The following is a 72,089-nucleotide window of genomic DNA, read 5'->3' on the forward strand; positions in this document are numbered from 1 at the left end:
ACTAAAGGGGGCGGGTCTTTGCGAACGGTTAATTGACCTATCGGTAAGCCCCTCCCCTCGAATGCAGATGAGCCAATAGCAGTTGAGTATCAGTTGCGCCGGGACCGGAACTCGGACATCTTTAGGTTTCAGCGCCATAGAGAAACATTGGAAAATCCGAAGCTCTCATCGGTTTGATGGTGTTAATGCAACAAAAATGCTCAAATGTCGTGCCTGAGGAACTGTAACACTGACTCCAGGGATCCTGAGAGGATTTTCTGTTTGTCAAACTCTCATTAAGTTATGATTAAAGTCCCTGCTAACATACAAACCGACATAACTAACTGTTCTCACGACATGTAACACTGTAGGTCAAAAACACATTTCAGTGCCTCTCCATATTAAACTGGTTGTGTGTAAATTAATTTAGTTTTCGATATGTTTAATGTCTACATTATCTGTTCTACTAAGGAGGACTCCTATTTTGATGGGTATTATAGTCTACTGGTAACGAAAGGAAGAGCTCGCACGCAGTTTATTGGAGTTGTTTTGCAGATACAAAGTTTACCAGTTATTAACTGCACCCCCGAAAAGTCATAAGCTCTGTGTGTATGTTTGTTTACTGTTACTTGTTTGAGTGTTTTTGTGTAATTTGCTATGTATGTTAATGGTAATGTAACGGAGAGAGAGAGTTTGTGAATGAGGCGTTAATGCGCACTTCTTCTGCTTTGTTTGTTCAGCTCTTACGATGATTTTTTTGGAGTGAAAAAGGACATAATAAACTTGATAAACCATCAGTAAAGTTACGCTACATTCTGTGTCCAAAAGCATCTTGGGATAAGGTTTTCACACTGACGGCTGTCATTGTAAGATACAGCAACTCTGTTTGTTTGTCCGAGTTAGCAACAGTAACTAAGGGGGGCGGGGCTTACCGATAGGTCAAATTGGACGCATGTATAAAGCGAGCGCTTGAAGCGAAATAGCTCATTATGACTGCACTGTAAAAAATGTTTTTTTTGGGTTGAAAATGGACTAACCCAGCAATTGGGTTGTTTTAACCCAGTGAAAGGGTCATTTTAACCCAGCGGGTTGCTTTAAAAAAAAACAATCGCTGGGTTAAAACTATGTTTAATAAATTGGACGTTGCGTTACCATGGAAACATACTTTAAATTCTTCTAGCAGGCTCCTCCCCTAGTGGGTGGTGTCATGTTTCATATGACAACATTTATTTTAACTACTTTATAATCAAAATCTTTTCTAATCTTGACTAAACACATATCGTCGGAAAGGTCTGAGTCTCAAGGTTACATATTTAGTGACTGTTTTGTGATGGAAGTGACATTTGGACAGAAATTTACAGGAAAATGCATCAAAAAAACAATCAATGGAATGTGAGACACCCGGTGGCTATTTTTGGTACAGCGCCTAAACAAAATGTCATGGGAACTTCAATTTTTGTGATATCAACTTCAAATTTGGAACACAACTTGGTTAGACATATGGCTTTGATTTTATAGTCATTTTAGATTCAAACATTTTTGTAAAATATATATTTATATAAAATAAAAAATATTTAGGAAAGTTTTTTTATTTACAGTAAATTTAAACTTCCGTAACTTTTTTATACTTTCATATTTTGAATTGCTTTCATTTCAGCAATAATCTGCCGAGTGTTTTCTTTCCTTTCTTTCCCAAGCATTCTTGAATTAAAGCCCTTTAAGTTTGGATAGAGTATTCTCAAAAAGGGGGGTGACAGTTAAACAATAAACATGTATTAAATTGCTTAAATGTTCACATTTTAATTATTATTGTTGCCGCTCTATTATTGTTATAGTTTTTTTTCTCTCTTTACTCTCACATACAGCACTTTGGCCAACCGAGGTTGATTTGAAATGTGCTTTTAAAATTTGATTTGATTAGTAACTCAACTGTTGTTTAAAAATGCTATATGGCTGGCTGAAAATGAACCCAAAATAGGTTGGAAAATAAAAATCAGACTTTTTTAATTTCCAACCTATTTTGGGTTGATTTTAAGCCAGCCATATAGTGGTTTTTAAACAATAGTCAAGTTAAATAAAACCACCCAGCACGTTGGGCAAACATTTAACCCAACCGCTGAGTTAAAAACAACCCAATCCCTGGGCTTTGTCCATTTTTAACCCAGCACGGGAGGATAAAACAACGTAATATTCGGCTGTACTTTCACAAAAGTTATCATATTTCAGATTGTTCTCGAGTCAAATGGGTTTCTTTATTTTTTAACTATATATAAATTGTGTGTGTGTGGTTAGTTTTAAACAAAGATGAGTAAATCACTTTTTATATTTTATATATAGGCCTACATTTTTATACATGTTTTTTTTTTTTCTCCAAGTAAAATACACACGGCCTATATCAAATTATAGACTCCGTATGCATGGAAAATATATGCATGGTGTAATATATGGTATGTGTTTATGGAAAGGCTCTTCTCCGCAAGCACCATAACACATTTAGGCTGCCCTGCCACAGGCCTGGCGCTGATGGACACTTTCCCCATCCAGATCCATTCACAGACAATCCAGAGCCGCAGAATGACAGAAGAAAGAAAGGGGTCAGGAGGAAAAGAAAAACAGAGGTTGTTCTGCATGCTCCTCCGATGGGCTCGCTGGGTGGTTTGTCTGTTTATTTAGTCTGTGGAGGTGATGGGAACTGAGCATCGGCCACTGCCAATTTTCTCCACACTGAGAAAATATTCATGTGGACAGCTGGAATCCAGAGCGCGGAGTCAAACAGATTCAGGGCCAACAGATACAAGACTCGGCTCGCATGAAACACATTTCCAAATCGAAAATCCCAGCAAAGGCTCCTTCATCCCTCCGGTCTTCTTTAAAATGCATGGTGGAGGATAACCCAACTGAAGGAACCATGTTTGTAACAAGCCACTGGCCTTTTTTGCTATTCAGGCATGTTTCCGAAGCAAAGCTGGCTACACCCAAAGACTCACAATGCAACACTATTTCAGTCAGCTCAAATCAGTGAAGGATTCAATTATAATCAACGTCTCGGCTCGTTTTTCTGAGGTGAACCTCCAATTCCCTAATCGCGCAAGAGTGCGTCAAATATTAAACCAGACTAAAAAGCTGGGGCGATTCTAGGATTTTCATTTTAGGGGGTGAAACACATGTTAACACTTTAGTTTAGGGTCCAATTCTCACTATTAACTAGCTTACTAGCATGTTTATTATAAAGCAAATATCAATGCCTTATTCTGCATGACCATATTGTGAATTCCTTAATCATACCCAGGATTGAGATCCCAAATGTGAGGGAGATTATTTTGATTTCTATGATCTACATATGTGCATTTTAAGATGTTCTGAAGCGAAAAAAAACATAACAATAGCAGTGGGCAGATATGACTGACATAGTTTCTCCATTTTCGTCAGTGAGGAAAGTAAACATATGGTTTACTGATATTTATGTTTTATGAATCATTTTCGTATACACGTTAATTTACTGAAGGCTACCAGGAGAGCTAGGTAACTAAGTTTATTAAATTAATTCACAATATGCACACTGGGCTAATCGTATCCATACAGGCTGAAAAAGCTGAGCTCTTTTAATTTACTGAAGGATGGAATATAATGTACAATATTTAGACCTACACATTCATTATTAATCTTATGCCTCAAGAAAACGGCTTTGTTAATATTTCTTGTTTGTTAGCCTGCATTATGAATCACATTACATAGGCCTATTTTCAATTCAAAATGGCGGAATTGGACAAAAGTTTACTAATTTGCCTGAATATTTTTGTCATTATTTGTTTAATATTTCTGATTTAAAGAAGCTGCTGTCAAATATGAAATGTTTATTTAGCTATTTCTTGTTACAGTTCATGTTTAGCTACACATATCTTGCACTTCACGTCGAGGTCGAGTCGCGCTGCTCAAATTGGCGCTCAGCAGCTTCCGTCTGAACCTAGAGCCCGCCTACTCTGATTTGATTGGTTCTCTCAATTATTTTGACATTGACGAGCGGTAACAGACCAATGAGAGCTCAGATGAACGCACACACCTCTGCTTCTGACTCGTTCTGCTCGACGCCGCTGCGGATTGAAGAACATGCCGATTAAAAACCTCCCGCCTGTTTAATATGTTTTAAAAGTTTATTTTTAAAGCCCCCCTAAAAAGGACATAGTGATGCCCATGCTAAAAAGGTTTTAACAAACAGATTTATTCCATAGAAAATATTCCAACCTAATCAGTTCACCACAATATGGACTATGGGCACTTTTATGTTCTTTGGTCATATTTTTAAAAATACATATTTTGGACATACAAATTCCTCTTTCTTTGTCAAACAATAAAACCACCTTATATGTTTTTACTACCTTTCAATTATGATTTTTTTTCATACTTTTCATCGTCAAACTCACGGTTATCTCCTTGTCGCACACCCAGACCTTTTAATTTCAACAGTGTTAAAAATAGGCTATGTTTAATTAAAATTAATTTTACAGTTTAAAAATATGACTTATCTCGTAACTATTAATGCACCTGAATTAAGCACTAGTAAAATAATTAGAATACATTATAATATTTAATGTGAGACCACGATCAATATTACTTTTTATACAAAATATAGCATTTCCACCACAACACTGCAAAAGTTCCTCTAAATAGTTTGTGTGAAAGATTGTTTAGGTGGTTTTAGTGGAAATATTCAGTGACATCAGAGCACATGTTGGGAATTTAAATGTTCATAAACAACAAATTAAGAAAAATCAAGGTAAATATTGCTTGAACAGTTAACCCCTTAACTGTCATGAAACAGTCATGAAACTGCACTATCCAAACTTAAAGGGCTGTAATTCAAGAATGTTTAGGAAAGTTTGGTCTTGTTTTAGACAAAAAACACTCGTCAGATTATTGCTGAAGTGAAAGCCATTCAAAAGATGAAAGTATACCAAAAGGTTATGGGAGTTTAAATTTACTGTAAATGAAAAATACCGTACTAAATATTATTTTTTACAATAAAATGACTATAAAATCAAAGCCACATGTCTAACCAAGTTGTGTTCCAAATTTGAAGTTGATATCACAAAAATTGAAGTTCCCATGAGATTTTGTTTATAGGCGCTGTACCAAAAATAGCCACATCCACATTTTTTTTAATGCATTTTCCAGTAACAAATTGCAAAATTTCTGTCCAAATATCACTTCCATCACAAAACAGTCACTTTGAGACTCAGACCTTTCTGACGATGTGTGTTTTGTCAAGATTAGAAAAGATTTTAGAAAAAAGGCTGGGTTAAAAACAACCCAAGTTGGGTTGAAAATGGACTAACCCAGTGAATGGTTTGTTTTAACCCACTGAATGGGTTAAATGTTTGCTTAAAACAACCCAATTGCTGGGTCAGTCCATTTTCAACCCAACTTGGGTTGTTTTTAACCAGCATTTTTTAGAGTGTAGTTAAAATACATTTGTAATATGAAACATGACACCGCCCACTAGAAGAATTTAGAGTAGCGTTTAGATGGCATCACAACGTCTGATGAATTTTCAGTTCATAAGCTTTCGAATGATGCCCAATTCAAATTGATAATTACTCAAATATAACGGAAAAAAAGCAGCAACAGTTCTATTTATTCTACGTCATTTCTAAACATGCTGTACCTTCAAGGGTGTTTTTAAAAAGCTAAAAAATTAAGTTAAGAGTATTTTGCATGCATGAAATGCTAAGTATTAATTCAAAGCGAATCAGTGAAGCTACCTTCCATTTTTTTTTCACAAAAAAACTACAGAAATGTCATTTCCACCACAGAGGGCAGTGTTTATTATTACAAAGTACAATTGACATGGATTGCGAGTAGATGTGTAATAATTTTTATATTACAATACTTTTATTATTTATCTACCGTTTCTCTACATTCATGTTAATTCTGTCATTTCCATCAACACACATTTAAAAAAAACTCTATAAAGTATGACTAATAAAGTTGGTCCTCTTACAGACCTTAAAACTAGACAAGTTATTTAAACGTATGATACGGTTACATGACTTTTAAAAACTTCACATGGCTAAAAGTGCCCCCAGAACACATTCAGAACAAATACTTTTGACATTGTTGAAACTCGTTTCACACATAACCAGTGTTGGGGAAACGCATTATAAGTAACTTGAGTTACGTAATAATATTACTTTTTCCAAGTAACTAGTAAAGTAACGCATTACTTTTAAAATTTACAACAAAATATCTGAGTTACTTTTTCACATCAATTTGACTGACAGCTCTCCTGCCCCCATTTTGAGAAAAATAAGTGCAGAGGTGTGTGTGTCTGTGTGTAAACATGATGGTTATTGTAGTTCCAGACTAAATGTGAGCATTTATTTATCTCTCTTGCACAATAAAGATTCTGTACTCCTCAAAATGAATAAAATCAGTCAAATGCAAAATCAGAGCAAACCTCCAATAATTAAATGTTAAATAAAACAATTTTTTTTATCTATAATCTACCTTTATATTTAATTTACCAATATCTTGCTGCTGACCTTTGATGATGAAAATTGCTTTTATTGGTAAAACTTTTTTCTCCTGTATCTATTCTCCCATTATCCAGAGCTGCGCCCTCTACTGTTCATGAGGGAATCTGCATTTTTACCTCAGTCTGGGGCTTATTATTCAATTTTGGTATGAAGAGGTCTTTACCTTTGCACAAAAATATAACTTTTGTTATAAACAAAAACAAGCCCAGCCCAGGTGAGAAAAAGTAGCGCAAAAGTAACGTAACGCATTACTTTTCTTAAAAAGTAACTAAGTAACTCAATTAGTTACTTTTTAAGGGAGTAACGCAATATTGTAATGCATTACTTTTCAAAGTAACTTTCCCCAACACTGCACATAACTAAAGAAAGCTGGACACTGATCCATCATACACCGATTAGATTTAGAGAATGACAATCATTTATTAAGCAAGCATTAAACGTGTGTAGTGCTAGCACAAGATGCATATTGAATTGAGCATTTGTGTGCAATATATGCAGCACAGCTATATGCATTTATAGAGTATGGGGTAAATGGTTCTGGAGGGGGTGGGAAATGCCACCCAAAGAGCTCAGAGGAAGCTGTTGAGCTTCTAGGCCTCACACGGAGATGTAGGGCCACCCACTCTCTGGCCCATTTTTGTTTATTTTCATCCTTTGAGGTAAACTGTTCAGTGTGAGCTGTTTATTAGGCCTTTGATTTGTCATGTGTCAGCTTGTGCTTGCAGGGCAAGTGTATACACTGTTTTTGACTTGTATATAGTGGCGGTTTGGAGGTCAAGGATGGGGGTGGTTTTGGTGATCAGGAAAAAAAAAAAAAAGCAGTTGAGGTGAAAAGCAAGAATCCAAAACGCACAAATTAAAGCACACGATTGCTTTGAATAACTAAGACAGCATTCAAAATGGGATTTACAAAAGATCCAAGACGAGGGAACCTTTATTCAGAACACAAAAACATACACAAACACTTAATAGATCTCCGATAGCAGATAAGAGTATTAAAAGCACACATTGAAATTGTAAGGAGTTTTCTTTGCAGTCGTTCGCAGCTGCATCTCATCCTAGATTAGTTTGGTGACATCCTGACCCTCTGTTCTGCATCGATGGCTGATTTCACAGCTTGGTAAGAATCTACAAGGAGAAAAAACATTTCAGTGCTGTAATTATATCCGTTACATATCCTGTGCACTGGAGCAGAACACTCCAGACTCATCAAACCTTCATGTGCACTTACGTTCAAAAGTTGGGATGGTATTTTTCTTTAATTAAGAATTTAACACTTAGTTCCTTCTTATATGTAAACATTTATAAGGAAAAAAAGCTCTTAAAAAAAAAAAAGCAGTTTTTAACATTGAGAAGTTTTTCGAGCAGCATATTAGCATCAGCATATTCCTGAAAGATCATGGAACATTAAAGACTGGAATAATGTCTGATGAAAATTCAGCTTTGCCATCATAAGAATAAACAAAAAAAAAAAAAAGAAAACAGTTGGAACAACATTACACAATATTTCTGTTTTTACTGCATTTAAGAATAAATTAAGCCTTTGTTGGGGCTGCACGATAATGACAACAACAACAAAAAAATCTTAATTGTCGATTATTCCTTTGGATTTGTAATTATTCATTATGATTATATCAGGGTTCCTACACAATTTTCATTTCAAAATTCCATACTTTTCCAGACTTGAATTTCCAGACTTCCTACAGATTTTTCCGACCATATTTAACTTGTTCTGATAAAATGTTTTCAAATTCAACTGCTAACAAGTGTTACATTCTAAAGATTTAGTATTGGCGGTTTTGCCTTTGATTAGGATAGGAAAGTAGCTAGACAGGAAGTAAGGAGGGAGAGAGAAGGGGGCGGGATTGGGAAAAGTCCATGAGGCAGGACTCGAACTCGGGTCTCCAGAAGCACAACAGCTCTACATGGCGAAGCACTTACCCACAATGCCATCGACACCGACAAGTATGTTACACTCTGAGTCAAAACCTCTATGTAGGCTATCTAATATTTAGAAATCCTATATTAAAATTGTGCCTTTTGTGACCTTAACGATCAAAATGCTAAATCAGTCACAATTTTTTTTAAAGGGTTACTAATTTAACCAAAAATTAAATTTCTATCATAATTTACTTAACCTCATATCATTCTAAACTAATAAGACTTTTGTTAATCTTGGACACATGAAGATATTTGAAAATGAAAATGTCCTAATCATTTACTCAAGTGCCACCAACTCAGTTGGTTGCTTAAAACCCTAATTTATCTTTCACTGAAGAAAGTCAGTCATGGATATCTTGGATGGCATTGAGGTGAGTAAATGATTAGGACATTTTCATTTTGGGGTGAACAAGTCCTTTAATAAAGGGACCGAAATCTCTCTTTTTTAAAAATATTAAAAATTTTATTATAATAAAGTGTTATGGTTTTGAAAGACATGGGGGTAAATAAATGACAACTTTTCATTTTGGGTGTACTATTCCTTTAAGAACTCCACTATCAACTCTGTAGTTTGATAAAGCAAGTTGGGTTTGAGGATAAAACAGTGCTGTGTTAACCACTGTTGAACACACACGTCTGACCTTTACTGCCATAGCTAGGCTACAAGTTTTTCATTCATTGAAAAAAAAGATTGTGTATATATTTATTATATACATTTAGAAATTCTTAATTTTATATTTAGAAAATGAAATCGGGACAATAGTCTGGAAACAAATATTTTTCCATACTCAGATTTATTTTTTCCATACTTTTCCAAACCCCGTAGGAACCCTGATTGAATGATTTGAATAGCGTAATACCATTGTTTGAAGGAACGGCATGCTATATTTTAATATGAAAATAAGCTGAACACATTCTTCCTGAAAAACGTATTACTTTTCTATAGCATAGTGTGAGTGACACGCGTCAAAATCTCAAGACCACGCCCACCAGGGGGGTGTAGAGCTGGATGGTGGGATTGGTGGAAATCAAACAATCAATCAAACTGTCTCCATTGACTTTGTATTGCATGAAGCGATCTTGTCATTTTTTACTTATAACAAAAAACAGAACAATGTCTAAAAGCTGATATGTGACAGTGTACAGCAAACAAGCTAAAGAAAAACAAAAACCCAGAAGTTTTTATAAGCTGTAGACCCAAAAAATTAGTTTAAGGACACAAAAGTGGATACAGGTAATTGAGACAGAGCTCGACACGTTATATTACACTGAGAACTACACACACTAGAGGGAAACGTCATCAGAGACAGGAAATATCATAAACTGACATTTGGATATTTGACTCAGTGACATGTTTACTGCACACACAGACACACACTGAGACACACTGAGTGTCCGTCATCCATTCTCCCTGCTGATGCTTCACATCATTGCCTGGATCCACTCGTCTCCTTAAACGAATTTGGGTCGACAGCTTATAAAAACGTAGTTCTGTGTTTTTTTTAAGCTTGTTTGCTGTACACCCAGCTTTTAGACATTGTTCAGTTTTTTTTATTGTGTGAAGCGCTTGCCTTGTCATTTCTGGTTATAACTTCATTTATAACCAAATTAATCATAATTGTCGATGATCCCTTGAAATTGTAATTATTAATTATGATTATATCAATTTACATTGAATGATGATGGCTTAATACCATTGTTAAGGAACTGCATGCTATATTTTTATATGAAAATAAGGTGAAAACGTTGTGCTATAGAAAAGCAATGCGTTTTTCAGGAAGAGAGACAGAGCGACACTAGGGCTGGGCAAAAAAAAAAAAACATTGATTAATCGTTTTTTAAAATGTGGTCAATTAAAAATCGTTTCCAAAGGCCACAAATCGATTTTCTCTTCATATTTATTTCTGCAAACATTGAACATAAGATTAACATAAATTTAATTACTAGTCTTCTCCACTAGATGTCAGCCTCTTATTTGCCTTGCAAGATGTTACAAAGGAGCGAGAGGCGAGCCCGTCTTGTTCATTCAGTGTTTAAATGACGGCTTCAAGTGCTGACGTTTGTCTATGGGTGTGAAGCGCCTCCTGGTTATAATTTTATTTATAACAAAAAACTGAACAATGTCTAAAAGCTGCTATATGGCAGGGTGTACAGCAAACAAGCTAGAAAACCCCCACAGAAATACGTTTTTTATAAGCTGTCGACCCCCCCCAAAAAAAGAAAGAAACGATAAAAAAATAAAAAAAAGTGCATGGCATTGTTATATTAAAACTTTTTTTGTAATTGCGCCTTTGAACGATTACATAATTGTGGCATCTGTAATTGTAATCATGATTAGAAATTTGATTAAAATTGTGCAGCCCTAAGCCTTGGTTAGCATAAGAGACTTTCAAGAACATTAACAACCTCAAACCTTTGAATGGAAGAGCATGGCTGCATCTGAAATCATGCCTCCCTACTACAGGAAGCGAAAAACAGTGTGACAAAAGTAATATGTCCGAATTCAGTGCTCATAAAAGAGTAGGAAAAGTCCCAGATGACCTAGATCTTCCGGCGAGATTCTGAAGAGTGCATACAATGGACACTTAACTATCCCATGAGGCCACGAGATATTTATGAATATCAGTGAAGCGTCATAACTGACACTGGTAAACCACATGGCGAACATAGTATGTCCAGACTACATTCATACTACACTAGGGAAGAGATTTAAATATAAAACTGCTTATTTTTATTAAACCGTGTTTGTCTGTCCTCAAATGAATTCAATTATAACTCAAATTTTCCTAAAGATATTGCTGTAAACTATAGTGAGCCCTTACTCACACATTACTATAATATTAAAGGACAGAGCCCAAACTATTAGCCTAAATTCAGTTGATATTTATTTTTAGATATAATAATCAACACTCAAATAACACATTGTGTGCAAACATGTAAACTTCACACAAGGCAGTTTTTGCATTCACTTCTAAAACGAATTATAAATAGTTTTTCTCCAATTCGTTGTTGAAATATAATCATTTATACACAGTGGCTGTCATTTTCATGATTTATTTAAACTAGGGCTGTCAAAAGATTAATCGCATCCAAAATAAAAGTTTGTGTTTACATAATATTTGTGTGTACTCTGTTAATTATTATATATATATATATATATATATATATATATATATATATATATATATATATATATATATATATATATATATATATATATATAAAAATAATAATTAACAGAGTACACACAAATATTATGTAAACACAAACTTTTATTTTGGATGCGATTAATCTTTTGACAGCCCTAGTTTAAATAATGCACATTATATGCACATTCATGTATATATTTAAGAATATTTGCATGTATATACATTTATATAATCTATAATATATATATCAATATAAATGTTTTATATATAAAAATATTTTTTCTTAAATATATACATGCGTGTGTGTATTTATATATAAACAATAATTAACAGAGTACACACACATATATTATTTATATATAAATACACACAAGCATGTATATTTAAGAAAAAAATATTTTTAGATATAAAACATTTATATTTATATATATTATAGATTATATAAATGTATATACAGTATATACATGCAAATATTTCTTAAATATATACATGAATGTGTATTTATATATAAATAATAATTAACAGAGTACACATATATTATGCAAACACAAACTTTTATTTTGGATGCGATTAATCTTTTGACAGCCCTAATTTAAACACAATAATAACCCAGACATCAGTAACAGGTTCAGTAGAATATAAATGAATGTAACGGCTAATATAGGTCATATTAAGTGAAAGAGTTGATTGCTGTGGACACTGAATTTCTTCTGAGGTAAATGTGATGCTCATTGTTCTCAAGCTGTTTTATTGACGTCTTTCACCATTGAGACACTGAGCGATTACACCACATATAATGCGTTTCAGTGAGTTGTGATGCATCCTCAACATACCTTCAGATGTTCATTCATGTTTATTCTTTGACAATGACGAGATCACGTTCACTCACATATACAGTGATCAGTCACGCTACATTAAAGAGCAAAATGGCATTTATCATTTGAATTTCGTGATGAAATTGACAAAATACTTAATATGTTCAAGTGGGAACTTGGATTGAAGTGTGATCCGCGCCTAAAACAAGCGACTGTCATCTGTTAAAGATTGCATTCGGTACACACGTGCACCGTACTAGAAGCCCTGTACCTAAACGGTTCGGTACAAATACGTGTACCGTTACACCCCTTATACTACACAAATTCATACTATATAGAATGTGTTTTTTTTAGTGGTCATTACTAGGGATGCCACAATTCTCAATATAATATTGAACCGTTCGGTACGGCATTCAAGGTTCAATACGCGCTTGTGAATTGCGTATTACATTTAATTAATTATTTTTCTACAAATTCTATAATTTGCCTCCATCCCAATATACTGAACAGCGCGGCATACATTCACATCACAGGTTAGTGATAGAGTTATACTCACAGAACACTATAGTTATTCACAATCACCAAAGTTCATTATTTGCATGCGTTTTAAAGGCTTCATTCGCGTGCATATGCACTGTTTTAACATGAGCTTTTCCGAACGTGCACACTAAACGCCTGTCAAACACATGATTACTGGACTAAATAGTCGTCTTACTGCACTAATACACACAAGATTAACATAAACACAGTCGGTTATGTCTAAAGTGGAAGTAAAATCGGTGTGTGTGTGTATTAGATGCGTGCAAGTCTTTAATTGACAGCGGCGCAGCCTGAACATGCCGTCCTTAAAGGGACAGTTCACCTCTGAAATTGTCATTTACTAATCTAATATTGTTCCAAACCTGTATTCATTTCTCGATGACAGAATTTTCATTTTTGAGTGAACTCTTTAATGTTAATACAACAAAAGACAGAAAATCACTCGCTGCTCTTGACTGAAAAACTTTAACACAGTAGCTTTAATAAGAATCAATGTATATTTTATAGTGAAGTCTGTTTTATTTTTACATTTATTCATTCAATTTCATACTTAAATGCTGCTGTACAACTCTGAGCTGCCAGTGTAAATCTTTATATATATTTATTTTATATTATACAATACACTAGGAATGTGTACAAGGTTTTTTTTTAAAGTAAAGTTTTAAGTTTAAGTAAGGTTTTTCAATTCTTTTAAGTAAAATAAAGAAAGAGTATTGCAAAATAGACTTTCCTCCTTAACATCTTTCTGTTCCTGTCGCTTAAGAACAGAATAACAAAAAAACTGATGTGATAAGCCATCAGAACCGAACCGTGGTTAAAAACCAAGGTATGTCTTGAACCGTGGACTAACTGTATTGTTGCATCCCTAGTCATTACTCTTTTGAACAGGTACTTATGTTGAATATGCGATTTCAGACGCAGCCCATGTTTTCTGTTTGGATTAAAATTAAATACCTTGCAGTTTCCTCATGAATGCATCAATCTCTGGCAAATTTGCTACAACATCAAATGAGGGATGTTCCATGGATTTGGCAATCTCACTGCACCCCTGGAAAAGGAATGAGAAACAGAAATGACTCAACACAGGTCTCAGAGAAGTCATGCCTGAAGAAATGCATTCAGGGGTAAACAAACAGCAAAGGGGCGTTTTGTAATCTCATTGCTATGGGGAGTTTTGGAACTTGTGATAGTGAGGTTTAAAGCAAAGCCGCCCACTCAGAACAGGTGTGTTTGCACAATAGACATCAGAAAAAGCTTCAAACCTTTAAATCTTCATAAAACCTCTCCTCCATCTCAGACACTTGTGATATAGCGTCAAACGCTGGGACAACAGACTCCTGGAAAATACGTACATTTTGGGGGTTGTGAGTAATTTGTTGTTTCACATTTTTATAAATCAAACGTGCATGTGACAGGCTATACTTATTTTCTAAACGCATCTTATGAATGATTCATCCATGCATACGTTTAAGTTTTGACCTTGCAACATTTCAAATGATTAAGACATCATCTCTGATGACGTATGGCAAACTTCAGTCAATTAGTAATTCTCTGCCACTTTCAAAACTGATGTTCTAATTTTACATTTTCCCCCTTTTCGATAATCTCCTTCACTCAGGAGTACGTCACAAAATGGAAGATCTGTCGTGACTTCCATCCAGTGTTCAGTGACTTAACATTCAAATAAAAGCTCCATTCAACCACTTATAAAAAGAAAAACATCAACTTCAATAAGAGTTGTAGATGAAAGTCCTGCTGCTTGTATTTAATATGCAAGGCTTGATTCGCTCACCTCCTCTGAAGAGTCTCCCTCCTCAGAAAGCTCTAGGTGTGTACCATTCTCCACTGAAGCGCCCTTGGACATGCCATTCAATTCCTTTACCCTGTCAGAAACACACAAAGCTGACTGTAATGCCTAAATTACACCACCAGAGGGCGTCCTCAGTCAACCAGAAGCAGCACAAATTCAAATACATGAAGGGGAGAAAGCACCTGTTTGCATAACGTAGTGTATTCAGAGTGTATTCACAGGAGCCCATACCGGGTGAGATCATTGCGATCTAAACGGGAAAAAGGAGATTAACGTTACAATAAATCATTTTAAAAAGGCAAAATGGAACCAAGAAAAAAAAAAGAAAAACAAAAACACCATTACTATCGTTTGGTTTTACGATATCAGTGCCAAACAGATACTTTTAAAATGGTATCAGTGCCTAAACCGATACTTAAAGCCCCAAAACAGGTGGATGACATTAAAGGGTTAGTTCACCCAAAAATGAAAATTCTGTCATTAATTCCTCACCCTCATGTCATTGGACACCCGTAAGACCTCCGTTCATATTCGGAACACAAATGAAGATATTTTAGTGTAAAGCTGATGCTGAGAAAGGCTTCACACAGGCCTCCATTGGCATTCAGTACATTTACACTCACAAGACCCATAAAAGGCTCTAAAAACGTTGTTACAAAGTCTCTCACCACAGTGGCTCTACAATAATCTTACGATGCGACGACAATAGTTTTTGTGCGCAAAAAAAAATAAAAAATAACACCTTTATCCAACTTGTTCTCGACTTCCGTGTATGCCTCCACGACGCATGCGCGAGAATATGACGTAGCGCCGGTGTTCAGGAATCGATGAAATACACACTTAAGCCCCATTTTGAGCACTACGCCGAGACCTAAAGCACGATCAATGTAGAATTCAACAGCTTAGACACGCGCGTCTTCCTCTGCTCGTAAACAAATCGCTTCTGGGTCATATGTCCGAACGCCGGATCTGCGTCATTCTCGCGCATGCGTCGTGGAGGCATACACGGAAGTCGAGAACAAGTTGGATAAAGGTGTTATTTTTTATTTTTTTTTGCGCACAAAAACTATTGTCGTCGCATCGTAAGATTATTGTAGAGCCACTGTGGTGAGATAGACTTTGTAACGACGTTTTAAGTGCCTTTCATGGATCTTGGAAGTGTCAATGTACTGAATGCCAATGGAGGCCTGATTGAAGCCTTTCTCAGCCATCAGCTTTCAACTAAAATATCTCCATTTGTGTTCCGAATATGAACGGAGGTCTTACGGGTGTCCAATGACATGAGGGTGAGTAATTAATGACAGAATTTTCATTTTTGGGTGAACTAACCCTTTAAAGAATGGCTTTTTATTGAATTTATAAAAAGTTTAAAGTACACTTCAATATATAAATAGGTTTTACTGTGAATTTAAGTAAATTGTGTTATGTATCCAAGCCACCTAATCCAACTACAATAGGCTTAATTTAACAATCAATAACAGTTACATTAATAACAGCAAAGTAGTCGGTATTCTTGGTACAAACCAGCTTCAGCATTATTTTGCAGAAATATGACCATATTCTAAACAGACCTAAACTGCATTTCGTTGCCTTGTACTTGTGTAATGACAATAAAGTTGAATCTAATCTAATCTAATATTCTCTGGCTAAATATTTTAGAATACATTGCCTTGTTTCCATGGCGACGCGTCTTCTCACACAGCAGCCACAATAGTGCTGTATGACAGATGTATCAGTTTTATTTCGTTTTTTTTTATTCAAAATATATTCACAAACTTGTTAACCATGTCATGAACTATTATTCAGATTTTCAAATATGTCTTGTCATTTAAAACCCTTTATAATCATGTTAGTTGATCTATAATGCGCGACTCAGAATCAGATCTGGTGGATTTACATTACTTCAAATCATCCTCGTCTCCCGAAATACATGAAAGTAAGTGACCGCTGAACTGGGAGAAGAATAGAGTAAACTATATAATGTGTATCTGATATGAATAAAACACGTAGTCAAATTATAACGGTCTGAAAGGATTGTTATTGCCGCTTCCATAGTAGTGTTGTTTTTGGCGGCCTGTTTTAATTTTAGTCTTAGTCTGTGCCAAGCTGTCATTTTAGTTTTTATTAGTTTTAGTCATACTCTTTTTAGTCTAGTCAAGTTTAGTCGACTAAAAGTCTGAACATTTGTGTCTTATTTTAGTCAGAATTATCTATGACCAGTTTTCATTGACTAAAACGACTAAAATGTCATCAGTTTTCGTTGACTAAAACTAGACGAAAATAATGATATTTTAGTCGTTTTAGTCAATGAAAATTGTATTTTAGTCTCTTTTTAGTAATGCAATTCTATTTAACCCAGTCAATATAATATAATTACGTATTATAGACAAAACCAAAATCTTATTTTAGCCAAACCCATTTCAAACAATGTTATCTTATTATAAGACGCTCTGATTTGAAGTAACAACATTTATTTTACCTGTAAGTGCAGAAAATGTTTGTCTTTTATTTTGTATTTTGAGTAGGTGTTTCCGGGTAGTTGGTCACGTGTGTAGGTGGGTATTTACCTGAGAGTGTTTCCTGCATTTGATTTAGACCGTGTAGATAGGGGGTGGGCAGGGAGGAATGCTCACTTTTGTTGACCGTTTGTAACGTTTACTATTAACTGCCTCATGCCAATAAAACGTTCCTGTTACATGTTTTAAAAGGCATGTAAACGCGTCATGAATCTTTCCTGCTGCTTAGCCTCTCAGCGGCTGTAGGTGGCCGCTTCATTAGTCAACAAAATATGCACGCTATCCTGGGATTATGGACGCGAGCGGTATCTGCACAGACACATCATGTTGTCGCGGACCCGCATCGTGAAGTGGATCAAAGGACACGACACGCATGAAACGGCAGAAGAGGTATGTCAGCGATATAAATAGACATGAGTGCATCGCTGTTGTGGAAGACGCTGTTATTGCCGTTGCGTTGAATGGAACGCAGTTTGTGTTGCTCTTGCGTATGGATAGGCTCTCTTGCCGCCTCACTACGCTCATTCATTCATTGTTTGGCTCTGTGCGCGCTAAATACGGCGCTGTTTGGAATTGAGTCACTTGTCTGGTGCGTTGGAGAATGAACTCTGAGGATATGGAGCACGCTGCTGATAGTGGCAAACGGGAGCTTAAGCCCACGGCAAAAGCCTTGGTGGCTAAAATTGAAGCCTTGCAAAAGGACCGCAAGAGTAAAGTGAATAAAGTGAAGAATGTGATTGCGTCAATGAAAGGGTTGATGAAATGTGATGACAACGTCTCACAAGTGTGCTCAATGCTGAAAATGGTACAATTGCTGATGGCTGACGCATCTGTGCTACATAAAAATATACTGCCTTTACTACCTCCAGAGGAACAAACCAAACAAAATGAATGGTTTGACTCCATTTCTAAACATTACAATGGCTTTGTAGAAGATGTGAAACTATGGATGACTGAAACCGGGAAATCACTTTCTGATATTCAGGAACCCAGGATTGTGGAAGTGGATGCAACAACTCAAGGGATTCGTCCATCTGGTATTTCCCCCTCTGTTGAAGTTGTGTCTACAACACATGATACTCAGCTCTCTAATGCACATCTACATGCTGGAATGGATTCTGGGGATGAAATTCAACCAATGGATAGTGTTTCAAATATAAGCAGCAAAAGATCTACTAGAGTGACATCTCATGGATCTCGATTCAGTCGATCTTCCATTTCTTCCACTCGTCTGAAGGCTGAGGCAGATGTGGCTGCTTTATTGGCCTCTCAACAAATGCTGCAAAAGAAACACGAATTAGAGGAACAGGAGGAACAATTGAGGCGGAAGAGGGAAAAACTCAACTTGGAAACCAAATTAGCAGAATCAATGGCCAGGGTAAAGGTGTATCAAGATGTTCATTCAGAATCTCATATCTCTGTTAATAGAATCGTATCTAAGCATCTTCGCTCTGATGTGGAACCATTTGTTCCTTCGGCTAGTGTGCCAGTGGCATCAGAGTTCTTGCCTGCAACTTGTACATCACAAATCGATAACGCACAAGGGATTTCAAGTTATTCTCAACCCCAGTCAGTACAACAACAACCATCAACAAGATCCAAAATGAAACCTCTACAGTCTGCATTGCCATCATTTGATAATCAGAATGGATATGCTCCTGGATCAAGTTTTCAAAATGATGTGAGCCACCCAAGCATGCTTCAGCTCATTGGTAAGCAAAATGATATTGCTACTTTATTGGTTAAGCAGCATAAATTGTCTTCACTTCCACCCAGAGAAATTTCGCACTTTGATGGAGATCCATTGCGCTTTCATGAGTTCATGCGCTCATTTGAGGAGGTGGTGGAAAAGAAAGCAGACAGCCCAGGGGATTGTCTGCACTTCCTGGAGCAATATACACGAGGACAGCCGAAAGAGCTTGTTAGAAGTTGCCAGCACATGAACCCTTCACAAGGTTACCCAAGGGCTAAGGCTTTGCTTAAGGAGAACTTTGGCAATGAGGTAAAAATATCTGCTTCATATATGGAAAAGGCTCTTTCTTGGAAAGTTATAAAATCTGAAGACGCTAAGGCTTTACAAGAGTATGGTCTTTTCCTAAGGAGCTGTTGTAACGCTATGCAAAACATTCACTATATGCATGAGCTGAACCTCACTACTAACATGCAAGTTATCCTCTCAAAGCTTCCTTATAAACTTAAAGACAAATGGAGAGTCGTTGCATATGAGTTAAAAGAACGACGCCATAATCAGTCCACCTTTCCTGATATTGTGGACTTCATTGAGAGACAAGTAAAAATTCTCTCTGATCCTGTGTTTGGAAATATTCAGGATGCATCACCTGTTGGAGGTAGGAAGATGAATACCAGAATAATTCCGCCAAAAGCCAGAAGCAGCTTTGCTACTACTATCACTGCTATGCCGGAAATAAAAGAACACATTAAGATATCAACCAACAGAATCTGCCTCTTCTGTGGTGGTGAGCACCAGCTGGATGTTTGTAATCAACTTACCAGAAAAAGTCATAGAGAAAAGATGAATTTCTTGATGACGAGAGGAATTTGCTTTGGTTGCCTGCATACAGGACACATCAGCAGGGACTGTAAAAGGAGAAGTATATGTAGCATATGTGGTCTTAAACACCCAAGTCTTCTTCACATTTATCTTCATGAGAAGGAAGACACTTCAAACAAGAAGAAAGTCGAATTCAAGCCAGCCGTAGACAGTGCCATGGTCTCTCTGCAGACCAGTGGTCTTACTGGGGCTGGTACAGACACCTGTGCTTTATCTATCGTTCCAGTGTGCGTCAAATCGAAGAATGGAAACAGTGTGGTGATGACGTACGCTTTTCTTGATTCAGGAAGTTCTGCTTCTTTCTGTACGGAAAGTTTGATGAACAAACTCAACCTCCCTGGGAAGCGAGTTAATATTCTTCTCAGAACGATGAGTCAAGACAAATCCGTTGCTAGTTACGTTCTGAAAGACCTGGAGGTTTCTGGGTTGAATCAAGAATATTACTGTGCGTTGCCTGAAGTTTACACACAAAAGACCATGCCTGTGACCACAGCAAACATTGCCTCACAGAAAGATCTTGAATGTTGGCCTCATTTGAGTCATATCTGCTTACCTGCGATTAATGCAGGTATTGAGCTTTTGATTGGAGCTAATGTTCCAGTAGCATTGGAGCCTTGGGAGATTATACGTAGTCAGGGTAACGGCCCGTTTGCTATAAGAACTATGTTTGGATGGACCGTTAATGGACCACTGAAAGGTGTGGGCTTGAATAGAGAGGATGCTGCTGCCCAACTTCCTGTGACTGTAAATAGGATTACAGTAATGAAGTTGGAAGAGTTGTGGAAGCAGCAGTTTAAGGCTGATTTTCCGGAGACTGTTCACGAAGAGTTGACAGGAATGTCGAAGGAGGATACGCAGTTTCTGGATTTTGTGTCCCATTCAGCAAGACTGAAAAATGGTCATTATTACATCGGTCTACCATTCAGAAATGCTGAAGTGGTCATGCCAATGAACAGGAGAATTGCAGAACAACGAGCTTTAACTCTTCAAAAAAGGTTTAAAGCAAATTCTTCCTTTCACGCAGATTACACCACCTTTATGGAGGACGTCATCCATAAGGGTTATGCAGAAAAGGTACCTGTGGCCGAACTGAAGAGATGTGATGGACGTTTGTGGTATATACCCCATCATGGTGTATACCATGCCAAAAAACACAGGATCAGGGTTGTGTTCGATTGTGGAGCCTCTTATCAGGGTACATCACTGAATAGTAAGCTTCTGCAAGGTCCCGACTTAACCAGTGCATTGGTGAGCGTGCTTGTACGATTTAGACTGGAATCTGTTGCCCTGATGGCTGACATTGAATCCATGTTCCATCAAATACGAGTTCACCCAGAAGACTGCGATCTCTTGAGATTCCTGTGGTGGCCTGAAGGTAATGTGAATGGTAATCCAGAGGAATATAGAATGGTGGTTCATTTATTTGGAGCTACATCATCACCGAGTTGCTCAAGTTTTGCATTGAGGAAATGTGCAATGGATCAAAAGGATCTATTTGACTCCAAGACACTGGATGTTGTTTTTAATAACTTCTATGTGGATGACTGCCTTGTATCCGTACCTTCTGAATTAGATGCTGTGAAATTGTACAAGGATCTCACTATTATGTGTGCCAAAGGAGGATTTCATCTAACAAAATGGATGAGTAATAGCCGTGCTGTATTGGGCGCTATACCGGAAAAGGACAGAGAGAAGAAGGTAAAGGATCTGGACTTGGATTATGACACTTTGCCACTTGAAAGGGCATTGGGAGTGCAATGGTGTGCTGAATCAGACGCCTTTAATTTCAAAGTGGTTGTCAAAGATAGACCTCTTACCAGGAGAGGAATTCTCTCAGTGGTCAGCTCCATCTACGACCCTCTGGGGTTCTTATCACCTGTAATTTTGTCGGCCAAGAGGATACTGCAAGATCTGTGCAGAGAGGGAATAGGATGGGACAATGTTATTCCTCCAGTGTATGTTCAACGTTGGATGAACTGGCTGGATGATCTGCATCGCTTGGAGAGTTTTAAGGTCAGAAGATGTTTGAAGCCCGATGGATTTGGAGAAGTTACATCTGCTGAAATGCACCACTTTTCAGATGCAAGCGAGCAAGGATATGGTGTGGTATCCTATCTGCTGCTTCGTAATGACCAACAACTATCCTATTCTACTCTTCTGGTAAGTAAGGCAAGAGTTACACCCTTAAGACCCATTACAATCCCTCGCCTGGAACTTACAGCTGCCACGCTTGCTAGTCGTATCGACCAGATATGGACAAAGGAACTCAAGATGCCCTTTCAGGATTCTGTTTTTTGGACGGATAGCACTTCAGTACTCAAATATCTTCGGAATAAGACCTCAAGATTCAAGTGCTTTGTGGCTAATAGAGTATCCGAAATTTTGAAGGTTTCTGATGTAGCACAGTGGAGGTACGTTAATTCGTCAAGCAATCCAGCAGATCTGGCGTCAAGAGGAGCAAAAGTGGATTCTTTCTTGAAGAGCGAGATGTGGATTTCTGGTCCCCCATTTCTCGTTCGACCAAAAGAAGAGTGGCCAATGGATCCCACCGATAGGGATGTAATACCATCTCATGATCCTGAGATCAAAAGGAGTGCTTTGGTAAACACGGTAGAAGTCAAAGAAGAATCTGACTCCATATCATGCCTCCTCAATTACTTCTCCTCTTGGATTCGACTAAAGAAAGCCGTAGCATGGATCCTTCGTCTAAGAAAGATCTTGATGGACCTTAGCAAGGAAAGGAAACGACTACAGACTGCTCTTGTTTTCTTTAGTGCAGATCCATATCAACAAGGGACGACTATTATTAAGGAAATGCAGAAGTTCAAATCTACTGTGTGTAAGGACTTGCTTTCTTTGGGAGAACTAGAAAATGCTGAAATGGAAATCATCCAACTTTCACAAAGGAAGAGATTTCCTGAGGAACTGATCAGTCTACGAAAGGATGGAGTAGTCAAGCGAAACAGTCCTCTCTATAGTCTTAATCCAATACTTCAGTCTGATATCATCAGGGTTGGAGGACGCCTTGATAAAGCATTGATTCCTGAAGACTCTAAGCACCCAATCATATTGGCTAAAGACTTGCACATCTCTAGTTTGATTCTGCGTCAAATTCATGAAGAAGTGGGACATGGTGGGCGGAACTACATGTTGGCTACCCTTCGACAGCGATATTGGATCCCTGGAGCGAGCGTGGCCATAAGAAGAGTTTTGTCAAAATGTGTCGTTTGCAGAAGGTTCAATGGAATTGCAGGTCATCAACAGATGGCCGATCTGCCTCTAGATCGAGTTTCACCGGACAAACCACCCTTTACTCATGTCGGAGTGGATTGTTTCGGCCCTTTTGAGGTAAAACGAGGAAGAACCATCTTAAAGCGCTACGGAGTCATCTTCACCTGCTTGGCCATTAGAGCTGTTCATATTGAAATGATTGCATCCCTGGACACAGACTCATTCATTCATGCACTGAGACGTTTTATCGCTCGACGAGGACAAGTGGCTGAAATTCGTTCAGATAACGGAACGAACTTTGTCGGGGCTGAGCGTGAGTTACAAGAGGCGATCCAAAATTGGAACCACAGTCAGATCAATACTGTTCTTCTTCAAAAGAATATAAAATGGACTTTCAATCCTCCTACCGGCTCACACCATGGAGGAATTTGGGAAAGGCTCATCAGATCAATAAAGAAGATACTGAATTCTATCCTTCGAGGGCAAAGTTTGGATGAAGAAGGTCTTCATACATTTTTGTGTGAAGCAGAATCCATACTTAACAACCGACCCATAACCAGATCATCATTTGATCCTAATGATTTGGAGGCGTTAACACCGAATCATCTTCTCCTTCTGAAAACAAAGCTTACCTTACCACCTGGATTGTTTGAGAAGGAAGATTTGTTTGCCCGTCGACGATGGCGTCAAATTCAATATCTGGCTAACTTATTTTGGAAAAGATGGATTGGTGAATATCTACCCCTACTACAGGAACGCCAAAAGTGGATGGTAAAGACACGCAATCTTCAGCTGGGAGATGTCGTACTGGTAGTGGACGATAACGCACCTAGAAGTTCCTGGATCATGGGCAAGATTATTCACACTATAAAGGACAAAAAGGGATTCACACGGCAAGTGAAAATCAAGACCATGAGTACCTGCTTGACCAGACCAATTACTAAATTATGTCGTATTCTTGAAGCCGAGGAATCTAAAGACTAACTATGACTGACATTTGAGAGCTCTCAACTGACCCTTTGACTTGACTTTTGACTTTTACTTGATTGTATTATTGACAATTGACTTTACCGACTTAGACTAGACTTGAACATTAACTTTTACTCCGCTACAAGAATGAACTAAAGGAACGTTTGAGTTTTTTGGACATTCTCACACACACACACATTTTTTTTTTTATTTTTTAAGTGTTTTGTAAAAAAAAAAAAGGGAAAAAAAAAAACCAAGGGTAACAATAATGAATTATGTAATGTGCAAGTTTATATTATCTGTATTTTGACTGTGTTGGTGATTATTACCGTGTTTTTGTGTGTAATAATCAGGGGCTGGAATGTAAGTGCAGAAAATGTTTGTCTTTTATTTTGTATTTTGAGTAGGTGTTTCCGGGTAGTTGGTCACGTGTGTAGGTGGGTATTTACCTGAGAGTGTTTCCTGCATTTGATTTAGACCGTGTAGAGAGGGGGTGGGCAGGGAGGAATGCTCACTTTTGTTGACCGTTTGTAACGTTTACTATTAACTGCCTCATGCCAATAAAACGTTCCTGTTACATGTTTTAAAAGGCATGTAAACGCGTCATGAATCTTTCCTGCTGCTTAGCCTCTCAGCGGCTGTAGGTGGCCGCTTCATTACCAACAAAACATGTTAGAAGTACACACACATACATTTAAATAAAATAAATAAAAACATTGAGATGTCTCTTAAGGTTTGTGGTGTTTTTTCCTGTGATTTTTTTGGCCACATTTCTCCCCATCTTTTTCCACAACACCCGTTTTATTTTCCACTTCAATGTAATACAAGTTTTTCCAAATGTCTTAAGAATAAATGCATATTTAATTTAATAAGAGGAAAATGAAATCCAAATTATTATTCAATTATTTAAATCTGTTTAAAATTAGGCCCACATTATAGTTAAAATGTTTTTCTGTCTTGTATTTTATCTCAAAATAAAGGATGTCATTTTATTCCACATGGAAATGAGTGAATACAGCCTCTTATTCGCTTATGAGGTAATCATAATGCTGCGGTTATTTTAACATATATAATTGCTGCCGTTATAACAGCACATTTCAAATGTTTGTGCTTTTTTCTTTCTTTTTTTTTGAGCGGTGATTAAATATCTTTCTCTTGTAAATACTTGCCAGCATTTCAGTAATACAAGTCTAGATCTTTAAAATGCATCCAAATAACAGCGACGCACAACCGTACGGTGCTCTGCAGGGGCCAAAAAGGATATAAACAGTGAATTCTGAAGCGATATATTATTGAAAACTCAGATGTGGATTCAGACGGCACCACACGACCTTGGTGTTTGTCAAACAGTAAGTTAGGTAACTCGGCCGGAGATTTGTACACGGGTGGTGGGAGAAAAACACTGATATTCTGGATTAAGATGACAATAAAAATCACTGACTTGCCCCTGTAAATGAGGAAAACACCTTACACCGTTTTTATTCGTCATCGTCACATGACCAGCATTTGTGTTGCGTCTAGTCTCGTTTTCGTCACGTGATAAAGGTTCGTTGACGACGATATTTAGTCATACTTTTCGTTGACGAAAGCAACACTATTCCATAGACATCATCAGTGTGTGTTTTTTGCTAGTACATATGTGCATTTAAAATGTCTGGAACCTAAAATAAACATTATGTGGTTGGAAACACTAAATAGTTGTGATTATGTGACGAGCGCTGAGCGCGTTTGTCTCTTGCTCGGCACCAGCCAAAGCACGTTTGAATATAAGGAACCCAACCCTAACCCACTCTCTCTTACCATACAGGTCCTGGAATTTTCTCCAATGAAAGAGTCCCGAAGCACCTGGGTGAGTTTGCTCATCCTGAATGGGATGTGCTCGCTGTTTTGACCCAGAGACCGGATACATTCCTGAGGAGTCAGGTAAGACACACAGAAAAAGTTATTGCTTTAAAATTCTGTACCTGCCAATCACTTGTGTGTTTGTAGAAACGGTTTCTCGCAATATAATAGAGCAGCAAAAATACCAAAAACAAAACCTACAATCAGAAGCCTGTTGCATGAAGATTCAGATCCAGGTGAGTTTAAAATCAGTTTGGGCAAACTCTGCTTTTTCAGGCTTAAAGTGGATTCGTTCTTTTAGCCGTGTTGATCACCATTGTAATTTACGCTACACTTTCGTTCACGGCAGGTGTAATTTTGTGTTAGAGACATAGGGTCTCATTCAGGAAACCTTTACGAAAACTCTCCTCCAGATTCACAAACGCTTCATATAACACAGGTTCAGTAGTGAAATGTGTGTATTAATGAATTCCAAACATTCGTTTATGGGGCGCGCGTGCACGCTCATAATTAGCATAATCCCCACCCATGAGTTACAACTGCAAATGTCGTGTCCAGAATCTTCTGGACTTCCTTCTCAGGTTTGGCTCCAGTATTTTGCATAAATGCGAAAGAGACTAATTGAACATATGCCTAGAAAAAAAATATTAAATGATCATGTGTCCATCAAAGCATTTTAGCCAGCTAATAAACACCTGGTGCTCTTCTGGAAAAGGCCAGCTGGTGGCGCTTGAGTGCCTTGCAAGCTCAGCATTTTTCCAGCTGAGATACTTTGGTTGCTGCTATAGAATATCTATGAAAGTAATGTGTTACTAGCATCTCATTTTTAAGAATATTACTGAATATAAAAATGCAGTAAAAAGCAGTATTAACTTCATTGTTGTTCAGTCGGTGTACTAGTGGGATGATTGGTCGGTGTAGTATTTGTCCCGCCCCTCCTCCACTGTGATTGGACGGCAGTGATTCCGAAAGCAGGTTGGATTGGTTGTCAACTCAAAACCTACTCTTGAGTAGGGATGCACCGAAATGAAAATTCTTGACCAAAACCGAAAACCGAAAAAGAGGAAACCAAGGCCGAAAACCGAAAAACCGAAATAAATTATGCCAATTATTAGTACCATTGCATTTATGGTTATGACTGTTTACTAACTTTACTAAAATCAAGGCATTGTAATTGCATAAATTAATATTAAAGTTTCAAAGAATAAATCAATTACAAATTATGCCAATATTTATTTAGCACATTGCAACAATGCACAGTATAAAATAAAATTCAAACTAAAATGTTTAACTTGACCCCACTCATTTGTGCATTAAATAATAATTTACAGGCCTACAGAAAGATTTTAAAATTAAATGTTCTCTCATAAAAACAAAGTACATTTAGGTCTAGTGCATTTTAAATTTTTCTCTGTAGGACTACTACAAGAAAGTGCATTCAGAACAAGTGCAACTGCTTAAAGATAAAACTATTTTCTCTGTAGGCCTTCAACATAATAGTGTATCAAAGCAAAGACTGCCAGAGCCCATATGTTAACTGTAGAATAGGGGTGTAACGGTACACAAAACTGACGGTTCGGTACAGCAGTTTTACAAAATGACTTTATTTATTTTTATTGGTTTACTGGAAAAAAAAGTATCTGTTCTTAAATGAATTAAATTATAACTAAAAGTTTATTGAAGATATTGCTGTAAACTATATAGGGAGCCCTTACTTGCACATTAATATTAAAGGTTAACAACAGAGCCCAAACTATTAGCCTAAATTCAGTTGCTATTTATTTTTAGGTCTAATAATCAACACTCAAATAACATAGTACGCAAACATGCAAACTTCACATAAGGCAGTTTTTGCAATAACTAATAATCTAATAATAAAATTGTTTTTTCTCCAATTCGTTGTTGAAATATAATCATTTATACACAGTGTCTGTCATTTTCATGACAGGTTTATTCAAACATACATGAAATAATCAAGATATCATTAACAGGTTAAGTAGAATATAATGAATATAACGGCTAATATAGGTCATATATTTAGTGAAAGAGTTGATTTACTCTAGTGAATAAAATTCTGTGGACACTGAATGACTGCCTGAGGTAAATGTGATGCTAAAGTTACATGACATTGTTTAGGCTAGTTTACAAGCAGTTATATTGACGTCTTTTCGCTGTTGAAACACTGATTGAGCGATTACACCACATATGATACGTGACAGTAAGTGTTAATGTATCCTCAACATACCTTAGATGTTCATTCATGTTTATTCTTAAGGAAGAGATGATCGATCGCGCTCAGAGATGATCGCGTTCACGCGCGCCGCGGCTTGAACTGTGATGTGATCAGTGATGCCACATTAAAGAGCGTCAAAACGGCATTTATCGTTTGAATTTCGTGATACATGTTGATCGATGTTTGTGTGGGAACTCACAGTGAAGTCTGTTCCTCTTCTCATCGAGAACATGAGCTCTGGCTGTCAGTGCTTGTACATGGAGCTGACGTGGGTGTTTCTCAAATATACTGCTTCAGACAAGCACGTGCAGGTCGCGGTTTCTGTTTGCGTCATCACAACATTTCGGCCGTGTTGTTTCGGTGATAAAAGTATTTCGGCCGAAAACCGAAAATGCACTTTTAGGCCATTTTCGGTGGCCGAATATTCGGTGCATCCCTACTCTTGAGTTTGTTCAACTAGCTTCATGCAACAGGCCTGAGGTGTATAAACACCACCTCTCAGATGGTTTACACATTTTAGAATAAAGTAATTTGATGAAGTATCCACAATTTCGACCCTTTCCTTACAAAAATAGAATAAAAATGTGCATTTAAATGAACCTATTAGGTCCATCAGTCTGCAGTACCTTCAGAGCCAGCAGGCTGCGGTTGATCTCCGCTGTCTCCACGATGGTGTGCCGATCATTGCTGCTGACATCAGTGCCACGTTCATTCCCAGCAAGATCCACCAGAGAGAACTTCCCATAGAGGAAATTCCGCCGCCTTAGGATTACTTGCAAAATTGCATGTGAACGTGATGAGCTGGCATTGGCAAACGTTTGGCCAGACGTTCTGGTATAGAGTGAGAGACCGTGTTAGTGTTGAACTAATGAACTGAAACTGAAATGTGACCCTGGAGCACAAAACCAGTCCTAATTCTCTATGTAAAACTCAGTCATGTGTCTCACGGGTATATATGTGTGGGTAAGTTTAAGGGTGGGGTTAGGGACAGGTGTGGGTCAGTTTAAGGGTAAAGTTAGGGACAGGTGTGGTGGTGTGGGTCAGTTTAAGGGTAAAGTTAGGGACAGGTGTGGTGGAGTGGGTCAGTTTAAGGGTAAAGTTAGGGACAGGTGTGGTGGTGTGGGTCAGTTTAAGGGTAAAGTTAGGGACAGGTGTGGTAGTGTGGGTCAGTTTAAGGGTAAAGTTAGGGACAGGTGTGGTGGTGTGGGTCAGTTTAAGGGTAAAGTTAGGGACAGGTGTGGTGGTGTGGGTCAGTTTAAGGGTAAAGTTAGGGACAGGTGTGGTGGTGTGGGTCAGTTTAAGGGTAAAGTTAGGGACAGGTGTGGTGGTGTGGGTCAGTTTAAGGGTAAAGTTAGGGACAGGTGTGGTGGTGTGGGTCAGTTTAAGGGTAGGGTTAGGGACAGGTGTGGTGGTGTGGGTCAGTTTAAGGGTAAAGTTAGGGACAGGTGTGGTGATGTGGGTCAGTTTAAGGGTAAAGTTAGGGACAGGTGTGGTGGTGTGGGTCAGTTTATGGGTAAAGTTAGGGACAGGTGTGGTGGTGTGGGTAAGTTTAAGGGTAAAGTTAGGGACAGGTGTGGTGGTGTGGGTCAGTTTAAGGGTAAAGTTAGGGACAGGTGTGGTGGTGTGGGTCAGTTTAAGGGTAAAGTTAGGGACAGGTGTGGTGGTGTGGGTCAGTTTAAGGGTAAAGTTAGGGACAGGTGTGGTGGTGTGGGTCAGTTTAAGGGTAAAGTTAGGGACAGGTGTGGTGGTGTGGGTCAGTTTAAGGGTAAAGTTAGGGACAGGTGTGGTGGTGTGGGTCAGTTTAAGGGTAAAGTTAGGGACATGTGTGGTGGTGTGGGTCAGTTTATGGGTAAAGTTAGGGACAGGTGTGGTGGTGTGGGTCAGTTTAAGGGTAAAGTTAGGGACAGGTGTGGTGGTGTGGGTCAGTTTAAGGGTAAAGTTAGGGACAGGTGTGGTGGTGTGGGTCAGTTTAAGGGTAAAGTTAGGGACAGGTGTGGTGGTGTGGGTCAGTTTAAGGGTAAAGTTAGGGACAGGTGTGGTGGTGTGGGTCAGTTTAAGGGTAAAGTTAGGGACAGGTGTGGTGGTGTGGGTCAGTTTAAGGGTAAAGTTAGGGACAGGTGTGGTGGTGTGGGTCAGTTTAAGGGTAAAGTTAGGGACAGGTGTGGTGGTGTGGGTCAGTTTAAGGGTAAAGTTAGGGACAGGTGTGGTGGTGTGGGTCAGTTTAAGGGTAAAGTTAGGGACAGGTGTGGTGGTGTGGGTCAGTTTATGGGTAAAGTTAGGGACAGGTGTGGTGGTGTGGGTCAGTTTATGGGTAAAGTTAGGGACAGGTGTGGTGGTGTGGGTCAGTTTAAGGGTAAAGTTAGGGACAGGTGTGGTGGTGTGGGTCAGTTTAAGGGTAAAGTTAGGGACAGGTGTGGTGGTGTGGGTCAGTTTAAGGGTAAAGTTAGGGACAGGTGTGGTGGTGTGGGTCAGTTTAAGGGTAAAGTTAGGGACAGGTGTGGTGGTGTGGGTAAGTTTAAGGGTAAAGTTAGGGACAGGTGTGGTGGTGTGGGTCAGTTTAAGGGTAAAGTTAGGGACAGGTGTGGTGGTGTGGGTCAGTTTAAGGGTAAAGTTAGGGACAGGTGTGGTGGTGTGGGTCAGTTTAAGGGTAAAGTTAGGGACAGGTGTGGTGGTGTGGGTAAGTTTAAGGGTAAAGTTAGGGACAGGTGTGGTGGTGTGGGTCAGTTTAAGGGTAAAGTTAGGGACAGGTGTGGTGGTGTGGGTCAGTTTAAGGGTAAAGTTAGGGACAGGTGTGGTGGTGTGGGTCAGTTTAAGGGTAAAGTTAGGGACAGGTGTGGTGGTGTGGGTCAGTTTAAGGGTAAAGTTAGGGACAGGTGTGGTGGTGTGGGTCAGTTTAAGGGTAAAGTTAGGGACAGGTGTGGTGGTGTGGGTCAGTTTAAGGGTAAAGTTAGGGACAGGTGTGGTGGTGTGGGTAAGTTTAAGGGTAAAGTTAGGGACAGGTGTGGTGGTGTGGGTCAGTTTAAGGGTAAAGTTAGGGACAGGTGTGGTGGTGTGGGTCAGTTTATGGGTAAAGTTAGGGACAGGTGTGGTGGTGTGGGTCAGTTTAAGGGTAAAGTTAGGGACAGGTGTGGTGGTGTGGGTCAGTTTAAGGGTAAAGTTAGGGACAGGTGTGGTGGTGTGGGTAAGTTTAAGGGTAAAGTTAGGGACAGGTGTGGTGGTGTGGGTAAGTTTAAGGGTAAAGTTAGGGACAGGTGTGGTGGTGTGGGTAAGTTTAAGGGTAAAGTTAGGGACAGGTGTGGTGGTGTGGGTCAGTTTAAGGGTAAAGTTAGGGACAGGTGTGGTGGTGTGGGTCAGTTTAAGGGTAAAGTTAGGGACAGGTGTGGTGGTGTGGGTCAGTTTAAGGGTAAAGTTAGGGACAGGTGTGGTGGTGTGGGTCAGTTTAAGGGTAAAGTTAGGGACAGGTGTGGTGGTGTGGGTCAGTTTAAGGGTAAAGTTAGGGACAGGTGTGGTGGTGTGGGTCAGTTTAAGGGTAAAGTTAGGGACAGGTGTGGTGGTGTGGGTCAGTTTAAGGGTAAAGTTAGGGACAGGTGTGGTGGTGTGGGTCAGTTTAAGGGTAAAGTTAGGGACAGGTGTGGTGGTGTGGGTAAGTTTAAGGGTAAAGTTAGGGACAGGTGTGGTGGTGTGGGTAAGTTTAAGGGTAAAGTTAGGGACAGGTGTGGTGGTGTGGGTCAGTTTAAGGGTAAAGTTAGGGACAGGTGTGGTGGTGTGGGTCAGTTTAAGGGTAAAGTTAGGGACAGGTGTGGTGGTGTGGGTCAGTTTAAGGGTAAAGTTAGGGACAGGTGTGGTGGTGTGGGTCAGTTTAAGGGTAAAGTTAGGGACAGGTGTGGTGGTGTGGGTCAGTTTAAGGGTAAAGTTAGGGACAGGTGTGGTGGTGTGGGTCAGTTTAAGGGTAAAGTTAGGGACAGGTGTGGTGGTGTGGGTCAGTTTAAGGGTAAAGTTAGGGACAGGTGTGGTGGTGTGGGTCAGTTTAAGGGTAAAGTTAGGGACAGGTGTGGTGGTGTGGGTCAGTTTAAGGGTAAAGTTAGGGACAGGTGTGGTGGTGTGGGTAAGTTTAAGGGTAAAGTTAGGGACAGGTGTGGTGGTGTGGGTAAGTTTAAGGGTAAAGTTAGGGACAGGTGTGGTGGTGTGGGTCAGTTTAAGGGTAAAGTTAGGGACAGGTGTGGTGGTGTGGGTCAGTTTAAGGGTAAAGTTAGGGACAGGTGTGGTGGTGTGGGTCAGTTTAAGGGTAAAGTTAGGGACAGGTGTGGTGGTGTGGGTCAGTTTAAGGGTAAAGTTAGGGACAGGTGTGGTGGTGTGGGTCAGTTTAAGGGTAAAGTTAGGGACAGGTGTGGTGGTGTGGGTCAGTTTAAGGGTAAAGTTAGGGACAGGTGTGGTGGTGTGGGTCAGTTTAAGGGTAAAGTTAGGGACAGGTGTGGTGGTGTGGGTAAGTTTAATGGTGCGTTCACACCGGACGCGATTCGCGCGAGTGATTTAGATGTTAAGTCACTGCAGAGACGCGAAATGGCATTCTGCGGCACGATTGAGGCGGCACGAAGGACGTGAATTGAGCGTTTTGAACGCGCAAATCGCTCAAGTTGAAAAATCTGAACTTTGGCGGATATTCCGCGCCGCGTTAACCAATCAGGAGCTTGCTCTAGTAGTGACAACAATGAGGAGAAAATCTATGTACTAATATCTGGTTCAGACAATATGATTATCACTGTGATAACATTAAATGACATGAAACACAACCCAGTCTCTTTGTTAAATGCAAGTTTATGCATGATCAATAGTACAAAAGTATAAGTAATGTATAACAAGCTAAACATGAATTAAAACAAACAATTCAGTCAAACATTCAAAGTCAGTGCTAGTAGGCTAACGCTGCAACTGCAACGTACAGTTATAGACTAAAAATATAAAGTAATGAAACTTCTTTGCCCTCAGCCTAAACGATTTGCCAGGGAACAAATTATAGATCCATGAGAGCAAAGATCGGCCGTTACAAGACGAATTATAGCTCGAGACGCCACAGAGACATCAGAGCCAGCGGCAGAAGGACTGGCCGAGGAAAGGTTGCTCTCGCCGGGGTTAATGAGCGCCGCCGATCCACTGGAGCTCACAACTCCGAAAACGCCAGATAAAATGTTCAAATAGGCACTCTTTATATAAATAAACCACACATTTGAGCTTTAAACAACTGCATTATCGACTGAAAAAGTCTTAAAACTAAGTTGTCACACATTAACAGTAGATTTTAACAAAAAAGACGTGTTAACACAGCCGATGTCAGTCATTTCTCAACGAGACGAGCCGCTGGCGGAAACCCCGCCCATGACGCGAATTCGCGTCTGTTGTGCAGTAAATGACGCGCGATTGAAGCGAGTAAACTCAAAATGTTCAAGCGTCCACTTTCGCGCAAATTATTCGCGCAAATCGCGTCCGGTGTGAACGCCACATAAGGGTAAAGTTAGGGACAGGTGTGGGTAAGATTAGGGGTAAGTCCAGGTGTTGTGGTATGGGTAAGTTTTCTATAGTATAGAGACAGAGGTAAGTTTAAGGGTAAAGTTAGGGACAGGTGTGGTGGTGTGGGTCAGTTTAAGGGTAAAGTTAGGGACAGGTGTGGTGGTGTGGGTAAGTTTAAGGGTACAGTTAAGGACAAGTGTGGTGGTGTGGGTAAGTTTAAGGGTAAAGTCAGGGACAGGTGTGGTGGTGTGGGTCAGTTTAAGGGTAAAGTCAGGGACAGGTGTGGTGGTGTGGGTCAGTTTAAGGGTAAAGTCAGGGACAGGTGTGGTGGTGTGGGTCAGTTTAAGGGTAAAGTCAGGGACAGGTGTGGTGGTGTGGGTCAGTTTAAGGGTAAAGTTAAGTGTAAGGGAAGTGTCATTGTAATTATAAATGTAACTACAGAAAGTAATTACATGCAGGTAATTGTTAAAAATGTAAGTACAATGTAAAAACATTCATGTACACAATAAGCGCATTGCATTAAATTATTAATCTAAATGTTAGTACATAGCAGTTATGGCCACCTAATATAAAGTGGGTCTTCTTTAATATTTACCTGCATGCACTTCCCTTCTCAATCATCCTTATGACATCATCCACAGATGATACCGGCACTTCCTGCAGACCAACAACATTGACCTGCTGCTTCTCATCCTCCAAAACACGCAGCTTTGCCTTCTTATTCAGCAAGTCAAACACCTGCGGTGCACACAAACAGCTCATCACCATGCCTGGACAAGTACTTTAAGCTTGCAACCACAATCTAAAAATCAAATCAGCATAAAATCGAATAATACTACCACGCTTGTTTAATTGAGCATAAAAAGTACATTAATCATGTGGAAATTTGAGGTTTATTTGCACTTAAAATGACAGAAAAGAAAACATTAAGCCATCCGTTTGACAAGACATCACAGAAATGTTTTGGAAACATGTAATGCAATACGTGCGAACCTTGCCATTGTAGATCTCAAAGAAGGTGACATATGGGCAGAGGTCCATATCGGCATTTCTTTTTTGCTTCAGGAGGGTGAATACATCATGTGCTGTGAGGTATGCAGACAGTTTAATAACTGAGTGAACATGGATATGTAACAATACACTATGTAAAATACATTTGACAGGTACAATCACCTGCTAGGGCGTAAATCCCTTTAGAGCTGTTCTGACTCTTTCCGGAGAAGTCTCCACCCATAGTCTGTAAAGAATGACTCAGATCAACAACATGGAAAGAGTTTAGGATTTTTTTTTTTAAAGCACAAACAACAAAAGTACTTACATGAGTTTTTCCACTGCCTGTTTGGCCATAGGCAAAGCACGTTGCCATCCCACCTTCGAAAATTGTCTTGACCAGAGGTTTAGCGGTGAACCTAAAAAGGTCAATTCATAACCATTTGAATATTTTGTAGGTTAAAATGGGCATATGTATGATAAAAACATTCCATTATTTATGAATAGCGCACCCAAAAATGTCAATTCTGTCATTATTTATGTGAAATTCAAAGTTAACTGATAATGGGCTCCTTTATTTAACTTTTCTCATAAACAGAGCACTGTTACATAACATTTACATAGAATATTAATCATGTAAAGTAAATGGTAATGGCTCCTTTATTCCATGTAAATAAATACAAAGCATGGTTTGGGTTTCTCGAAAGAAAGTCATACAGGTTTGGAACGACACAGATGAGTAAAGGCCCTGATATACTCACAGCGAAGATCTTGGTTTTTTTTTGTGTCAAATATTTCTTTCAAATTTAAAGGCAGCTTTTTGCTCCTAAGTGAAAGTTGTAGAAACCAGACTGTTAATTGTGGTTTTAAACTACTTTTTATTGTCAGAACATGACAAACACTTCACGTTTTTTAATTACTTACACTTTTCCTTAACAAAATAAATTTCTTAATAGAAAAAAATGCATGTCTTAGTTTCTGCATGTGCTAACAGGTGATATTGTTTCTAGTCATGAAGCAGGTTTGTGTTGCCTGACTTTGGCGTATATCTTTAGCACAGCAGTATTAATAATATTGCATGTTTTATGCACGTTTGACAGTGAGTTGACAATAGTAGCTTGAGTTAGGAGGATGCAGATGTAAATTTATGTTCATTAACAAAAACACGGACTGTAAAAAAAATCTCTTTATATGGTAAAATATAAATATTATGAGTTTTATTAAAATTAACCATTGGTCTTCCATAGTATCATAGATTTAGATTAGGGCTGCGCAATATATCGAAATATCGCAAATGTACATACATATCAAGGGCACACAATATCTGAATGATTTTAACAGGCTACTTCAACATTGTGAAAAGAGTACGTTTTAGGTTATAAAGCATAGCAGAGAATAGACTGGGCACACGACTGTTACTTATGTGACAACTGAAAAAAAAAAAATTCACTTTTGATTTAACGTTTGTCACCGCTTCCACTCATTTTTTCCTTCTAGTGTCGAGTTTTCTTTGCCAGTAGAGCGTGCCGTACTTTTGATGTGCACATTAAAAGCTGCACGCTGACTGGCTGTTGTCGCTTTTATTTCCGCTGTGTGATTGGGTGTTGTAATCTCTATCGAGTAAAAATGGCCAGAGCTTATCGTTATCGAAATGAATTTTATCGCAATTTGATAGGATATCGTTTATCAGCCCTAGTGTGAAGCCAGCGTTATAGTCCAGTGCGACTTCTATACGTTTTTTTCCTCTTCATGATGCATCTTTTGACTGATGCAACTGGTGTTAGACCGATATATCGGCAGGCATTTGCGATTTTTACATGTGTCGGCCGATATAAGGCTGCTGCGTTCGCCGATATTTTTTTCCCTGCATTATTTACAGACAGGCGTCCACAGGGCAGCTCTCACCGTCTTCAAACTCTCTTTCTCTCCCTCACGCATATTAATCAAAATCAATTGAGAATTGACACGATGGTAAAAGGTCGAAAGACTGAAGTTTCACATGGAGCATTGGGAGATTTTTTCAATGTCTTCCAATTGCTGGGTTAGTCCATATTCAACCCAACTTGGGTTATTTTTAACCCAGCATTTGAGTGTAACCATTAAATGACTAGGTTGTAAATAGTTTTAAAATGAAGTATAGTACAGTCAGTGTGCACTATATGCTGCTTGCTTGTTGATACTGTGTGCAATAGTGTAATTATTTTATGCTTAAATATTTATTTTCACCACTGAACTCTTTTTTCTTGTTCTACATCACCAGTTTTTACTATTTGTTAAATATAGTTTTTTTTAGTTCAATAAATGTTCTTTTTAAATTGTAAATTGTCATCATCCTGATCATTGTGTCATTTTATGATTGTAAATTGAGGGAGCAAAAGCAGTATCGGCTCCAAATATCGGCAGCCCGTATTGGTCATCGGCTAAGGCTGATGAGAAAAAGAAAAGAAAAAACGGTACCGGCACAAAAAAAATCCATATCGGTCGATCCTTAGATGCAACCTATAGTCCGGAAAATACGGTAGTACAAAAGGTGTTTAACAGCTCTAGTGAATTTTTCCGTAAAGTTTTGCAAGCCGTTTCAAACTCCCAAAACAAACTCCAAACGAAGTTAGTTTTGGCCTGATTTTGTTGACGTCACATCAGTTCGTTCTTTGATTGTTCTTGAAGTATATCGGGGCCTTATTCTTGAATAAACACCACATGTACACACGGTAATAAATAAACAAACTCAAAATCCTCAGCTACCTGTAAACCAAGTCATTAGTAGCATCTTCATCAAATGAGTAATCAAAATGGAAGGTCTGATTCTCCAGGTACTTGGTCAGGTCCACTTTCTGCTTGGGCTCGTGCAACAGCAGGGATCCATTACCAGGGATTGTGACCACATCAATCTCCTTCTTTGCCAACTCTGAACACAAAATCAAAGAGAAATACATGACAATTGCCCAAACAATCCAATCAAAAGTCAATTGGAGAGGTCATGAACAACCTACCTTTTTTATTCAGCGGCCGTTTGCGAACGCAGACACATATTCGGTGAGCTTTGACCTAAAAACAAAAATGCTCCTTGTGTTAAAATGCTATGAATGAACAGATTATATTAATATTATGCTAATTAACTCACAGGGTCGGACAAGGACATGGGTACTTTCACCAGGGTCTCTCTGTACTCTTCAATCATCTGGTAAAACTGCTTATTAGGGCGACTTACATCTCCAAACTAGAAAATCGTGAAAAGAGAAAATACAGTAAATTCATAAAATATTGTGCAACTTTATTTATTGGTATTATGTTAAAAAATAAAATATAATATTGTATATCCTGAAGTAAAGTAGCATTTAGCAAACACGTTTTCATAGTAGTATACACAATGCAAGTCCAATGCAGAGAAAAAAAATAATGATATCTGAACCACAAAATTAAAGTTCACAGAATTCTTATTAAAAAAAAAAAACTTTAAGCAGATAATTCAGACTTAAAACTATAGGTGTGATATCTGGGTTAAATACGGTACCTTTCCTCTCTTTTGTGCTTCAGGATTCTTTGCTATCGACAACCGTTTGTTTGCCACCTTGCTCATTTCCGAGACTTGAGACATGCGATGGCCTAAAAGATTACAATTACAATTGCTTTATGTGCTGTAGATGTTAACCACCATATCCATGACGTCAGGGCATGCATGATAAATCCAAAATTCAAAACAGTACATACTTAGTGGACCCATGGGGGCACATTTGGAAGCCTCACTCTCACATATCGCCTCAATGGATGGTAGCAGAGGAGAAGCTGGCTTTGAAACAAGTCTCCTCTGGTAGCCTGCCAATACAGATGGTGAAATAAAGACATAATACAGTACACAAGATGTTTGACCCATGATTTGAGTCTACAAGCAGACAGCACAAGTGAGCTGTATGGCTGCAACCCTCTTCGCACAACCTTGGAAATAGAATCGCCATTGGCTAGTAAATGTTTTAGTACTATTTTTATAGTATCCACCAAATCAGCTTCTCTTTGTAAAATGGCACTGCTTTTTAAAATTTCTGAACGTACACTTAACAGTCAATCAAGCATTATATGATAATCAAGCACTATTTAAAGGGATAGACCACCCAAAAATTTAAATTAGCCCATGATTTACTCTCCCTCAAGTCATCCTAGGTTTATGACATTCTTCTTTCAGACGAACACAATAAGAGATATTAATAAATGTCCTGACTCTTATAACACTTTATAATGGCAGCCCAAAATTTGGTCAGCCAGAAGCTAGATATTTTACTTTATATAAAAAAAAAGTTTTAAATATGGATATTTTTCTTACACAAACACATCACTTCGCTTCAGAAGGCCTTTATTAAGGCTGTGTGGAGCACTTTTGGATAGATGCACTTTTATGATGGACAGATGCACTTTTATGATGGACGGATGCACTTTTGTGATGGACGGATGCACTTTTGTGATGGACGGATGCACTTTTGTGATGGACGGATGCACTTTTGTGATGGACGGATGCACTTTTATGATGGATAGATGCACTTTTGTGATGGACGGATGCACTTTTATGATGGACGGATGCACTTTTATGATGGACGGATGCACTTTTATGATGGACGGATGCACTTTTATGATGGACGGTTGCACTTTTATGATGGACGGTTGCACTTTTATGATGGACGGATGCACTTTTTTGATGGACGGATGCACTTTTTTGATGGACGGATGCACTTTTGTGATGGACGGACGGATGCACTTTTGTGATGGACGGACGGATGCACTTTTGTGATGGACGGATGCACTTTTATGATGGACGGACGCACTTTTATGATGGACGGTTGCACTTTTGTGATGGACGGATGCACTTTTATGATGGACGGATGCACTTTTATGATGGACGGTTGCACTTTTATGATGGACGGTTGCACTTTTATGATGGACGGATGCACTTTTATGATGGACGGTTGCACTTTTATGATGGACGGATGCACTTTTATGATGGACGGTTGCACTTTTATGATGGACGGATGCACTTTTATGATGGACGGACGGATGCACTTTTGTGATGGACGGACGGATGCACTTTTATGATGGACGGACGGATGCACTTTTGTGATGGACGGATGCACTTTTGTGATGGATGGTTGCACTTTTGTGATGGACGGATGCACTTTTGTGATGGACGGATGCACTTTTGTGATGGACGGATGCACTTTTGTGATGGACGGATGCACTTTTGTGATGGACGGATGCACTTTTGTGATGGACGGATGCACTTTTGTGATGGACGGATACACTTTTATGATGGGTAGATGCAATTTTATGGACTTCAAAACAGATTGTCAGTCATTCACAGCCATTATAAAGCTTGGAAGAGCCAGGACATTTTTTTATATAACTGATTGTATTCGTCTGAAAGAAGAATGTCAAACACACCTTGAGGGTGAGTAAATCATGGGATGATTTTGATTTTTGGGTGAACTATCCCCTTTAACATCATGATGATATAAAGACAGACCTGAAGGTTTAGGGATCGTAGATGTGGGAAGATCCTGAGAAAGCACTTCTTCTGCAGCCCTTGCCAAGACCACAGGTGGAGGGGCAGGGGGTCGGAACAAGCATGTCTGACGTGTGGTCATCCTTCTAGAGGCTAAAAGGGGCAAAGATATGTTAGATGATCTCTCGGCAATTCACTGTAATTTATGTTTAGTCACATCAAGGTAAAAATATAAAGCTTCACATTGTCAAACACTGCCACCAAATCCAAATGTGATCCTATGGACTAGTGTTAGACCGATATTTGCGCTTTTTACGTTTATCGGCCGATATAAGGCTGCTGCATTCGCCAATATTTTTTCCCTGCATTATTTACAGACAGGCGTCCACAGGGCAGCTCTCACCGTCTTCAAACTCTCTTGCTCTCCCTCGCGCATATTAATCAAAATCAATTGAGAATTGACACGATGGTAAAAGGTGGAAAGACTGAAGTTTCACGTGGAGCATTCAGAGATTTTTTTTCCTGAATTACCGCTGGTGTTGCTCTACAAGAGATTAAGTGAAGTGCACCTACACTCTAAAAAATGCTGGGTTAAAAATAACCCAAGTTGGGTTGAAAATGGACTAACCCATCAATTGGGTTGTTTTAAGCAAACATTTAACCCAACCGCTGGGTCAAAACAACCCAATTGCTGGGTTAATTCAAATCCAACCCAACTTGGGTTATTTTTAACCCAGCATTTTTTAGAGTGTAACCATTAAATGACTAGGTTGTAAATAGTATTTAAATGAAGTATAGTACAGTCAGTGTGCACTTTATTATGCTGCTTGCTTGATACTGTGTGCAATAGTGTAATTATTTTATTTATGCTTAAATATTTATTTTCACCACTGAACTCTTGTTCTTCCTCACCGGTTTTTACTATTTGTTAAATATTGTTTTTTTTAGTTCAATAAATGTTCCTTTTTTTAAATTGTAAATTTTAATTGTTACCATCATGATCATTGTGTCATTTTTATGTTGTAAATCGAGGGAGCAAAAGCAGTATCAGCTTCAAATATCGGCTCAAGAAAATCGGCAGCCCGCATCGGTCATTGGCTAAGGCTGATGAAGAAAAAAAATAAAAATAATTGGTAACGGTCAACCCCTACTATGGACCATTCCAGAATCTCCAAAACGGTCTCATGATTGCATTTATCAGCAATAAAATTGGACAACAGTTTAATCTCTTCACCTACATAGTATCTGACAACGTACAGAAAGCAACTTCTAAACTGATAAAAAGAACAATCATTGCTATATGAAACCCAAAAGTGAGAAGCAAATCAGCCACAGTGTTTTGACCCCTGCTATAACTAATCACCATCTCTGCTATAAGTGACCTTTCTGGACTGACAGACCAGTATTCTCGTATTTTTGATAAATAGATAATTTGTAGAAAAGATAATGTGGACAGAAGTGGGAAGAGACACCCTGATTAAGTCTAATGAGAAGAGTTCAATTCAGCCTGGAGTGAGTGTGATTGGAGGGCATGAAGAAAGCATGCGCTTCATGCAAACCTGACTCTTCAGATGGACAATCCTGAGAAGCAGCCGCTTCAAATAGGAAACACACCATAAGATTACACTGGTGCACATCAGGAGACCAACTATGAATTGGAGAAAACCTACTGGAAACAAGGAATAATAAAACTTACGTTCTGAAGTGGGTATTCTTGAGGACCTTGAAAGAAACTCTGATGCTCTGACGTTCTGAAACATGCATGAATGAATGAGTGTAAAATACAGTAATGTGCATGTTGTCCCATAAAGCATAGATTTCAAGGATAAGAATCCAGAACTCACCTTTCGTGTTTTTATCTCAGGTGCTGCGACAGGGTCCGGGGTGGGCACTGGTCCCTTTTGACGACATGGTTGAAGGTGTTGAATAAGGTCGGTGTTGAGCTGCTCGAGTTCATTCATGTCAACCTAGATTACAAATGATTTAAAAGGGGTCATAACACAGTTTCTGCCAGTCTCATGTTAAACTTGAGTATCTATAGCAGGGGTGTCCAATCCTGATCCTGGAGGGCCACTGTCCTGCAAAGTTTAGCTTCAACCCCAATTAAACACACCTGTACTAGCTAATCAAGGTCTTATTAGGCATACTAGAAACTTCCAGACAGGTGTGCAGAGGCAAGTTGGAGCTAAACTCTGCAGGACAGTGGCCCTCCAGGACTGACTTTGGACACCCCTGATCTATAGAGTAGTGCTGATCCTTCATATCCCCAAAGAGTCTTTAGTTTATCATATTTATAAAGGACAGATGCACTGTACTGATTCTTTCTGTATACAGCAGAGCTGGTGCAGGCGTGCAGTGGGCGGAGCTAAAGACACACATACATTGGTGTTGTTCACATTATATGCACTAACGCACGTTAATTGCCAACAAAAACACACACACTTGATGCAGTTTCAATCGTGACAGGGAACAAACAAAAAGTGCAGGGCGGTATACCAGTTCATACCGAATACCGGTGTTTATTTTTGCTATATGAACTTATGATACTGCAATACCGGTGTAAGTTGCTTAAAGGGTTAGTTCACCCAAAAATGAAAATTGTCATTAATTCCTCACCCTCATGTCGTTCAACACCCGTCAGACCTCCGTTCATCTTCAGACACAAATGAAGATATTTTAGTGTAAAGCTGATGCTGAGAAAGGCTTCAGATAGGCCTCCATTGGCATTCAGTACATTGACACTCACAAGACCCATAAAAGGCACTAAAAACGTTGTTACAAAGTCCATCTCACCACAGTGACTCTGCAATAATTTTATGATGCGACGACAATAGTTTTTGTGCGCAAAAAAAAAAAATCTAAATAACACCTTTATCCAACTTGTTCTTGTCTTCCGCGTGTGCCTCCACGACACATGCGCGAGAATATGACGCAGATCCGGCGTTCGGACACATGAGCCAGAAGAGATTTGTTTACGAGCAGAGGAAGACGCGCGTGTCTCAGCTGTTGAATTCTACATTGATCGTGCTTTAGGTCTCGGCGTAGTTCTCAAAATGGGGCTAAAGTGAGCATTTCATGGATTCCCGAACGCCGGATCTGCGTCATATTCTCGTGCATGCGTCGTGGAGACACAGACGGAAGACAAGAACAAGCTGGATAAAGGCGTTATTTAGATTTTTTTTTGCGCACAAAAACTATTGTCGTCGCATCGTAAAATTATTGTAGAGCCACTGTGGTGAGATGGACTTTGTAACGACGTTTTAAGTGCCTTTTATGGGTCTTGGGAGTGTAAATGTACCTAATGCCAATGGAGGCCTATCAGAAGCCTTTCAGAGCATCAGATTTACACTAAAATATCTTCATTTGTGTCTGAGTATGAACGGAGGTCTGACGGGTGTCGAACGACATGAGGGTCAGTAATTAATGACAGAATTTTCATTTTTGGGTGAACTAACCCTTTAAACGTTCGAAATGTGGCGCAACACTGTTTAAAAAGGGGGTCGCTTTTCACTGTTGCACTGTAGTGAGGGCACAGCTATGATCGCATTACAGCGGAGAATTCAAACAACATGCGGCGCAAGAGCGGTTTCAAAAGGCAAAAAAAGTAACTATGCCGTTATTTTTTTCTGTGTTAACCATTAAATGCATACCTCAGGTCTTTAGCGACCCGTGACCTCATTCACTCCCCTCCTACTCATTCATTTTTTAAAAGTTAGACATCAACCTTAGTATTCCTCAAGCAATCCATTTTAACAAGAAAAATGTAATTAAATTATAATTGAATGCCTGTTTTTCCACTAGTTTTTTTGTCACTAACGACCCGAGGTGTGTAAGACTACGTTTTTTTTTTGCACCATAATAAATGCAGTTATTTCATCATTATAGCTTCAATTCACCTTTATGCCACAAGGTGGCAATGTCTGATACACAATGATGAAGTGCCGTTTCACTCATAGTCACCGCAGGCAGAAAACAACAATAATATATATATAATCTGCAAAACTTGAAATGGCTCAGTGATTTACTGCAGAGCAAGTACTGAACACAATCAAATATTACTGTCACTTGATGATGGATCTGGTGAAGGAAGCCGTCAGTGATCAAAATATTTATTTTCAAGACGTTGAAATATGCGTGAGATGGTAAATATGAGCCAGATGCTGGGAAATGAGCTCTGTCGAGGACAGTGATGATGGTATAAAACATCTGCTCAAACTGAACCCTCACAAGCTCCAAAATGTAACGAAATATGTTTTATTTTATTCTTCTGTAATTGTTGCTCTAATATCAGGAGATTTATATATTATCGTGGCAGGTATAGATCTACCCATGTTAGATATAGATCCGGGTCGCTAAAGACCCCAATATGTAAGAATGTTTGGCGAAACAGTCATGCATTTAAGGGTTAAACTGACGTGTCATTGGTTCAGAGAGTGCTATTATTGGTCGTCTCCCCACAGCATCATTTTGAGGGGCTTTGCAAACCTGTATTAATTTTACAATATTCACTCGTCATGAAAGTAAAATAGGGCATTAGAAGTCGATCTACTGCAGTATTTCCTCTCAATCAGTAGAAAATACACCTGGTCATTCTTGGGGGGGGGGGGGGAAATACCACCATATACCATGAAACGGGTATAATTTTGAAAAGTACTGATATAAAATGTTGGTCATACCGCCCAGCACTACAAACAAACAATAGCAGAACTCCGGTTATCTGGGAAGCTGAACAAGGTGATCTTTCTCTCACTCACACACACACACACACACACACACACACAGCTCCCATAACCCGAAAGAAGCTCGATGATGGACGCGCTCTTGCTCTGGGTGATGTGTGTGTGTGTGTGTGATGTGTGTGTGTGTGTGTGTGCAGGGTATATACAGAACTTCTTAAGTTGAATTTAATACCTTTTACTACCTTTTTTACTACCTTAAAAATATTTTTTAATACCAGCGCGACTTCAAGCTGCAACTATAGTAGCGTAAATGAAATATCTTTCCAAATGGAATAGCATATTGCATCACAATGTAACGAGGTCATTATAACTTAACATCAACTGCCCACAGAGATGAGAATAGAAATAAAGACAGAAGAGGAAGGAGACATCTTCATAGTTCGTGCAGTGTACAGAGGGAAACGAGAGCAATTTTCACGGCGCAATATAGATTTTTTTTCTTTTTCGTTTTAAATCATGAAGGCGAGTCAGTGGATATCACACAAAAACGCAATGTGCGCGAGAGTCGGTGAAGTCTCAAACCTGGTCAATTATTCACTACAGAAAGTGAAAGTAAAATCTGACAAGCTTTCGGCGCATATTCTCACCGAGACAAGAGAGATCTCTTTATTTAGATAAATCTGCTTTAACATATGCTGATAATGTATACACTCTAAAAAAAAGGCTCGTAATCATAGGGGAACCTTTTTTAGTGCTATATAGCACCAATTTTGGTGCTTCAGTGGTTCTTCAGAGGTGCTATATAGCACCTTAGTCAAAGAACCGGTGAAGAACCTCTGAAGAACCACTGAAGAACCAAAATTGGTGCTATATAGCACTAAAAAAGGTTCCCCTATGATTACGAGCCAAGAACCATTTTTGGTGCAATATAGAACCTTTTTTTTTTTTTAGAGTGTAGCCTATAACTGTCTGACTTTATATTCTTAACCCTCAGAGCCCGAAGGCATCACCCACGACGTCACAAGGCACCTCCGATAAATATCTATATTATTTGATGAAACTTTTATCGATTTTCTTACCGTTTTTTCCAGCAGAAAGCTAACGAGCTAGCCATCACGGGGGTGTCTTTGTAGCCTTTACAGAAGGTTTTCTATCCAGCCTGGAACATGTGCATCTTTTTGGAGTTGTTCAGCAATAAATCAAAACGCTTACATCCAAGATATATCCACTTGATGTCCATAATTTATACATTTTCCGTCATTTTTGCCGCTAGTGCGATGCTAGCTGCCATTTTGGATGAGGGTTTGACCAATGACAGGCTGATCCGTCATCCACGTTGGTGTGCGTCATTACGCATGAACCACAGCTCTGTTATTGTGAAGAGAGAGAGACGCACGGCTAGTGTTGAGGAGAGAGAGAGAGAGAGACACGCGCTGCAGTTTTGTGGAGAAAGTTTGAGGAAAAAGTTTGAGGAGAAAGTTTGAGGAGAAGTTCCTGATAGGAACTGTTTTGAGGCTTGGCACCAGTAAATATCCAAAATCCAAAGAGGCCAAAAGCGCCTGGACTTTTTTTTGGAAAAATGTAAATAGTTTTGGTTCTGTATAAGTTATCATGTTTATTCCTGAGTTCCAGGACTCCAAAGACTTGAACAAACTGTTTTCCAGAGGAAATATGCTTAGCTTTTATTTATTTGTGTGTGTTTTCAATAAATATTTGAGTGATTCAATTTCCGTTTTATGTTTTAATTTGTCTTTATGGTCCCATAACTTATTTTACATTCAGGTGACATCAATGCAACACAAATATACTGACACAGCAACTTGTCTTGAAAAAAAAGATGTGTGTCAATTGTCTGTGCACAACAGGGTTGATGTTTTACAAGCTTTTTTAGTAAATAAAACCAGGCGGAAAATTAATTGTAAAAATACCCTTAGGTCTTAAAGGGTTAATATTTCTCTTGTGGCCCATATTGTGAAACAAATTAGAAGAGAAGTATAGGCCCATTTCATGTTAAACAAGTTGTTTTTTTAAATAAAGCCGCTCTTCCTTTCTGATAATACTGATATTATTGTAGTGTTCTGACATATAGACTGATAATCATTTTAATTATAGGCCTATAATTCCTTGTTTAATTGGGCAAAATGTATTTAAATAATGAGGAGTAAGCTAATCTATCTATTCTTTTATTATGCAGCGTCAGTTATGCATTGATACATTGTGAAATTATCACAGGGGCAAATTAAATGTAATATCAATTTAATAATAAAAGCCTACCCTAATAATAATAATCATCATTTATATACATAAATTGTAAATGCTATATCCTCTTGATATCGATAGCTGATGCATTTGATAGGCTATCTCTCTGTTATAGGTTTTTCGCGCATATTTCACTCGTATAGTGATCAGATAAGTCGCGCTCGACGATCCGCACAAAAACCGTGAGCTTTGGCTTTACATCGCATGCGATCTACTCGTACAGTGTGAGTAGATACCCTTGCTGAAATCGCAGCGTGTAGGCTATGCCCAGCTTTCAGCAACTTGCATATATCGAAACAGCTCTTCAATGCCATCGCTCAAATATAAAGAGTGGTGTTTAGTTGCAAGGTCTAAACACCTCGCAATGTAGTGGTGGTGATGGGGCATAGCGTCTGCTGTCTGACGTCTGTCACGCACCTGTTGATGAAGCTGCTAGACTAACGTTAGGCTACTGGCAGTGGTTTGAATCGGGAGAGCAGTCGGGGTTGAGGGCAAAGCAGTGGAGGTTGAGGTCGTTGATGCATCCGTAGCGCAGAACATTGATATGGGAAGCTCCTCGCTACGTCCGCGCATCCTAGCTTGGGTGGCTGCTATATGATTACATGTGCGATTTGACGCCATTCACCCCCACCCAGGTTATTTTAATTGTCTTCTTGCAAACGTGGCAATAAGCCTCGCGGCTGTTGCAAACTACTGGCCTAAGCCAGTCTTTAAATCGTGAGTCCTCCAGCCAGAGGTCCGAGAACTTGCATTTCCCCATGCTGAATGGAAGCGAGCTCGCGTACATGCGCGTACATACAGTTTGTTTTAGCGCGCGCGCGCGAATGAACACCACCTCACATGATATCGTGCAGGTCCTACTCTCAACATATAAATAAATCCACGCAAATTTTAGGAAAAAAAGGCCTGTACTTAACACTAATTGAAAATGTATCTAAAAATAATTGGGCTCGAAAATTTAATACCTCGTTAGATGACGTTTACTACTTTTTAATGCCCTTAATTTTGGCTAATTTCATTTACTACCTTTTACAACCCCGCGGACACCCTGGTGTGTATCCAGGATAAGTGCCCATACAAAGAACTCCGCCCTTTATGTCGTCACACAGGGCCATACTCGAAAATAAACTTTCCGAAACTTCATTGAATCCTGAAGGAGTGTATTTGACACAGAAATACATCCAACTTTTTTTTTGGTCCATGTTTATCATGAGAATCAACTCTTTAACAGTGTAAATAAATCAGAATGCATGAAACAGCATTAAACCCCCCTTCTAATAGTCTAGTTAACCAAGACATCCTAGAGCAAGAGCAAATACACAGAGAAAAAGGGTGTCAAAAATGGTACCTTTAGGGGTACAACAGCTTCTCAGTACCCTTAAAAGGACAACTTTGTACCTTTTTTACTTCTAAAAGGTGAATATTAGTACCTTAGAGTACAAATAGGTACCACTATGAACCTTTTAGAAGTAAAAAAGGTACAAATATGTCCTTTTAAGGGTACACACAGAGAAAAAGGGTGTCAAAATTTTACCTTTAGGAGTACAACAGCTTGTCGCTGGGGCAGTACCTTTAAAAGGACATATTTGTACCTGTTTTACTCCTAAAAGGTGCATATTAGTACCTTAGAGTACAAATAGGTACCACTATGAACCTTTTAGAAGTATAAAAGGTACAAATATGTCCTTTTAAGGGTACACACAGAGAAAAAGGGTGTCAAAAATGGTACCTTTAGGGGTACAACAGCTTCTCAGTACCCTTAAAAGGACAACTTTGTACCTTTTTTACTTCTAAAAGGTGAATATTAGTACCTTAGAGTACAAATAGGTACCACTATGAACCTTTTAGAAGTAAAAAAGGTCCAAATATGTCCTTTTAAGGGTATTGACAAGCTGTTGTACCCATAAAGGTACCATTTAGACACTCCTTTTCCTTCTGTGTATAAAGAACGCCTGTGGTCAACGTACCAACTGCTCTATACAGTGACAAAAAAAAAAGTTAAATGACAAATTAAAGTACCAACCTCTTTTCCTTTAGTCATGCCTTTCTCATCCCATTCCACATGGACTACGGCTTTAGCGATGTTGGCTGTTTTCACAGTGGCGCTGTGTATTCTTCCTGCATTGATGGGAAACAGTGCCATAAACAAACAGCATTATCTTGGTTGAACTTTGAGATAATTTATCATCTTGACTTTCCTCAGTGGTGCAAATAGGTGTTACTTCTAAATGGTGCATATTATACTATAGATATTAATATGTGGTTCAGGCAATAAGTGTGCAATAAGTTATACTATAGATAATATCCCCATACTATAGATTTTGACAGAGGATATCATTCATTATAACATTTCCTTTTGTGTAACAAAAGAAACCAAGTAATTTAGGTTAAGGTTTGAAATAGCATGAGTTATAACAACAAGAGCAAATTACAGAATTCTCTTTTTTTTTGGTGAATTATCCCTATAAGCAATCTAGGATGTGTATGTTTCCGTGGAAATCATACATGACAAGGTAGAACAAGATGAACTTACATTTTGTTTGCATTATTTACACTTTAGTTTTTTCTTTTAGTGTTGTTCTTTCGGTGTAAAACTCAATTTAGAAACCCCAACTGCAATCACTACAACACGTTGTATTGCTAAGCATTATGGCAAATGTAATCTTGATTAAAACTTTGATTTTATTTGCATTCGTGAATGTTAAAAGATTAGCAGCTAGCAAACAAGCATCTTACCATCACTTCGACTGATGTAGACAGCGAGCCCAATAAGTAGTTTACCCAAAGCAGGATCCATGACAAGGTATGGTTTGTTGGTTAAAGTATTAATCGACGTCTCTAAATCTCAGATTTTAAGTTAGTATTTTTCTGCCACCTTGCCCTTTATGCGTCGTAAACCAAACAACATTTAACCGCTCTGCATTCAAAATTCGTCAGCGGAAGTTATTGGATTATTTAAGTAGGTGGTGCTTCGTTTGAACCAATCAAAGCACGCCGAGAAATGACTGGCATTTCAATCCACCAATAATATCTTAGAGTAGTCCCTCATACACTTACCACATGAGAACCTGCAAAAAAAAAAAAAAAAAAATACTCATGGAAATGATGAGAGTGAGACATAAAAGCCAGTGTCATAAAAGGAAAATGGTGTCAAGTAAGTAATTAAAAAATATCGAAACGTCGCTGAGGAAAGTCACTGAAATAATACACGAACAAATCACACAAACCGGCTACTGATACAGATCCGAGATCGTAAACAGTGCAAAACACAGTTTTTTAGATTATTGTTTCCATTAAGAAGTGTCATTTTCAGTTCTCCAAAGTTTTAGATAGCGTTTGAAATGCCACTATATCACTTATACAATATTTTATTTATAGTTACTCTGGACTGGAAAGTGTAAGATTCGGATATCGTTAGCCTCATAGCATAATTGCCCAGATCATATTTGGCCAAAAAATGACTAGGCAATTATGCTATGAGGCTAACGATGTACTAAATACTACAAATTAATACGTATTTTTATATCAATGAATACATGAACACCCGAAAAACTATTATATTCTAATATTTGTTATACTATATTTTATATTTAATACATATTATATGTGACCCTGGACCACAAAACCAGTCATAAGGGTAATTTTTTTGACATTTGAAAGCTGAATAAATAAGCTTTCCATTGATGTTATGTTATGATAGGACAATATTTGAAAATCTAAATCTAAATATTGAGAAAATCACCTTTAAAGTTGTCCAAATGAAGTCCTTAGCCATGCATATTACTACTATAATAATACATTATGATATATTTACGGTAGGAAATGTACAAAATATCTTCATGGAACATGATCTTAATATCCTAATGATTTTTGGCATAAAAGAAAAGTGGATAATTTTGACCTATACAATGTATTGTTGGCTATTGCCACAAATATACCCGTAAGACGCACAATAGAACAATTATGTATTATCTATTTATTATTATTAATATTATTTTACAAGCTACGCAAGATTATATTAGGTTTAACGAAGTTTAGCTGTCATGGAACATAAAATTTTTTTGTGGTGTTTTCAACAAATATAAAATTTAGCTTCATTTCTTGTGCTCTCTTATCGCTTTCTAATAAATAATAAACAATATTAAGCTCAATATTATTTGAAGATAACTTACTTTTTTTCTGTGGTAATTTTTTTGCGAGCTGCTTGATAAAAAAAAGTTTCCTTATAAAAAAGTTATACATATACAAAATAGAATAGTAGAAAATGATGTGTACTACAATGTAGCATGTCTAAAGCGGCTTTGATAACGTTTGCATTTGCCAAATCAGGTAGTGCAATAAAAAAAACCTTGAAATACATAACACAATGAACATGTTTTACTGCTTACAGGTGTCAGGTGTGAATGGATGGACAACACACAGGCTTGTTAGAGTTTGCTGCTGAGCCACCGTGAGTGTTTCTACCATTACCTCCTCTGAAATCTCGATGTATTCCCTTTTTTGCCTGCTATTCCTTTATATAATCGTTGTTTAACTGTTTGTAGCTAAGACTAACACTAGATTTGTAAATACTTTCTGATTGTTGGAGATCATAAAAGAAGTCTTGCCTCACAAAGAATTAGGAAACTAAAAGTGCATGAACAAACACAACTGTGCCAGGGAAGGGTTTATGAGATAGACACATTAATCGTATATATATGAAAAGAAAATGTCACATGATCAAACAAAATGCTCTGCTATTATACCACCTAATTTTTCATATTGTGGTTAGAAATCGTGATCATCTATTAAGCCATGGCTTATCTGAAAGTTTTAATATTGCTTTAGAAGAGGAAGGAAAACCGTTATCGCATATTCATTTTTTAATAACTTTAATGTGCATATAATATTTGAAATGGTTTTACTTTGAATGTGTTTTTTATGAAACATTATAAAGGGGATATTGGTTTAATATTAGGGCTGTCAAAAGATTAATCGCGATGAATCGCATCCAAAATAAAAGTTTGTGTTTACATAATATATGTGTGTGTACTCTGTTAATTATTATTTATATATAAATACACACACATTCATGTATATATTTAAGAAATATTTGCATGTATATACATTTATATAATCTATAATATATATAAATATAAATGTTTTATATAAAAAAAAATATTTTTTCTTAAATATATACATGCTTGTGTGTGTATTTATATGTAAATAATAATTAACAGAGTACACACACATATATATTATGTAAACACAAACTTTTATTTTGGATGCGATTAATCGCGATTAATCTTTTGACAGCCCTATTTAATATATATTATAGGTCTTCAGTTTTAATGCATATTAGAGCTAATATTGTTGTACGTTTGGTGTTCGCTGTAATAGTGGTTTCAATATACTATTTACAACTAATATTTAAGTGTTTAAACAGCACACATTGAACACAAACAGTACATGCAACTTCAGGTTTGAGAAAACATTTTATTTACATTGTGATTTATAAATAAAAATACATATTAATGTTCAGTTATTCACATTTACTTGCAAGTGAGAAAACCTGATAGGAGAGGACCTGTAAGAGATTGAATGAAAATGTAAAATAACGTGTTTCTGCCTTTAACTGTTAAAATAAAACTTATTAACAGATAGCTGAATATTATTCAGATTTAGAGAATGATGCCTCCTACAGTAATCAGTTTCTGAAAAATATGGTAATTAAAAAATAAATACACCGATCAGGTATTGTGTTGGTCCCCCTGAGCCATCGAGGCATGGACTCCACTAGACCCCTGAAGGTGTGCTGTGGTATCCGGCACCAAGATGTTAGCAGCAGATCCTTTAAGTCCTGTAAGTTGTGAGGTGGGGATGGATCGGACTTGTTCAGCTCATCCCACAGATGCTCGATTGGATTGAGATCTGGGGAATTTGGACTCAAACTCGTTGTTGTGCTCCTCAAACCATTCCTGAAGCATTTGTGCTTTGTGGCGGCGCATTATCTGCTGAAAGAGCCACAGACACAGGGAAAACCGTTGCGTTTCATGGGTATATCTGTTGCAATAGCCAACAATACATTGTATGGGTCAAAATTATAGATTTTCCTTTTATTTCATAAATCATTAGGATATAAAGATCATGCTCCATGAAGATATTTTGTAAATGTCCTAACATAAATATATCAAAAATCAAATTATTACTAGTAATATGCATTGCTAAGGACTTCATTTGGACAACTTTAAAGGAGATTTTCTCAATAGTTAGATTTTCATTTCATTGTATGTCAGCCAAATATTGTCCTATCAACAAACCATACGTCAATGGAAAGCTTATTTATTCAGCTTTCAGGTGATGTATAAATCTCAATTAAAAAAATATTGATCCTTATGGTTTTGTGGTCCAGGGTCACATATGTCATGTTTACATAAGTATATTATTTATGTAAATAATGCATATATTTATTATATAAAAATTAATTGAAAATATACATTTAAAAATGCATAAATAAAGTCTCTATTTCTTTGTGTTTATTTTGATAGATGTTCATCTACAGATAAATGTATATAGTTAATTGTCAGTTCACAGTTATTGCATAAAAAAAGAAAAACTAAACACCAATAAATTCCACTAGAGGGACTATTGAGCTAAACAGAAACAAATTTAGCCTGTAAAAGAAAGTGACCTGTAAACCACCTCATGCCGTTGCTGTAAACCCTTTCCTGAAAGTTCCCGGACTGGGAGGGAAGATGCTGTTCTAACCCATACACTAAAGAATAAGGATCTGCATATTATATTCAGGTGTATTACCCATCCCTGATGAGATCATGGCACACACTCAAAGTGATAAATCCTTCCCATATTCCTGTGATATCACTGTTTCAAGACCGCTCATGTTAAATTGTATGTAGCTCGGATAAGCCTGGCCGTGCCCTTTGACATAATCCCAGGCCGCGGAGGAAATGAGCTTGTTCTTTCATATTTCACATCATTATAAGAGTTTTCATCTAGTGAAAGGACTGCACTTGTCCTTGCACACACCCTTTGCTTAGTCTTTTCAGTATCAGTATCAGTAATTTCCTTAAATTAAAAATGAGTTCCCACTATTGTTCTCTTTTTTTTCTCTCTTTCTTTATTTCCATGCACATCCATTTTCTGCGAGAAGTGAGCCTTCGGGTAAGTTGTTCTTCTGTTTTGTTCCACACCGATGGTCCTGTCTCTGTGTTTGCCTTAACGGTTTAAAGAAAAAGAAAAGGCTATTATTAGTTTTTTCTGTGTTTTGGGAAATCACATACATCAGCATATATCTCACCTAACATCACTGCTCAAAACAAGCAGTATATTTAAGGACTGAGTAATATTACTTAACTACATGTACTTACTATAGGGTTAGGGTTTGGTTGAGGGTTAGTTGCATGTAATTATATATTTAAGTACTGAGTAACATTACTTAACTACATGTTCTTACTATAAGGTTAGGGTTTGGTTGAGAGTTAGTTGCATGTAATTATATATTTAAGTTCTGAGTAATATTACTTAACTACCTGTACTTACTATAGGGTTAGGGTTTGGTTGAGGGTTAGTTGATTGTAATTATAAAGTTAAGTACTGAGTAATATTACTTAACTACATGACCTTACTATAGGGTTAGGGTTTGGTTGAGGGTTAGTTGCATGTAATTATATATTTAAGTACTGAGTAATATTACTTAACTACATGACCTTACTATAGGGTTAGGGTTTGGTTGAGAGTTAGTTGCATGTAATTATATATTTAAGTACTGAGTAACATTACTTAACTACATGTACTTACTATAGGGTTAGGGTTTGGTTGAGAGTAGACATGTGCCGGTAAACGGTAATACGATATACCGCAATAATGAACATGCACAATATTGTTATCGTGGGCACTTCAAAATACCGTGAATAATTATTTATTACGAATTATTCAGATTTTTAGAATGAATTTTAAGAATACTTGACCCATCAACCGTTTAAAATGAAAAACACGTCAAAGAGGAATGTGCACAGATGTAAATAGACCGTGCATGAGCCGAGCACATGGCGGAATGAGGAGACACGCTGAAGTGCACATTCATTCTCTGACAGCAGAGGGCGCTGACGGAACAGCAGAAATGCAGCCGTTTCCCCAGTAATCACATAACCTAATACATAATACTTAAAGACTTAAGGCTATTCATTTTCAAACTTGCATTTTATATTTTAATCTGGACTAAATTACATGCCCTAGATATTGTTTGAATATGTTCTGACTGTTGTTCAATCACACACTTTACAAGGCTCCAGTATTTAACATTAGTTCATTCTTTAACAAACTGACAATGAAAAATTGTATTAATCTTAGTTAAATGTACATTTCAGCATACCTATTGTTCTTTATAATTCTTTTGCACTTTAATCTGTTTTAAATATTTGTTTACTTTATACATTTTTGTGTATTGCTTTATTGTATTTAAATGTTTGGTTCTTTTGTTATAAGAAAGTGATTTAACCTGTTATAGTATGACAACACTTTTTTTGCAACTTATTTCAATATCGTGATAATACCGTATACCGTGATAAAAGCTTAAGCAATTAATCGCAACATGAAAATTTGATACCGGCACATGCCTAGTTGAGAGTTAGTTGCATGTAATTATATATTTAAGTACTGAGTAATATTACTTAACTACATGTACTTACTATAGGGTTAGGGTAGGATTTGCTTGAGGGTTAGTTGCATGTAATTATGCATGATTTACTTTTATTAGTATGGTAAGTATGTGTAACATATGTAACAAGGACACTGTAAAATAAAGTGTTACCCAAAATTGCACCCATGCACAAAAGCTGCAAGCATTTTTTAATGCTTGACATTGAAATGCACATTTAATATTCCCAAATAAATCATTATTAACAATTTAAATAACAGGACATTCATGAACTATACTAGGCAAAATGTTTCTGCCACTTTAAAAGTAACAGTCGCAACCAGCTGTGATAGTGAAACAGGCATCTGTATCATAAAGCATATTTTGCTGCATAAAACATCAAGGCCACTATTAGAAAGAAAAAATATTTTTTCATCAGGGTGTCGCCAAGCTACTGAAATCTGAGAGAGGTTTACAGAATGATAAGAACTGTTTACGCTGCAGATGTAGTGACCCTCACAACACTGAGTGTGGTTCTTACATCACGTTTATGACTGATAGCTCCTGTTTTTGCTCCATCATGCTTCATCAGACGGGTGGTTCCCAGCGGCTCATTTTGTAACATGTGCTTCGGGCCTGATTCGTTTAGAAGGAATTTCCAGCTCAGCTGCACAGTTTGATTGATATGTGAACAAAATACATTAAAGTAGGTCAAACTTAAAGTCTAAATGACTTCTGTTTAGTCTTTAGACACGTGTATGAAATCTCATTAAACTGCTGAACTTCTTGTAATTGTATTGTAAAGTTATATTACTAAAGAAGCTAAAGGAATCAATGAATGCTTAAAGGAATATTCAGCCTAAGCACAAGGTAATTCCCACTTTCTCTTGTTGTTAAATAAAGGAAAAGAAAGCAAATCTCAGGGTACACTGAATTTTTTTTCTTTTGCACGCATATTTTAAAGTAGATTTCACATATGGAATTAAGTAAACTCTACCTAACTAAGTTAAGTAATAAAGTAAGAGAAAATAAGTCATTTTAACTTAAATAGTAAAAGGTTGAGTAATTTCTACTTAGTTGAAGTTTCCTTTGCAATACATTTTACTCAAAAAATATCACATTGAATTAAAGCACACTTGTGTATGTTTTACTTCGAAATATCTAAGTAAATAACACAATAGATATTGTGTAGATACTATATCTACATAATAGAAGTAGCACAGTACAGACTCAATACTTAGTACACAGTGACGGTAACTTTTAATAGATGGTTTTGGAGTATGAATGTCATTTTGAGTAGAAAATGAACTCCAAATTAGACGGGAGTGGATTTTCAAACCTCTCCCGTCCCAATCCCACAAAAAAAGTCCTGTCCCATCCCAATCCCACGAAAAAAGGGGGGAAAATCCCATCCCGTCCCAATCCCAGAAGAATAACTCCCATTCACTCCCACTCCCGTGTTGTGTTTTTTTGGCCATAATCTGTTACAGTAAAAAATTTGGTCCAGATCACAGCATGCCCACTTATTTGAATGTTTTGCATATGGTGTTTTTACGCCGTCTTTTTGGTTACTTCAGACTGCCCAGAAATGTCGGTGAGCACAACTGAGGTATCATTTTCGGACAGTAGTTGTTGCAGCGTGGCTTTCATATCTGACTCTATTTTGATTATGATTTTCGCGGCTGCAAAGTGCATGGGGAAGCCTCCTTCTCTTATATTATTGAAGGTTGGCATTGGCATACCAACTTGGTGCATTAGGCTACCTCCACCAACCGGTGTGTAGCTGTCATTCACTTAACCACACCAAAGCAAAATTAAAACATAGTTAATTTATGTAAACGCTATATTTGTGTATATAGGGGAGCGCGGGGCACAACCTAACGCTTTTTGACTTTCTCAGTTTGTGTAAATCCACTTGGGGTTCAGAGTATTTATTTTTTCCCACATTAATTTCACACATGTCTAGTACAAATATGTGGTTTTGTTTCATTAATAAAGTGTATACTTTTTTCTTGATTTACCCCGAAAGAATGGAAGTGAAATGTGACAACATGCCCTATAGGTGGGGCACAATGTAACATGACCAAATAACAGCTTAAAACGTTCTCTCATATAATAAAACAAATATCCAAGACAAACTAAAATATTTTGTCAACAAAATACAATTATTACATTTTTAAAATAAAATAATGGCATTTTTTAATCATTAAAAATATACTAATTTTTGAGTTTGACTACAAACACATCGCTAAATACAGCTATACAGCAGAGTTCAAAACATAATAATAATTAATAATTTCTGAACATTAACTCTCAGTCATTATTCACCCTTTTCTCATGGTTTCTCAAAATAATTAATAAAAGTATAGAATATAATGGCATATTTCTAATAGGGGCTCATTGTAACCCCACCTGCACAACTGGGATTTAAACCCGACTCGTGTCTTCTGCTGTTAGATCAGCATTAAAGAACCATCAACTGTTAAATAACAGATAGAAGATTACAATAATATCAGATTTGTCTTATTTTAAAATAAACACAAAAAACAGAGATGAAAACTAAACTTAAGTAAGAAATGTACTTTTGCTATGGTTAAATACATATTCAGTAATATCTTCCAGAGATTTTATAATTTTGGCGCTATTTTTTCTCTAAATAATGTTGATATGGCAACTAGTAAATGCACTTTGTAAACTAGTAAACTAAAAGTTTCGTCATTCTGGCATGTGTGAAAGGGTTAAAACATGCGTGTTACAACTAACCCCGCGTTAGGTTGTGCCCCGCGCTCCCATAGTTGGTATCATAGTGTTATTATGATTCCCAGTCCCGCTGAAATTATTTTCTATCCCGTCCGAATCACGTGATTACTAGTGATTTTGCTTCCCATCCCGTGGGATTTCCGCGGGATTCCCGAAAAAATGTCAGCCTCTACTCCAAATGTCACAAAACGGCAAGTTACTAAACATAACAATAAAAGCAGTGATAAAACAGAGTAAATACCAGGGCTTAAAAACGGAAAAAAATATCAATCGGTTCACTCCGAGCAGAATCGATATTTTAACGTTTCCGTTTTTGCGTTCCTCAATAAACATTACTGTTCCGAAAACGGTTTGATTCGAAAAAATACCGGTTAATAACGTTATTTTAATTAAGCCTATACTTTAAACAAATATGTATAAATAGACTTATTTTTCACTCAATAATAATATAACGCATGGTAATTAAACTTGAATATTTATTTCATAACATTTTTAAAACCACAACAGAAATACATGCATTAATTTCAAAGCATAAACAGCGGACCTGTTTTAATGGAGCGTTAGACAATCGAAAGTGGCCCTCTTATGCCTAATTCTTTTCAGAAGAGTGATAACATTCTTTGTACATAACTTTTTTTCAACACGACTTGTTTTAAAAATTGCATGAATAAAGAATAAATAAACTGGATTACCATTGCCAACTGGTAATTTCAAAGCAAACACTGCGCAACACGTCCATTCATCACATAATCAAATTCAGTCAGCTAATAAAGCTTGATCATTTAATGCAATATAACACCATTTAATACGAAGCATCAACCGTCTATATAGAAAACATTGACCTGTCCTGTATTGGCAATCTGAAAGACTATAGGAAAAATGTTTGATAGATGCTATAGCCTACTTGGATAGGCTTAAACGGAATCCACAAACTAGCCTAAATCAGACTATTTGAGCTTAAAGTCCGCACTGCTTATTTAAACGTACGAAAACAATGTCCTCCAATACTGCACATTCATCCTCAGCGGGGAAAGAAATGTACTTGAGGCATGAAAATGCGTGCACATACTGAATTGTGTTACCGGTAGATTCATAGATGACATTTCAATCACGCTTGATCCGTCACATCACATGCTGTACTACTCTATTCATTATTGGTCACTGTCAAATTAAAATATTACAGAGAACGATAAAATAACGTTATTAACCAGTTAATCGTCATTTCAAATTAACGTTTCTGTTCAGAACGATTCAAATTGATTTTGATTTCGTTTTCGTTTTTGTTCCTCTTAAAATTTCGTTCGTTTCCGGTTTTCGTTTTCGTTCCTTGAACCGGTTCAGAGCCCTGGTAAATACAGCTGGAAACAGAGAAAAATCAACATTATTAATTATTCAAACTACGGGTGCACCGAATCCAGATTTCCGAGGTTTGGCCGAATGATGAATCCACTGGTTAAGATTTTGCAGAATCCGATACAGAATACAGAATCCTATTCCCATCCTCAGTCCATTATCACAGTGAACACATTAATGAAGTTAACAATGTCAACATCAGTTTTTCATTTTATTTTATCTTTTAAAAAAAGAAAGAATAGGCAACATTATGCATGATGACTGTCCTTCTTTTGCCATACCTGAAGTTGCCGCATTGGCTGCTGTCTGTAGATTCCCTCAAGCACAACTCGTAATCTTTCGTATGTTTAATATGCAAATGTTTTAACAGCGGCCATTGTTTAGGGTCCTTGCCACCACGAGACAAATCAGCATTGCAAATTAACATGTAGCTCGACTTCAATCACCTTCTTTTGACTCCAACCTGAATGTCAGAATGGGAAAGAAAGGAGATTTAAGCAATTTTGAGCGTGGCATGGTTGTTGGTGCCAGACGAGTATTTCACAATCTGCTCCGTTACTGGGATTTTCATGCACAACCATTTCTAGGGTTTACAAAGAATGGTGTGAAAAGGGAAAAACATCCAGTATGCGGCAGTCCTGTGGGAGAAAATGCCTTGTTGATGCTAGAGGTCAGAGGAGAATGGGCCGACTGATTCAAGCTGATAGAAGAGCAACTTTGACTGAAATAACCACTCGTTCCCTTTCAGTCGGTCACTACGACGTACGTCGGTAATAACCGACGAATTGGGATCACTTCAGAGAGCCCCTATCAGCTTCGAGAACTTAAGAACAGGCCAATGAACAATTGGCGTGCGAGATTTGCATCTCGCGCTCCGCCCCGCGCCGCGGGTATAAACAGGAAGCGAGAGCATCGCACTGACGTCATTCACTTCGGAGCCTAACCGGCGTTTGAAGTTTGCAGACTGCTTCCTGACTATTTCAGCGAAGATTACTACAAGAACAGAGAAGAGGATCGTGTGTGTTGGTGTGACGGCGCTTTCCAGCGGGACCGCGAACTCAAAGCTGCGAGGAACAACTGCTGTTATCACAGCAAAAACAGCTTGTTGGTATCGGTGGGCGTTCCTTTTGAGTGCAAACACAGGCTGCACTATCTCCTGTGTGTTGCCGCGGTTTCCCTGGGTGCTTCAGCACTCTCTTAAAAGAGCGATTTCCTCACAAAAAGAGCAACACGGGTGTGACACTGCGTCTTTTTCAAGATGTCATTACACCCGTGCGTTTCTGGATGCGGTCGTTCCCTCTCGCCCGCTGACGGCCACACTCACTGCATCACGTGCCTGGGCTTACAGCACGCTGAGGCAGCGTTTGTGAATAGCTCGTGTTCTCACTGCGGGAACATGACTATTGCGGTGCTTAGGTCGAGACTCACCTACCTTCGGGAAGGCGGAGTCCCCCTCCCCATACCTCGATCTAGAGCTATCCCTAACCAGGATAGACCTACTTCGACGGATGGCCGGGGTGATCTGAGGATTACGTTCAGGCCAAACCCGCCTAGTGTCCAAGCTACGCAGGTCCCTGAACCCTCTCAAGCACCGCTGCCGGTGGCGCCACCGGAAGAGATCGCTGGTCCCGCCCACGGGCGCCCAGTCATCTCTTTCGGAGCGCCCGCGGACGAGCAGATGTCGATCGCAGCATCGGAGGGGGAGTTCCAGTCCTCAGAGGATGAGGATTCAGCTGTACTGCCTCCCTCTGGGAGAGTGGCAACGGCTGAGTCGGACCCTGAGTTGACGGCTATGCTTTCCCGGGCCGCCGAAAAGGTCGGGCTTGTGTGGAACCCTCCACCACGTCCCGAACCTTCTAGGTTGGATGATTGGTTCCTGGGGGGGGGTCGCGCTGGTTCTCAGCGTCCCGCCCCAGTGCCATTCTTCCCGGAGGTGCATGAGGAGCTTTCCAGGTCGTGGACGACACCCTTCAGTGCCAGAAACAGACCTGGAGGCTCCTCCCTCCTCACTACCCTTGACGGTGGACAGGCCAAGGGTTACGAGAGGATCCCGCCAGTCGAACGCGCCGTCGCGATGCAGCTGCGTCCGGCGACCGCCTCCGAGTGGCGTGGTGATCCTCGTCTCCCGTCCAAAGCCTGTAGGTTTTCGTCCAGTCTAACTGCGAAGGCCTACAGGTCCTGCGGACAGGCCGCGTCTGCCTTGCATGCCATGGCGTTGCTTCAGGTGCACCAAGCCCAAGCACTCATGGACATGCACGAGGGTAGGTCTGACCCAGAGCTCCTCCGGGAGCTCCGGGCGGCGACGGACCTCGCCCTCCGGGCGACGAAAGTTACCGCCCGTTCCGTGGGTCAGGCGATGTCCACCTTAGTGGTCCAGGAACGGCATCTCTGGCTCAACCTGGCCGACATGAGGGAGACTGACAAGAACCGGTTCCTGGACTCCCCCATATCGTCGGCCGGGTTGTTCGGCGACGCGGTCGAGAATTTCGCCCAGCAATTCTCGGCCGCCCAGAAGCAGACGGAGGCCATCAAGCATATCCTGCACCGGCGGCCCGCTGCTGCCTCCACCCAGCCGCCGGCTGCAGCGCCTCCGCCTGCCCGTCGCCGAGGACGTCCTCCTGCGGCCGCCCCCGCTCCCGCCCCAGCCCAGCAGCAGCCTTCCACCGGTCGTGGGCGTGGAGCCGGTCGCGGGAAGAACGTCCAGCCCGCTCAGGCCGCTGCCAAGCCAGGTGGCAAGCGCCGTCGGAAGAGACCCTGAGACGGGCCGCCCAGAGATGGAGGAAACTGCTCTTCGGGAGATGGCTGCAGCACCACTCCTTCCCCCGGTGGAGGGCCGGGGGAACCCCATTTTATTTTCTGTTCCGCCACTGGCCCCAGTGCCAGTGGCACCCAAATTTTCAATAAAAGAGCAGTTTCTAACATCTCTGGGTGCCAAGAGAGCGCGTCTGACGGTATGCGACGCTACCATGCCTCGTACCCCTCAGACACCTCTCTCCTCGCCAACAGGGGGCGTCGGTTGTGCGGACGCACACAAAGTGCCTCCCCACGCTCGCCCGTCCCCTCAGCGGATGCAGGTCGTGTGTCAGACCCAGACCCCTGCACGGACCACTCCCATGTCGTCCTGGGGCCCCTGCGTTCCGCTGCGCTGCCCCGCTCCGGGTACGTCCGTGGTGCCGATGGTCCCGCTTGCTCGGTCTCTGGGGGCCTGGCTAGCGCTCCCCGACCCGTCTCGCTGGATCATCCGCACCATCAGACTCGGCTATGCGATTCAGTTCGCCCGGCGTCCCCCGAAGTTCAGGGGTGTCCACTTCACTTCTATACCGAAGGAGGGCGCCCCCGTGCTTCAGGCGGAGATCGCTGTCCTATTGGCGAAGGACGCGATAGAGCCGGTCCCTCCAGCCGATATGAAGTCCGGGTTCTACAGCCCGTACTTCATTGTACCCAAGAAAGGTGGCGGGTTACGACCGATCCTGGACCTGCGTTACCTGAACCGCTCCCTCCACAGGATGCCGTTCCGAATGTTAACCCAGAAACGCATCTTCAGATGCATCCGTCCCCAGGATTGGTTTGCAGCGATCGACCTGAAGGACGCGTACTTTCATGTCTCGATTCTCCCTCGACACAGACCGTTTCTACGCTTTGCTTTCGACGGACGGGCATACCAGTACAAAGTCCTACCCTTCGGGTTGTCCCTGTCGCCCCGTGTCTTCACGAAAGTCGCGGAGGCGGCCATTGCTCCCATGAGAGAGCGTGGTGTTCGCATCCTCAACTATCTCGACGACTGGCTGATTCTTGCCCAGTCGCGGGAGCAGTTGTGCGAACACAGGGACATGGTGCTCCGGCACCTCAGCCAGTTGGGTCTTCGGGTCAACTGGGAGAAGAGCAAACTCTGTCCCGTACAGAGGATCTCTTTTCTCGGGATGGAGATCGACTCGGTCGCCATGACTGCGCGCCTCACAGAGGAGCGCGTCCAGTCGGTGCTGAGCTGCTTGAGTACGCTCAAACGCAGTACAGCGGTTCCACTGAAACATTTTCAGAGGCTCCTGGGGCATATGGCAGCAGCAGCCGCAGTAACGCCGCTAGGGCTGCTCCATATGAGACCGCTTCAGCACTGGCTACACGACCGAGTCCCGAGATGGGCGTGGCACAGCGGGTCCCTCCGTGTCCAAGTGACGCCGAGATGCCGCCAAACCCTCACCCCGTGGTCGGACCCTTCGTTTCTACGGGCAGGAGTGCCTCTAGAACAAGTGTCCAGGCATCATGTTGTCTCCACGGATGCCTCACCCACGGGGTGGGGTGCCACGTACAACGGGCTTGCAGTATCGGGTCTGTGGACGGGGCCCCAACTGCAATGGCATATCAATTGCCTAGAGTTGCTGGCAGTTCGTCTTGCTCTCAGCCGCCTCAAAGGGTCGCTCAAAGACAAGCACGTTCTGGTCCGGACGGACAGCACGACGGCCGTTGCGTACATCAACAAACAAGGTGGTCTACGCTCCCGCCGTTTGTCCCAACTCGCCCGCCATCTCCTCCTGTGGAGTCAGAAGCATCTGAGGTCCCTTCGTGCTATCCACATTCCGGGCCTGCTCAACCGTGCGGCCGACGAGCTGTCACGGTTGCCAGTGCTTCCCGGAGAGTGGCGACTCCACCCCCAGGCGGTCCAGCTGATATGGAGTCGCTTTGGGGCCGCACAGATCGATCTGTTTGCCGCCCACGACACGACCCACTGCCAGTTGTTCTATTCCCTGTCCGAGGGGACCCTCGGCACGGATGCACTGGCACACAGCTGGCCCCGGGCTCTGCGCAAATATGCGTTTCCCCCAGTGAGCCTTCTTGCACAGACACTGTGCAAGGTCAGGGAGGACGAGGAGCAACTCCTCTTGGTAGCTCCGTACTGGCCCAACAGGACGTGGTTCCCGGAACTAGTGCTCCTCGCGACAGCACCTCCTTGGCCCATTCCTCTGAGGCAGGACCTTCTGTCTCAGAGACGGGGCACCCTATGGCACCCGCGTCCAGACCTCTGGAAACTCCATGTCTGGTCCCTGGACGGGACGCGGAGGTTCTAGGTGACCTACCGCAAGCGGTAGTCGACACCATCGCTTCCGCCAGAGCCCCCTCTACGAGACGGCTTTATGCGTTGAAGTGGAACCTGTTCGTCGACTGGTGCTCTTCTCGCCGAGAAGACCCCCGGAAATGTTCGATCGGATCTGTGCTATCTTTTCTTCAAGACGGGTTGGAGAGAAGGCTGTCTCCCTCCACCCTCAAGGTATATGTTGCCGCCATCGCCGCAAGCCATGACCTCGTTAATGGTGAGTCCTTAGGCAAGCATGATCTGATCGTCAGGTTCCTAAGGGGAGCGAGGAGACTAAATCCTCCTCGCCCTTCTTCTATACCCTCTTGGGACTTGACTCTGGTGCTGACCGCACTTCAGAGGGCGCCCTTCGAGCCTTTACAGTCAGTAGAGCTTAAGATCTTGTCTCTAAAGACAGTACTCCTGATTGCATTGGCCTCAGTTAAGAGGGTAGGGGACCTGCAGGCATTTTCGGTCGACGAATCGTGCCTGGAATTCGGGCCGGGTGATTCTCAGGTAACCCTGAGACCCCGGCCTGGATATGTGCCCAAGGTTCCCACTACTCCCTTCCGGGACCAAGTGGTGAGCCTGCAAGCGCTGCCTTCGGAGGAGGCAGACCCAGCCCTAGCTTTGCTCTGTCCCGTCCGTGCTCTCCGGACTTACGTGGACAGAACGCAAAGCTTCAGGACCTCAGAGCAGCTCTTCGTCTGTTATGGAGGACAGCAGAAGGGAAAGGCTGTCTCCAAGCAGAGGATGGCCCACTGGATAGTGGATGCCATCGTCTTGGCGTATGAATCCCAAGACGTGCCCTGCCCGCTCGGGGTTAGAGCTCACTCCACCAGGGGTGTAGCCTCTTCCTGGGCGCTGGCTCGTGGCGCCTCGCTGACAGACATTTGTAGAGCTGCGGGCTGGGCGACACCTAACACGTTCGCTAGGTTTTATAGCCTGCGTGTAGAGCCGGTGGCTTCTCGTGTGCTCGCTTCCCATAGTCAGCTTCACTGAAGTGCCCGTTCTGGTGTCGGCTTGCTGCGCCATTCCCTTCCCCCGGAACGGATACGTGCGCTTATTTCTCCAGTCGAGTTCCCCAGGTTTGGCGAACCCTGTTGAGTCCTCCGCACCCCTCGGCAGTCGGATGTTGCGGAGCGTCCGACGCCAGGTCTGGCACTCGTATGCATTGGTGGAACTTGTGTCAGGCTGGGTTCCGTATGTCGTGACCCCTACGGCGGTCCCATACGTGTATCTCCACGGTTCAGCTCCCTACGGCGAGCTCGTGTCTTTCCCTTGGCAGAGTTCTCTGCCGTCTCAGTACGGTGTCGTCCCCCGCCTGCATTAGGCCGGGGCCTCCCCTGGGACTTCCGTATGTTGTGCTGCCCACGGCCAGCCCATACGTATTCTTTCCACATGGTAACTCCCTCCGGGCATGATGTGGCTCCCGCAGCGTCCTTCGGGCACGCTTTCCCAGCGTTATCCAATCAAGTCTGCTGAATGGGTCTTGCGGAACAGCAGTATGACTCTTCTGGCGTGAATCTTCCCGCCCGCTTCAGAACGGGGTCCGAGGGGCTCTCGCTGGGCGCTGGAAGTGGTAGTAACTGTGGCGTTTTCCATAGGGATCCCAATTCGTCGGTTATTACCGACGTACGTCGTAGTGACCGACTGAAAGGGAACGTCTCGGTTACGTATGGTAACCCTCGTTCCCTGAAGGAGGGAACGGAGACGTACGTCCCGTCGCCACAGTTCCTTCCATCACTGCCTGGCCGGTCTCTGGTTAGGCTCCTCAGTGAAAAACGTCAGTGCGATGCTCTCGCTTCCTGTTTATACCCGCGGCGCGGGGCGGAGCGCGAGATGCAAATCTCGCACGCCAATTGTTCATTGGCCTGTTCTTAAGTTCTCGAAGCTGATAGGGGCTCTCTGAAGTGATCCCAATTCGTCGGTTATTACCGACGTACGTCTCCGTTCCCTCCTTCAGGGAACGAGGGTTACCATACGTAACCGAGACGTTACAACCGAGGTCTGCAGCAAAGCATTTGTGAAGCCACAACACACACAACCTTGAGGCGGATGGGCTACAACAGCAGAAGACCCCACCGGGTACCACTCATCTCCACTACAAATAGGACAAAGAGGCGACAATTTGCACAAGCTCACCAAAATATTTGGAAAAATGTTGCCTGGTCTGATGAGTCTGGATTTCTGTTGAGACATTCAGATGGTAGAGTCAGAATTTGGCGTAAACAGAATGAGAACATGGACCCATCATGCCTTGTTTCCACTGTGCAGGCTGGTGGTGGTGGTGTAATGGTGTGGGGGATGTTTTCTTGGCACACTTTAGGCCCCTTAGTGCCAATTTGGCATGGTTTAAATGCCACGGCCTACCTGAGCATTGTTTCTGACCATGTCCATCTCTTTATGAGCACCATGTCCCCATCCTCTGATGGCTACTTCCAGCAGGATAATGCTCCGTCACAAAGCCCCAATCATTTCAAATTGGTTTCTTGAACATGACAATGAGTTCACTGGACTAAAATGGCCCCCACAGTCTCCAGATCTCAACCCAATAGAGCATCTTTGGGATGTGGTGGAACGGGAGCTTCGTGCCCTGGATGTGCATCCCACAAATCTCCATCAACTGCAAGATGCTCTCACATTTCTAAAGAATGCTTTCAGCTCCTTGTTGAATCAATGCCACGTAGAATTAAGGCAGTTCTGAAGGCGAAAGGGGGTCAAACACAGTATTAGTGTGTGTTCCTAATAATCCTTTAGGTCAGTGTATAGTGCAAGCCTAGGGTTCGGTTCGCTGGAAAAAAATTCTAAGGTTCGGCAGAAAATCCTGGATTTAGCGCATCCCTAATGCAAACCTCAGTGCATGATGGGAACACCAGTATCAGAAAAGTTGAGTAGTTCTACTTAATGTTATAACGTTGATATTTACGCCTTAATTTCTACAGGTTTGAATTGAGTACCAATATAACATTTACGTTTTTTTTTTTTTCATTCTTGCCTGAACTAACTTTTCATATAGAAATGACATTTGTTTTTTTCTGTAGTATTTACTTCACCACAGAACAATTTTTATCAGTGTACAGGTTAAAATAGTGTAGCTAAAAGATTTTAGTTTGGATCCCTTAACCTTTTCTTTGTAAAGTTACCCAACTTTTACAACTTTGCTGCCATGACATTGGAACCCCAGAAAAAAATGGAAGAAAAAAACATGATTTTAACCATTTTACAGCCATTTTAGGTCCAAATTAACCGATAAAAATGAATGTGATTAAGCTTCTCACTTTAGCTTTTAAATCCTCAAGAAATAGCCTCACCATAACCTCAACTTTTTAAAGAAAATGAGGGACAAGTCAGAATAGTTTTTGTTGGTAATCGCTACAAATGCTGTCGATCGAGCTTAGTTCATATTGAAGTTCATTTCCCTTTAACTACACATTACACTCTACAAAATATCCGCAATATGAAAGAAATCCTTTGAGTTGGAGTTCCCATTTCATAATTGCTCTACTTATGTGCAGTGTCTGTCACTGGAAGCACATTTATGCGCGAAAAAAAAACATATACTTCACAGACATTGCCAGAACATCATGAAAACTAGCCCATTTGCTCAGACAGATGAGAAACAGATGATCATTTCTCGACATTTGCAAGGAGAGGCAGTTACTACAATAAAGAGACTAAAGATAGAACAGACGTTTGGAGATGAGGAGCGAGGCAGTGATATAATAACGGCAATATAGCATAACTATCGTGGAATCGGTGAATGATTAAGAAGAGATGTTGCCAACATAAATCTTGCTTAGGATTTCCATTTGTGGGCCGGGTGGTTACAGGACCATATGCTGCTCATATTACATTAGGACGGTGGCACGGGATAAGAAGTTGTGGGCCCCTGTGGGGATTGCATGTGAACATTGATGAAAAGAGAACATACGCTCATGAAAACTAAATAAACAAATTCATAAATTACTAACACAGACTGATGGATCTCCATAATCAGCATGGAGAACGTCTTTGAAGTCATTGCTGTGCTTATAGTATAGCGATTTCTCCAAATCTTACCGTAAATAAAAAGGGAAACATTTATGTGGCGTCTCTCTTTCCTTCATTAAGAGATGTCTGGCTCCAAAAGTCAGGGTCAGCGTTGATTCCAGAAGCTGCGTTGTGTAAAACATGCTGATCGTTTACCGTTTTCCAGCATGATTTGAACATTGTGTGCATTAATGTTCACCTTCTCTGTTTGATTAGGGACCTAGAAACAGTGGGAAAATATTTTTTTTATGTTTAATGCTACGTCATAAATGTAACCCTGGACCACAAAACCAGTCATAAGGGTCTTTTTTTATTGAGATTTCATCTGAAAGCTGAATAGATCATATTTCCATTGACGTATGGTTTGTTAGGATAGGACAATATTTGAAAATCTGGAATCTGAGGGTGCAAGAAAATCTAAATATTGAGAAAATCTCATTTAAAGTTGTCCAAATGAAGTCCTTAGCAATGCATGTTACTACTAATAATACATTTATGATATATTTACGGTGGGAAATTTACGAAATATCTTCATGGAACATGATCTTAATATCCTAATGATTTTTGGCATGAAAGAAAAATTCATAATTTTGACCATGTATTGTTGGCTATTGTCATAAAATATACCCGTGAGACGCAGGACTGGTTTTGTGCTCCAGGGTCAAATATACTGTAGACGCACTGTATATCTGAGCTGTTCTTTAACCCCTTAAAGGGATAGTTCACCCAAAAACGAAAATTTGATGTTTATCTGCTTACCCCTAAGGCATCCAAGATGTAGGTGTCTTCGTTTCTTCAGTAGAACACAAATGAAGATTTTTAACTCCAACCGTTAATTTGAGCAATCCACGCCATGATCCACGCAGGCACTAATGAGGAATCTACGTATATATATCTATGACCCGGCCAGAATTTTGACCTCACTCACGGGAAGTGATGGCAGTCTGAAGAGCTGAAGCGTTCGTCTGATATGAGGTGATATATTTGCATAAATACCGTTGGGTTTCTCTCAGAAACCGATCGTTTCGTGCCTTAAGACATCAATGTGTCGTCACGAGCCGCAGGGTTTAATTTGAAGTTGTCTGTCCATGTTTTTTTTACTCTAATAGAATTAGACCCCATTGACAAGCATTATATGAGTGACACACAGCAACGGTTGGAGTTAAAAATCTTCATTTGTGTTCTACTGAAGAAATGAAGACACCTACATCTTGGATGCCTTAGGGGTAAGCAGAAAAACATCAAATTTTCGTTTTTGGGTGAACTATCCCTTTAACTCACACCGTCCCCCTGGCGCTCCTCTTTTTTTCGTATCATATATTTTAGTAATTATCATAAATTAGGTATCATTCGAAAGCATACAAACTCAAAATTCATCCTTTGAAAACCGCTTTAAAATCAGACGTTGTGTTACAATTTTTCTAGCGGGCTCCTCCCCAAGTGGGTGGTGTCATGTTTCATATGACAACATTTATTTTAACTACTTTATAATCAAAATCTTTGCAAATCTTGACAAAATACATATCGCCGGAAAGGTCTGAGTCTCAAGGTTACATATCTAGTGACTGTTTTGTGATGGAAGTGATATTTGGACAGAAATTTACAGGAAAATGCATCTAAAAAACGATCAATGGAATATGTGTGACACCTGATGACAATATTTGGTACAGCGCCTAAACAAAATCTCATGGGAACTTCAATTTTTGTGATATCAACTTCAAATTTGGTTAGACATCTGTCTTTTGATTTTATAGTAAAATATTTTTTTGTTTATATATATTTTATATAAAATAAAAAAAATATTTAGTACAGTATTTTTCATTTACAGTACATTTAAAACTTCCATAACTTTTTTATACTTTCATCTTTTGAATAGCTTTTCACTTCAGCCGAGTATCTTCTTTAAAACAAGACCAAACTTAGGTCTATATTCCTACGCATTCTTGAATTACAGCCCTTTAAGTTTGGATAGTACATTTTCATGTCGGTTCTTAAAAAGGGTTGTGAAAGTTAAGGGGTTTTAAAGGTGCAGTGTGTAAATTTTAGCGGCATCTAGTGGTGAGGTTGTGAATTGCAAACACCCACCGCTCACCCCTTCCTTTCAAAGCACATAGAGAAACTACGGTGGCCTACAAAGGACAGAGAGTAGCTAGCGCTCTGTAGAGAAGTTTGTCCCTTTAGGGCCACCGTAGAAACATGACGGCACAAAATGGCGGCTTCACTGTAAGGGACCCGCGGGGTGTGTAGATAGAAACGGCTCATTCTAATAATAATAATATAATAATAAACTTTATTTTCTATAGAGCCTTTAAAGTTACATCTCAAAGCGCTTCACATAAACATTATATGTAGGACAGTATATAATACAATAAAACAATAAAAAATACATTAAAAAATAAACATTAAAAAAACATACATTTAAACAAGTTGAGTCACTTATATGCTAGCCTAAAAAAGTGAGATTTTAAAAACAGAGATTCTAAGGTAATAAACACATAATGCTCTTTATACTCCACTGTTATGTATATTATACTGCATTTCTGCCAATAGATCCTCATAAATACTACACACTGCACCTTTAAAAGTATATCTTCTGCAGTGTTCACAGGACAGCTGTACATTCTCATGATTCATAAATCAGAGGAAAATAACAGGCATGCTCTGAGCTTGGAAAAACTTCATCAAGCCTGAAAGAAACATCATCTTGTTATTTGAGGTTCCACCTCTGCGATTGCCCATCCGCTGCGCTCGCCTATTTTGAGATGACAATGAGGTAACTTAAAACGTAGACTTACCGCCTGATTACAAGGCAACATTCGAGCCGTCCCACCCTCCTTTACCACAGAATGCCTGCATACAGGATAATTACCCTCCCCTCTCACACACAATAACGTCACATATACACTCGCACGCTGTGAGCTGATACAAACACACACAGCTTGAGATGTGCATGGTTTCCATTATAGGATGATTCTAACTCACTGTCAAAGCATAGGTGTCATCACAAAAGCTGTTAAGGTTTTCTATTGGAATTTATTTGTCAAGAATGAGGTTGATAATGATTGAGATGGGAGATTTATTCTTTATTTAGGAATAGTTCTGTTTGGACGATTCTGGATAAAGTTGTCGCTTCACACAGAGATCACGATTCTGAACAGACAAATAAACAAATCAATGCTTGTTTCATTAC

The 72,089-nt window shown here is 39.7% G+C and overlaps 1 protein-coding gene across 1 annotated transcript; it reads right to left on the reverse strand.

Annotated features, from left to right (window-relative positions):
* Positions 1-5,773: 5,773 nt before the first annotated feature.
* Positions 5,774-50,014, reverse strand: kif2c (kinesin family member 2C). The gene is made up of 21 exons (XM_079819030.1): positions 49,788-50,014; positions 49,075-49,169; positions 41,958-42,080; positions 41,810-41,864; positions 40,135-40,266; positions 38,337-38,441; positions 38,140-38,231; positions 37,750-37,845; positions 37,619-37,673; positions 37,371-37,533; positions 34,954-35,044; positions 34,809-34,872; positions 34,629-34,720; positions 34,231-34,373; positions 28,757-28,961; positions 25,856-25,966; positions 14,950-15,017; positions 14,750-14,840; positions 14,220-14,294; positions 13,912-14,005; positions 5,774-7,640 (listed from the first exon to the last, which is right to left on the reverse strand). The coding sequence occupies exons 1-21, from the start codon at positions 49,846-49,848 to the stop codon at positions 7,576-7,578; spliced, it is 2,076 nt and encodes a 691-aa protein (XP_079675156.1). The 5' UTR covers positions 49,849-50,014; the 3' UTR covers positions 5,774-7,575.
* Positions 50,015-72,089: the final 22,075 nt, after the last annotated feature.

This window comes from Gobio gobio (genome assembly GCF_949357685.1).
Source record: "Gobio gobio genome assembly, chromosome: 6".
NCBI classification, from domain to species: Eukaryota; Metazoa; Chordata; class Actinopteri; order Cypriniformes; family Gobionidae; genus Gobio; species Gobio gobio.

What these genes read in the sequence shown, in the direction of transcription:
- kif2c (XM_079819030.1), bottom strand. Translation starts at nt 49,848, where the DNA reads ATGGATCCTGCTTTGGGTAAACTACTTATTGGGCTCGCTGTCTACATC. An exon ending in ACACTACGTTATGCAAACAG is followed by an intron (nt 14,841 to 14,949) that starts GTGCTTTCTCCC and finishes TGTTTCTGACAG; the next exon opens with GGTAAAGGAATTGAATGGCA. An exon ending in AGGGAGACTCTTCAGAGGAG is followed by an intron (nt 14,295 to 14,749) that starts GTGAGCGAATCA and finishes CGTATTTTCCAG; the next exon opens with GAGTCTGTTGTCCCAGCGTT.